The 72089-nt window shown below is 37.3% G+C and overlaps 1 protein-coding gene across 6 annotated transcripts; it reads right to left on the reverse strand.

Annotated features, from left to right (window-relative positions):
- Nucleotides 1–9477: 9477 nt before the first annotated feature.
- LOC141569607 (lysine-specific demethylase 5D-like) lies at nt 9478–53680 on the reverse strand. 6 transcript variants are annotated; one of them, XM_074323424.1, is made up of 27 exons: nt 53148–53679; nt 51915–51992; nt 50837–50959; nt 50428–50598; nt 49314–49448; nt 38987–39110; nt 38694–38857; nt 36952–37110; nt 36472–36591; nt 36197–36355; nt 24614–24795; nt 24356–24518; nt 20105–20224; nt 19880–19983; nt 19608–19620; nt 19332–19513; nt 19124–19248; nt 18861–19008; nt 16880–16976; nt 15917–16341; nt 15423–15561; nt 14818–14997; nt 14515–14655; nt 13735–14334; nt 13371–13449; nt 13057–13256; nt 9478–12948 (listed from the first exon to the last, which is right to left on the reverse strand). In XM_074323424.1, the coding sequence occupies exons 1-27, from the start codon at nt 53295–53297 to the stop codon at nt 12595–12597; spliced, it is 4635 nt and encodes a 1544-aa protein (XP_074179525.1). In that variant the 5' UTR covers nt 53298–53679; the 3' UTR covers nt 9478–12594. The 6 variants fall into 6 exon arrangements, with proteins under 6 accessions (XP_074179525.1, XP_074179524.1, XP_074179526.1 ...); XM_074323423.1 differs by lacking the exon at nt 19608–19620 and having other exon boundaries at nt 15983–16341; nt 19789–19983; nt 53148–53310; nt 53435–53678; XM_074323425.1 differs by lacking the exon at nt 19608–19620 and having other exon boundaries at nt 13735–14196; nt 19789–19983; nt 53148–53680.
- Between the last annotated feature and the right edge of the window lie 18409 nt (nt 53681–72089).

Here is a 72089-nt window from a genome sequence, read left to right on the forward strand (position 1 = left end):
ATAACAGACAACAACAGAAAGGCAAAGAAACAATGGAGACACAGCTTACCAGAAAACTAAAGATGGAATGACAGGAAATCCCACATATCAATAATTACCCTAAATGTAAATGGACTGAACTCACCAATAAAAAGGCACAGAGTAGCAGATTGGATCAAAAAACTAAACCCAAGCATATGCTGTCTCCAAGAGACACATCTCAGCTACAAGGAAAAGCATAGACTCAAAGTGAAAGACTGGAAATTGATACTCCAAGCAAATGGTATCCAGATAAAATCAGGTGTATCCATACTGATATCAGATGAAACAGACTTCAGGGTGAAAAAGGTAACAAGAGACAAAGATGGACATTTCATAATGGTGAAGGGGACTATACAACAAGAAGACATAACAGTCATCAATATTTATGCCCCCAATCAGGGAGCACCGAAATATACCAAGCAACTACTAACAGAACTAAAGGGAGAAATTGACCAAAACACAATTATACTAGGGGACTTAAATACATCATTGACAGCTATAGATAGATCATCCAAACAGAAAATAAATAATGAAATAGGAGCCCTAAATGACACATTAGATGAAATGGACATAATTGACATTTATAGAGCACTTCATCCTAAAACATCAGACTATACATTCTTTTCTAGTGTACACGGAACATTCTCAAGGATAGACCATATATTGGGACATAAAACTAGCCTCAGCGAATTTAAGAAGATTGAAATCATACCAAGCATATTCTCTGATCACAAGGCTTTGAAATTGGATATCAACAGCAAAAATAAAGCAGGAAAAATCACAAATACATGAAGATTAAACAACATGCTTTTAAAGAACAACTGGGTCACAGACAAAATTAGAGGAGAGATCAACAGACACATTGAAACAAACGAGAAGGAAAATATACCCTACCAAAATTTTGGGATGCAGCAAAACAGTTTTAAGAGGAAAATTTATATAATAACAGGCCTATCTCAAGAAACAAGAAAAATCCCAAATAAATAACCTCATGTTACACCTTGAAGAAACAGAAAAAGAAGAACAAGTGAAATCCAAGGTCAGCAGAAGAAAGGAAATAATAAAAATCAGAACAGAACTAAATGAAATAGTGAACAAAAAGACAATAAATAAAATTAATGTGACCAGCTGGTTCTTTGAAAAGGTTAATAAAATTGACAAACTCCTGGCTAGGCTCACTAAAATAAAAAGAGAGAAGACATTAATAAACAAAATCAGAAATGAAATAGGGGAAGTTATCACGGATGCCACAGAAACACAAAGAACCTTCTAAGAATACTATAGAGGACTAAATGGCACCAAATTCAATAACCTAGAAGAAATGGACAAGTTCTTAGAAACATATAGCTTTCGAAGGCTGAACCATGAAGAACTGGAAAACCGAAATAGACTGATCACCAGTAATGAAATTGACTCAGTCATCCAAAACCTTCCCTAAAGCAAAAGTCCGGGACCAGATGGCTTCACTAGTGAATTCTACCAAACCTTCAAAGATGATCTAATACCAATCCTGCTCAAACTCTTCCAAAAAATGGAAGAAGAGACAGTACTCCCTAACTCATTTTATGAGGCCAACATTACCCTGATACCAAAACCTGGTATGGACAACACAAAAAATGAAAACTACAGACCAATACCTTTGATGAATACATATGCAAAAATCCTAAACAAAATTCTAGCAAATCGAATACAACAGTGCATGAAAAACATGATTCATCACGACCTAGTGGGGTTCATCCTCGAGGCACAATGATAGTTCCACCTCTGCAAATCCATCAATGTGATACATCATATAAACAAAATAAAGGACAAAAATCATATGATTATATCAATTGATGCAGAAAAAGCATTTGACAAGATACAACATCCATTTATGATTAAAACACTTAATAAAATAGGTATAGAAGGAAAATACCTTAACATAATAAAGGCCATATATGACAAACCCTCAGCTAATCTCATAATTAATGGTGAAAAACTGAAGCCCTTTGCTCTACGTTCAGGAACACGACAGGGCTGTCCCCTATCACCTCTGCTTTTCAACATAGTGTTGGAAGTCCTTGCCAGAGCAATCAGGCAAGAGAAAGAAATAAAAGGCATCCAAATTGGGAATGAAGAAGTTAAATTATCACTCTTTGCAGATGACATGATGCTATATATAGAAAACCCTAAAGACTCCACCAAAAAGCTATTAGAAACAATCAATGAATACAGTAAAGTTGCTGGCTACAAAATCAACGTACAAAAGTCCATTGCATTCCTATATACTAACAATGAAATCTCAGAAAAAGAAATACAAAAAACAATTCCTTTTGCAATTGCAGCAAAAGAATAAAATACCTAGGAATAAACTTAACCATGGATGTGAAGGACCTATATGCTGAAAACTATAAGACATTTTTAAAAGAAATTGAAGAAGCACAAAGAAATGGAAAGACATTCCGCGCTCATGGATTGGAAGAATCAACATAGTTAAAATGGCCATATTACCCAAAGCAATATACAGATTTAATGCAATCCCCATCAAAATCCCAATGGCATTTTTAAAAGAAATAGAACAAAAAATCATCAGATTTGTTTGGAACCACAAAAGACCCCGAATAGCCAAAGCACTCTTAAGAAAAAAGAACAATAATGGAGGTATCACACTTCCTGACTTTGGCTTGTACTACAGGGCTACAATAATCAATACAGCATGGTATTGGCAGACAAAGAGACACATAGACCAATGGAATAGAATTGAGAACCCAGAAATAAAACCACATAAATATGGACAGACAAATTTTGACAAAGAAGCTAAGACATACAATGGAGGAAAGACAGCCTCTTCAATAAATGGTGCTGGGAGAATTGGATAGCCACATGCAAAAGAATGAAACTGGACTGCTATCTGTCACCATGTACCAAAATTAATTCAAAATGGATCAAAGACTTAAGCATAAGACCTGACACAATAAACTGCATAGAAGAAAACATAGGTACTAAACTTATGGACCTTGGGTTCAAAGAGCATTTTATGAATTTGACTCCAAAGGCAATGGAAGTAAAAGCTAAAATAAATGAATGGGACTATATGAAACTTAAAAGCTTCTGCACAGCAAAAGAAACCATTGACAAAATAAAGAGGCCACCAACTGAATGGGAGAAGATTTTTGCAAACAGTGCCTCCGATAAGGGGCTAATATCCAGAATATACAAGGAACTCATGCAACTCAACAACAAAAAAACAAACAACCCAATTGAAAAATGGGCAGAGGACCTGAAGAGACATTTCTCCAAAGAGGACATACAAATGGCAAATAGACATATGAAAAAATGCTCAACATCACTAATCATCAGAGAAATGCAAATCAAAACCACAATGAGATATCACCTCACCCCAGTCAGAATGGCTATCATCAACAAGACAAATAGTAACAAGTGTTGGAGAGGCTGTGGAGAAAAAGGAACCCTCATACACTGTTGGTGGGAATGCAGACTGGTGCAGCCGTTATGGAAGGTAGTGTGGAGGTTCCTCAAATAATTACGAATAGAATTGCCATATGACCCAGCAATCCCTCTCCTCGGTATCTACCCAAAAAATCTGAAAACATTTATAGATAAAGACACGTGTGCTCCAATGTTCATTGCAGCTTTGTTTACGGTGGCCAAGACATGGAAACAACCAAATGTCCTTCGATAGATGAATGGATGAAGAAGTTGTGGTATATATACACAATGGAATACTATTCGGCAGTAAGAAAAGATGATATAGGAACATTTGTGACAACATGGATGGATCTTGAGAGTGTAATGCTGAGCGAAATAAGTCAGACAGAAAAAGCAGAGAACCATGTGATTTCACTGATATGTGGTATATATACCAAAAATAACAAAAGAACAAGACAAACAAATGAGAAACAGAAAGTCATAGACACAGACAATAGTTTAGTGGTTACCAGAGGGTAACAGGGTGGGGGGGTGGGAGGTGAGTGTAAGGGGGATCAAATATATGGTGATGGAAGGAGAACTGACTCTGGTTGGTGGACACACAATGGGATTTATAGATGATGTAATACAGAATTGTACACCTGAAATCTATGTAATTTTACTAACAATTGTCACCCCAATAAATTTAAAGAATAAATTTAAAAAAATGAAACTAACAGAGATATTGATAAATCTGAGGTATTATTAGTATACTGCGCTCTAAGAAACACTAAAGGAAGGGTTTATGATTGAAATAAAGGACACACGACAGAAATTTGAAGCCTTATTATGCAGTAACATTGGGAAAGGTAATTAATAGATAAATATATGTCAATATTATTGTATTTTTGTTTGTAACTTTTTTTTCAACATTGTTCAAAAGACAATTAAGCTCCAAATTTCATTGAAGGCTAGTGTTTTTTCCTTAAATTTCATGCAAGTATCATTCTGTTCCAGGATACTTGCATTTTTTTCTGATGGTAAAGCTATGGTTGTCCCTAAACATGTTTTAGTAAAAATGGTGCTACAGAAGCTGTTTCCTTGGGACAATCTGTTCCTCAGGGTCACCACTATGGGTCTTCTTTAATCCAAACTTGGTAGTGTGTACTTATAAACAATGGGAAACTGTCAAAGATGCCATCAGGTAGCTTGGGCAACCATAAGACAACTGACTGGCAAAGGTAAAACTCTAAGAGTTTAGAATTCCCAGGTGGTCTCCCATCCTAGTACTAATAAGAACATACATGGCTTTGCTTTTCATATCAGAAGCATAAAATGTTAGAACCATAGCTATTAAAAATCTCTGTAGGAGCCTCCAGAGACTGCACTGAGCAGATGGGACCAAAATAGCAGCATGCAATCCCACTGTTACAAGGTCCTAAACATGGCTGTGACTCCTGCATGCCACCACCAGCTTCCGGGCTTGGTGCAAAGGCCCAGGTAGGTACTCCCTCAGGTGTGTCTTCTTTCAGACCTGATCAGCCTGCCTATATATAGTACTGTACTGAATACCCAGCAGGCAGCCTATGCCTAGTAAACCACAGCACTGATCATTCTTCTTCCCTCCAACTGCCTGGGATATAGAAGCAGCAGGAAGGAGGCTGGGCACAACAGACTTCCACCACCTTTTCTCCTAGAATCCTGAATATCTCTTAACCCAGGACTCACCAGGCTACCTTGTTAGCCTTCCATATTTAGCCAGATTCTGCATGATATGGCTGAGAACCCAAGCACCTGAGCTCAGCAGTCTTGGAGGCTTGTCCAGCCATCTTGCACAGCCGAGTCCAATTCTTGCCCTGCTCTAAATTTCCCCACTCAACTGAGCCACCAATCCCCCAAAGGGCAGCTGCAGACTTTGCTGGGAACCACCCCCACATCCAATGGTACCACACCACTGTCTCTAGGTGAAAACTTCTGATAAATGATTATGGTGAAAAGGCTAGCTCTCCACCCAAGGATGGTTGTACTTGTGGATATCAGAATAAGAAATCACAGGAATGGTAAAGATGGTCTCTTCGAGTATTTTCTCTTTATATACCCACACTAGTGTCCATGCAGAACTGATTGTTCCCTGGCATATGTTTACTTATTGTTCTGTTTTACCTCTGTAAGAGCATTACTTGAGAGCAGTGACCAATGTGGGAATGGTACCTCGTATTTTCCCTGAGATCTGAGTGCAGACACAGTGTACATGATTGGGTTTAGATGAAAAGAAATGATTGTTCTTTTGGCTTGTCTTTGGCACCATTGCCATGTTGGTTATTGCTCTCAAGTGTAAGAAATTCCATTTTGTCAATAAATGAAATCATGAAGACAAAAACTACATTGGATAAATTGGGGCAGGCAGTCCAATTTGGATGGTTGGGACTGGCATAAGATGTGTAACAGTAAATTTTTTGTTCACACCTAGTTGAAGCTGTGGAATATGGTTGGCCTGTGAAGATGAACTGCTATAACCATGCTGCCTGCCTGAGCTCCATTGGCCTGGAAATGGCAACATGTTTGGGTACTGTGGTGCTCAGGGGCAAAGGGTCAAGAAATGTTTGGCACTTAATTGGATCCTAAATTTGGTGAGTGGAGGTGGCCATGCTAAAAGTCAGAGAGACTGTTAGCTATCTGTTGGCTTGGGATGGCAATAGCATATATTACTTAGCTTAACAGGTGAACTCCCATCGTCGTACCAGTCTTGCCTGGCTTCTGAGAACATTAAAAATAGGAGTAATGGTAGTTGTTTTGTCTGGTTGTTTTGTCTTAACTAAAGTTTTAAGTGCCTTACTGTGATTTGTAATGTGCCAACCATGAGTGCAAAGGAATGAGAGCTTCATACACTATTTTACCTACTGTTCTCTTGGTATAAATAAATGACCATAGCTGGATTCCAGTACATTTTTTTATGATCACAAATTTGAATTTCATAAAATATTCATGGGCCATGATATATTTTAAAATTTCCCCATTTAAAAATTTTAAAACAGTTGTCAAGCTGACTGGGTGCAAACCATAGTTTGTAGACTCCTGGTTTAAAAAACCTGTTAAGGGAAGGCTATAATTAAATGTGGCTAAACCTTACTCAAGATTCCAGATCTCTTAAGCCTTCCCATTTTGTGTTTTGGTTGATACAGCCCTCTTTTAATAAAATATGCTAGATTTTGTTTTTTACTTGGAACTTTCCAGTTTTTTCTTAATAACTAGCTGCTGTTTCCCTGTAGCTTTCATACATGATGGTTACTGCCTGCAGTTCAAATACATGTTTCCCTTTTCACAGTTTTCCAAATATTTCTGCCTCACTCCTGAAAATTCCCATGCCTTCTTAGCTTATGCATTAAAATCTGATTGACTCTTCTTCCACTTAAGCACATACAGCAAAATCCCAACTCGGACTCTGTCGCAGCCTTTACCACTTTTGCATCTTTCTTCCATCATAATACCATTCTTCTACTCACACACTAACCACTCTGCCTGTGTACTCCATCAGAACCCTAATCATTCAGCTATTCTGTCACTTCCAGGATCACACTGCGATATAAATGAGCCAAAGATGCCTTTTGTGTTTTGACCCCTAATTTACTCACTGCAGTAGCTGAAAAAACACTGGCACCAGAATCAAATTTTTATAGGTCCAATTATTTTAAAAATTGACCAAACAAGCAGAATTTAGCCATTTGTATTTTCCTGGTTTGCAAATAATGCATATCTTCATGTGCTGGGTGATAAAATAGAAACTTGTGATTGTAAGAGTGCAAGCCACTACTACCCTTTGGAGGTGTGTGATGCAGAGGACATCTGTGGATTGCTCAGCATCACCTACATATGTCTCTTCTGGAGTTCAGTGATCCAACTCAGCATCTGGATGGTGGTGCCTTAATTCTCACGGTGTGAGGATCTTTGCCTCTCATGAAAGTTTCCAAGTGCCACTAAATAAAGCCTGTCGTAATAATACTGGATGGGCTAGTCTAGTCCTCAAATCCCTCAGTTCTCTACAAGCACCTTGCCAGTGTTAACTTCATCATAGCCTGTGATTTCACAATTCCAGTCCTCTTATTTCCTTGTCAAGATCCCTGTTACATAAGTGACCCAATGTAGGCTCTGTTTGATTGTTAATCTTTATTTTTCACTGCAGACTGAGACCTGTTATAAAATGTTTTAAGTGTGAGTCAGTGCCAAACTCAAGTTTATACATTTTTTTAGAAGTCTAAAAATAAGGTACTTAGACATTTAGATTTTTGTTCCTGTATATAAAATCCCAATTCTGTTTGTGCATTATTGAAAATATCCATGGAACCTCATGCAGTGTCTCTTGGCCATTGATAAGGTATAACCTTGTGAGACCTCATGCCACCATTGCTCCTCTAGAAACGAATTGATGTGCTGCTCAGTAACAATGCTTATCTATGAACATATCGCATAGATATACATAATTAGTTTCTCATCCCTTTATCCCCTGGGAGTTCTCTTGCTGTCCTCTCCTTCTGAAGCTTGGTTCCTATGCTGGAAGAACTAATACAAATCGGAAAAGTTAAGCGGCGCACTCTGGAAGACCAAGCAACAACCCTGCCTTGGGAACTGCCTGGAGGTTATCAAGAGCTCTCCAGCAGGGGGATGCTCTCAGGTGAAATCACTGTCCACATCATCACAGAATTCAAAGAAGGCTTACAGAGGTGCACTGGAGGAATGCAACGGCTGCTCCAGGTGGGTGTCTCAAAATGCATTAGAATAAGACAGGTAGTCAAGAGGTAACCTTTTTCTTGTGCCTGAAGGCATGCGAGTGGTGAAGTAGGTGTTTCCTATCAAAATGTTCCCACTTTGTTTCCCTCATGTAGTATCCTGAGATGTCCAAGACTCCCAGTGTGCATGCAAGGACTCTTAAGCCCTTGGCATCTTCATGCATACCAGACCCTGGGAATTTACACCAGTGCTCAAATTAATCAGGACCTGCAAGCCCCAAATTTCCCTCAGTGTATTCTTTGTCTCCTAACAACTTTGCTTTTCCAAGGACTGAGAGGAATCCCAAGGACAATGGTCCTTTGCGTTTTTGACCCCCATAATACAAACTTTAGGTGCTCACAAGTCTCTAGGAAAGTTGATGAACATAGTCACTATTGGTAAGCTTGTTTCTAGGAAAAGAGAAGTAGCTTTCCGATGGAAAGGAAAAACAATAAAATACACATCCCAGGAGACATTGTTTCTGGTCAGCAAGAATCAGGTATGAAAAGACTTCAGGAGACCTTTGTTGCATGTCCTGGGCTTCCTGAGGGACTGCCAGCTTGAAGGTGGTGCATTCATATTCTGGCCAATCCCCAAACAACCCTACCTGAAAAACTAGCTGTGGTCTTTTTCCACTAGGGGGAGCACATGAGTCCTGGTCAGTGTTGATGGGGTCAGGGAAGATGAGGGAGGAGGGTTGTATCTAGTGGCTCCCAGACAGTGGAGGCAAGTTGGAGTGGGGCAGGGAGGCAATGGAATGATACTGACTGCAGGTAGATGAACAAGATTTTTATAACACCTCTGGTCACATACGTCTGAGCATGCCAGATTCCCTGGAATCTTGGACCAGAATGAAGAGGTCCTGGAAACTCGCAGGATGGGAGAGCCATGACTGGGATTCTGTGGTGCTCTTTACCCTGGGATGAGCAACAAGGCACTGCTTGCACTGACTCACCACCTGTGTTCTTGTTCCCTGTGACAACAGCACGGTAGGAACAGCAGAATGAACAACTATCATTGCACAGGCCACCAGCTTGGTTGTGCTGAAGTGGCTGGAACTGGTCATGGGAAGAAATGCAGGACAGATTCTAGTAATGGTAGTTGTTTTGTCTGCATTATTAGATGGCATAAACATTATCAATGACACAATAGCTGTTAATATATGTTGTCACAAGATTAAGAACTCAAAGTTGCCCCAATAAAGTCAGAAAAATAGAAAATTTCAAAATACCTCATTACACCAGAATAAAAATATCAGAACGGAAGTTTTGATAGTCTAGGCAATTAAGGAAGGCAGTGATCAATGTTGAGTTTATTAATCATGTTCATAGCAGCAACTAAAGGAAGTTATGCATAGAAAATAAACTTAATTAGCCTTTCAGAGAATAGTCAGAGTTGAAGATACCGGTGGCAATAATGAACACAAGTTACATTACTTCAAATGGATTCTCTTGACTGTTAAAGTGACAGGCATTATCATTTCTGTTTTGTTTGAGAAGCCAGTGTCACCTTTGAAGTGACTGAAGAATGAGCCCTTAATGTGTATGGAACAACTTTAAGAATATTTTTACAGTTGAGAAAATACAAATTCAGAGAAAGCCAAAGTAGAATCTTTTAAAAAGTGCTAGAACTGGTGGTGGTAAAATGTGTGTAGCAGACACATTTACAAAATTTTTAAATATATGAGGTGTTTAAAGCCTATGGTTATTCATTGTATTACTCTTCTGTACGCACTACACAGAAAACATTTAAACCTATCATGTGCTGCTGCACCAATAATGTGACGTCACCCTCATGAACTTAAACATCAGTTCCATGAATCTTTGTCAGAAAAGCTGAATACTTACTTGCGCTACCAACATAGCCCTTTGATGCCTTAGCAGGGATAGTTCTATTGCCTTTTCTGAGTCCAATATCAAGATTTAAATTTTCTTGAAAGAGAAGAATAACCCTCAAGTACTACTACAAAACACTAAATGGCTTTGAAATTTTTTTTGCTGCAGATTTAATGTTTTTCAATTAATTCAACCTATAAGCTCAAGGTAAGAATTCATATACAAAATTTAATGCTGTACTGTTGTTAGAATTTGCTCATGAAGTAGAATACAGCCCAATTAGCAGAGGTGACCTATGAAATGATGCACAGCTGTCTAACTTTGGTTTGCCTCCTTCCTGGGGAAAATAAGTAATTTGTGGGTGAGCAGTTAGATTGTTGTAGGCAGCTCTCAACTCTTTCACTACATTATTAGCGTTTTATATTATACAGTAATTTTCAAATACTAAGGTTCATTCATGGTACGTGAATTAAGTTCATGAACTCATCCCAGAAAAAGTGCCTCAAACCTTATTGCTGAGTATCACTATGGTCACCTCTGAAGTATTCCCACTGGGAAGCTACGCACCAATGCTAGTGTCTAGTCCACCCTTCAAAGTAATTTTGAAACTTTTTCTGTAATGGCCATCAGCACTGTAGTCGTATTACCTTTGCTGTACTGAATGTCACTACAATGTCTTCCTTTCAATATTTTCTTTATCTTAAGGTACAGCAAGAAGTCATCAGGGGCCAGATCAGGGGAGTAGGGAGGGTGTTTCAATAGTTACTTGTCCACTGGCTAAAAACTCCCTCACAGCCAGTGCCGTGTGAGCTGATGCAAGGTCACGCTGCAAGAGCCATGAATTGGAGAAAAGTTCAGGTTATCTAACTTTTTCACATAGCCTTTTCAGCACTTGCAAATAGTAACCTTGGTTAACTGTCCAGTTGCTACAAATTTGTAATAAATGGTATCAAAAAGGGTTATTAGCAACATCGTTGCAGCAAGTTCACAAACTTTATTGTCAGACCTCATATATACACTAAGGGAACAAATGAAGCAGATGTTGTATTTAAAATCCCCCTAGGAGAATTATACAAACTTTCAGAGGGTTCACTGAGAATCAGACCTCTCCGACACATTTATGTGGGAAGAGGAGTAAAGAAACAAGGTTTATGTGTAGATAAAATATTTCAAGATTTTGTATTTATTTTACCTGATTCTTATGTGTAATAAAATATCACTGGTTTTTATTTTTTGACAGATAAAGTAAAACTAGGGTAGGGGACTATGATTAGGTTTCTCAGTAACAAAGCTATGCTTGAATATGACCTGCTAGAATGGAAAAGAAAGAAAGGAGGAGAAAGGATTGAGGCATGAAATTATATAGAGTGAAACAGGTTTGCACTGGCTGGGTCTGCAGAAAGAGAGAAGCACTGATTTATGAGATTCAAAATAGATCTCAGAATCTGATGACCAAATGAGAGAAGTACAACCGAGTCTATATGTCTGGACCACTCAGAGACAAGAAACCTGAATTGCTTAATGCTCTTCTTTAAGATAGATACTGATCTCAATGAATTCTTATAGCAAACGTATTAGATCAGATCTATTTATCACTTGAAAAAATACAAAAAACTGAGAGGTACAAATTGTTCAAGTTCAAACCTATCATATTTAAGATTCAAAGCCAACAACTTATGAGAAACAGGTTGTTACTAGGCTATCTAAAACTCTCTGAAAAATAAAGTGAGAGTAATCGTGTAAGATTTACAAAAAGCTATAGTAATCAAGACAATGGAGTGTTGCCAAAGATACAAACATTAATAGATCAATAATGCAAAAAACGAGATAGACACAAACCACTACAGCCAACACATTTTTCAACAAAGGGTAATAAAGCAATTCAAGTGAGAAATGATTAACTTTTCAACAACTGGAGTCCACAGAGAAAAAAAATGAACCTTACCCTAAGTCTCATACATTATACAAAATTAACATTCCTTCAGCCTCACCATAAAAAAGATCATGTATTAACTTTTTTTTTCATTTCTTAATTTCAGTCCTTCAATCCTATACTCCAAGAAGTGCAAATAAGTTCGTTTTAAAACACAACCATTGTTGTTTTATTTTTAACAGAAGAAATCAAATGAAAAATAGCAGCTGGAACCAAGAACTTATTTTGCTTTACTCTTTTTGTCCATAACAAGTAATTACATCATGTCCTTTTTTTTTTTTTTTTAAGTGAACCAAAGAGAAAAGAAAAGGAGGTGGAATGAAGGTGCAAGAAGCCTTGAAGCACAAAAATATTTTAAAGATTTAAAAAGAAAAAAAAAAAAGGAATATGGGGGAAAAAAAAGGTCCATTTGTCTTTCTGAAGTTTTACTTTCCCCCATCTAGAATGAAACTAGCTTAGTCTCAGTAATGCTAGTCTCAATAATGCTGCTGGTAAGACTTCTGGGAACAGGAATACAGGGCACTGTCCTTAGAAACAGAGCTTAAAACAGTGCCGTTAGGAGTTAAGGTATCAAGGACCTAAGAAGGCCCAGGAAACAATGAAATTAAAACAAAGAAAATAATTGTGCTACTGTCACAACTCTTGGTGCTGAGGACAGGACAGGTGTAGCAAAGGGGTTAAAGAAGAAAAAGAGGCTGTGGGACCTGGATCCTTCTGTTGTATGCTATTTTGGTTTTCTTTCAAAATGGGTCCATAATGTGTAGAAGTTGTTTGAAATATATTTTCATGACATGCTTTTTCCTCAAACTCTTCTTTCTCTTGTCCTTCCTCAGGCTTAATTCCTGAACTCCGGGCCTTTTTTGGCTGTAGCTCTTCTTGAACAAGATTTTCATTCCTTTTATCCAGATCTACTTTACATTGTTGCCACTGTCGCTTCTCCAATGCCCTTTCCTTTGTCCAACTTCCTTGATGCTCAGGCTTCTCCAGCTACAATCATACACAGACAAGCAGAAAGGAGTTGTGGGCAGGTGGTCAGGCCTGGACTCCATACCTTCTTGGCCTGACCTCTTTCCCTGCCATGACCCATTTTCTCACCTCTAGAAGTGTACTAATCCGCTTCAGGTCTGGAGGCTGCCCAGCTTGCAGCAGCTGCCAGATACTATAGTTTTCATCCAAGGTCACTTCAAGCAGATCCCCCTCCAACATGAGCTCCTCCAGTGGGGCCCGGGTTTCCTCAGGTAGCTCCAATACAGGGCCAGTCAACTGTGGCAAAAGTGAGTACAGCAGCTCCAGGTCTGGGGGGTAGTAGGGGACATGCTGGGTTAGACACTGACCCTTGTCATATCCGCACCCACTGCAACAGACCATACAGGTTATCCAATCAACAGCCTACCCAAACCCATACCTACCTCTCTTACTTGAGCCCTGCTCCTGGGCTACCTTCTCACGACTGGTCATGCTGTCTGTTTTGTTCAGCAACCCTTGGACCTGCAAGGAATGCAAGAATGAAATGGATAGGAGAAATCAAAGAATCAGGCCTATTCTTATACCCCTAGTCCTAAGCTTGGGATTCCCTCCCCATCTTCTGGAGGAAAGCAGACAACAGATTGACAGCAAGGAGAAACCCAAGGATCTACCCAGGATGCAGAATAGGGTATGGAGGAGGCTGGACCAAAGGAAGTTAATTAGAGATCAAGAACAGGACTGAAGCCTAAAACAGGGTAGGGCTAGGAGATACAAACTTAACAGTAAGATCTGGGCTGTGTGACTTACCTTACAGATACCCTTGCCACTGCTTTCTCTGAACGCGTTAGAGGCAGGGGCTAAAGGATAGGCAAGGTACTCCTCGAGCCTGGGTTCAGCCTGCAGCTGCTGGCGAACTTCAGCTAGCCGTCCCAACAGAGCTGTCACATCCTCAGAAGCTAAAGCCTGCCTGGCACGGCCTTGCCAGCCAATGGCTCTCTCTGTTAGGCACTGCAGGGCCTCACCTTCAGGCAGCCGCACAGGCAGTCTCTGCAGGGCTACCAGCAATGCCAGGATGGTCTCAAGGCGTGGGCGCCGTGAACGCATGCACAGAGGACATAAAAATTTGGTGTCCCACTCCCACCAGGCCAGAACTGATGATGAGGTGGCACTTGGCCTTTGGGAGCTAAGAAGACGAGGTACTGACACACATTGCCCATGAAACCAGTCCTGACACAGGTCACACTGCAGAGCTCCCACTTTGGCTGGCACCTGCCCACACACACAGATAGAGGTTGCAGAGCGGGCTGTGGTCGATGATGTCTGTGGACTGCACTTGGTGGAATTGGTGCGACGCAGCTGCAGGATGCCCTCCTTTTCCTTCTGTTCCCCCTCCTTGAAGGCCACAATCTGCCATACCCACAACAGGGGGAGAGGGGGTCACCAGCCCAACCCCTCCCTGGTCTGGTACCATTAACACCCAATCCAGAACTAAGGTCCAGGAAGCAAACAGTCTTCCCATGGTTACCCAGCTCAAGACACTTTTATTGTCAGCAGGCTCTTCTCCCGATCTGGGCCCAAAGTCCTTACCACAGAGCCTGGGTCCCTGAGGTCCTGTGCAGACAGTCCCAGCAGCTCTGTATCAGATTTGTATAATCCAATCTTTTTCTTCTCCATCCACCGGCTGCGCCTGGTGCTTGCTGAGCTGGCATCTGCACATGGGCAGAGCACCTGAGGCCAGGCAGACAGAGGAGAAAAGGGCAGGATTCCCTTACATGACACCCCTCTTTTTCCCTCCCCAGTGTATTCCAATCCCCTATGTCCTCATGAGCTGTCTCAATCCAGTCAAGCCAGGGGAAAATAAGAGTGGGGGGTCAGGGCCTGAGGCCTCACCTCCAGCAGTGTGTAAAATGAATTCTTCTTCAGGAAGGTCTTGGAGGCCTTCTCTCTCCAGGAGTGTGCTGTCAGTACCTGCAGCTCCAGCTGTCTCAGCTCTTCCAGACCGACAGGTAGGTCTCGACCCACAGCCACCAAGCCCTCCAAGTCATCCAAGCAGGGGTAGTGGTCACCATTCTGCGATGGGGTAACAGAGACCTCAATTAAATTGTCAAAAACTATTATGTTTTGACTGTGCTGAGAAATGCTGACTATCATGCTGCATATTCTGAAGGAAAATACTGGATACTTTTTTCACAGACCTTGTAGTTTTACTGGCTCAGGAAAAAACATGCAACTCAACAGGGTACTTATCCTGTTCCTCTTTGCTACATCTGACCTCTCCACGTTGATTGTGTCTGTAGACCCAATTGATTGAGCTGTAGACCCACGCATATGCTTCTACTTATACTGTTCTTATCCTGATATCCTCAGGTTCTTCAGGCCAGACCCAACCTGCTATCTCCACTTTGTAATACAAACTGAGTTAGAAAGTATAAGGTAGAATTTTCATTTTTCTAGCTGCACGACTGCAATACGAAAGTAGGAAACAAGGTCCTCACTTGGATCTCATCTACATCAGCAATCCATGCCTGTGCCTTAGTCAGAACCTCTTTGAGTGCCTGGATATTAGGAAGGTGAACAGGGATGTTTTCTGCCTCACGGATTATGGCTTCCAATGTTGCTGGTGGATGCTTCTGCCTAAACATATTGGAGGAAAGAGAAATCCATCCTTAAATGTTACATGGATATAGGCATGTTGTTGGTCCTACATTTCCTTGCAAAAGCATATACCAGAAAAAATTCAAAAGTAAGCAATAAATGCCCAAGTATGAGGAACTCTCTAAACAAATACTGAAGCAGACATGTTGAGTTCCTTATAAATCATGTCTGATACCAATCATCTGAGAACTAAGTCCAGAAATAATTACCTAATTATTATTACCTTTACACAGTAGGAATGTATACTGGACTGTTGACATGTCATACCAATCCTTATAATTTAGCAGATGGCTAAGTGGAAGTCTAGTGTCACCACCACCCATTGAAGGCATACTTAGAATCACCCCCAATCTCTTGAGGTCTGTAGTCAGCATACATATGGGTAAAACCTGGGCTCCACCTGGCCTGCAGACAGAAATGGGCCTTTTCTTCCCAGCGTTCTGCAATGGTCAGCAGCTCCTGAAGCTCAGCCCGGGCCTTGTCCACAGAAGGGCTGGAGGCTACTTTGGCACCTGTAACCAACAGTCTTTGCATGATGACCAGAGAGCCCCTTTGGGCTGAAGGGGACAGTGCTTGCTTCACCTCATCTAGCCACTGTGTCTGCTCCACCTGCTGCTGGAGCTGATGTGCTTCAGGTACTTCCACACCCAGCTGCTGACCCCTCTCCAATAGGGACTGCAGCAGCCTTAAACTGGGGGACAGAGAAGCCAGGGCCTCCCGGGCCTCAGCTTGATAGGCCTCCACCTGTTCCAGGACATCCTGCAGAGATACAGAAGAAAGAACAGATTCTTCACCCATCTCAATACTCAACCAATGGCCTTCATCTGCTCCTCCTCCTACAAAGTCATAAATTGATATACAATTATCTTCAAACCATGTTGTAAAGCATAATCTGCTTGACACCAACAAACCTCCTTTATTTACCATAGATCCTCTTGCGTCCTAATTGTCTGAAACTTAATTTTCCAGACCCACTTTACTACCATCTTACCCTTTTAGAGAAGCTTCCTTAAGGCTCTGAAGTCTGAAAAAGAAATCTCTCCATCACCTTCAAGTTTTGTAATCCCCCAAGTTAGATTTTATGTAGCTCTCTCTTTAGAAGTTTTTGTCTGGATGTCCCCTTCTGTTATACACTGTTAGGATAGACAGTATTCAACTACCCATCTCCGTAGGTTCTAAGGAAGACATATTATGAAGAACTACTTATGACAATCAGGTTCTCAAGCTTCCCTACTATCTCACACTTTGTTAGTACCAATTGTTAATAAGAATTCCATTTTGCCAGGCTCGTTCTCACCTTGACATCCTCAATCTGATGCATGGCACAGGGCAGGCTGCCAATCTGTTCAAGAAGAACCCTGAGCTCTGTCAGGGTCAGTTGTGGAGTCTTAATCCTGCAGGAATTAGGAAGAAAGGACTAAGTGAATCTGCTAAGGAACCATACTTCGTGCAGCCTGATAAATTCAATATCCTTATCCCCCTGCCACGTTATATAATAGTAATGTATTCCAAGGTCATACTCATTCAAGGATTCTGAACGAGTAAGATGAAAAAAGACATGAAAAATTTTAGTGACAGACTGTTAGAAAAGAGACTAAACGTATCAAAGTGAGAGAATCCAAGTTTCTGAGGAAATGTAAGAGTATGGTACCTACAGTGAGTATCATTTGACAGAATGAAAATAAATATACTCTCCTTGAGAGAACAAAAATGTGAGATGGATGTTAGGTAGCTTTTATTTTCTATAATAATTCAGTTAAGAGCTACAAAGAGGTCAAAATGATTCACGAGAAGGAGACAGCTAACAGGACATAAAAGTAGTAGCATTCAAAGTTAGGCTAAAGATATAAATATACCAATTATTAATTGGAATAAGTACCAGAATCTTTAAGCAAAACACCTGGAACAATTAAAAGTAAGGAATGTTGGGGAGGCCTGATGGCTCAGTTGGTTAGAGCGCGAGCTCTCAACAATAAGGTTGCTGGTTCAATTCCCACATGGGATGATGGGCTGCGCCCCCTGCAACTAAAGACTGAAAACCGGCAACTGGACCTGGAGCTGAGCTGCACCCTCTACAACTAGAATGAAGGACAACAACTTGGAGCTGATGGGCCCCGGAGAAACACACTGTTCGCAATATTCACCGATAAAATACTACTACTACTACGACTACTAATTATTATTTATTTTTTTTAAAAAGAATGTTGTGTAATGACACAGAAGTGTCAAAACTAATGAGTACTTTAGAAAAAGGAAAAATAAGAAGTAGTTTGTGTCAAAAGGGAAACAGTCCCAAGTATCCTAATATCCAGGATGTACTCTTTGGGTACAATTTTCTACAAGAGAAAGAATAAATGAAAAGCCTTGGAAGTCAGATGAAGGAGAACTTGGATAAGTTAAATCATTAAGTGTTAAAAGCCAAGGCTACCTTATATAAGTAAAACCGGTTCAACGTGGGAAAGGTTTTATTTCTCTTGAGACAGAGAAAGGAAAGAGATCATCTACAAGAACGAATTCATTACTACTATAACACCACCTTTAATTATTTTTTTAATTCTTTGAATTTTAAAAAATGTGTTTATTTGACATTGTGACTATGAGCTGCTCTTTGTACTTTTACCTATAATTTACAAAGCATATGTATATAAATATTCACTTGATTTTTCAGCCAGAGAAGTAGATGTATCTATTATTACATACATTTGACAACCAATTAAGTAAAGAAAATCTGTGGATTTCATTTCAACCCACACAGGTGAGAATCAATTTTGTGGGAATTCTTAACAAGTACGGGAGAACTGTAATTTTTCTATCTCATCTTTATTTCCATTGTTACTCATGGTGAGAGTTTGAACTAGAAGCATTCCTCAGAGATATTGTAGGATTGGTTCCAGACCACGACAATAAAGGGAGTATTGCAATAAAGCAAGTCAGGTTTTATGTAGGTGGAGGGTCTTGCTTTCAATTTGTAAAAAATGCAGCATCTGTTAAGTGCAATAAGACAAAGTGAAACAAAGTGAGGTATACATATTTATCATGTTTGAGATTGTATCAAAGATTTCTAGTTCATTTACATTATTTTTATGTCTTATATTGCCATTGTAACTGTAACTTAGTATTGAATCCATGCTTCAACTAGGTTATAAGTTTTAGTCACCAATATAGCCACATACAGTATGCTAACTTTTGCTATGCACACTCTTTATTTGCGGTCTACTCATTTTTGTTATCCATTTTCATATACTGCCATTCTTTTTTTGCCCTTTTCTTTAACATACCTAGCCTCTTGGCCACTGACCAGCCCCAGGACTTGGGAGACACAAGCTTCTGCTTCATTCAGGCAGTTCTTCAATTGCTGAAGCAGTTCACTCTTAGGAAATCTTCTCTCATGGGCCTCAGACTCCAGTGCTCTTAGCTCTTCAAGGCCTGGAGTGTAAAAGTTTCAAGAGGTAGGTAGTGCTATGAAAAGGGAGATCAACAATGCTGAAGAAAACAAAAAAAGAGAGCTTTTCCATGTGTCCTTCCATTTGTCATCACTTACTGCGCTTCCGGCCATCCTCCACCTCCAGGGCCACTCGCACTTTGTTGGCCCAGGTGTCAAAGGACTCAGCCCAAACCTTTAGCTTATGCAGCATGGCAGGGAGCTCATCTAAGGTGTATCGGTACCTGGAAGAAAAAGACAAGAGAAAAGTACATGTGGTCCAGCTCTGCAACCTCCTCTGTATCCTCCAAATGGGCCCCATGCTCACCGCAGGTACTGCCGGCTACTTGAGCACTTGCAGAGGTCATTGATGTGGGAAAGGCAGACAAGGCCATCTGGGCAGTCATAGCAGGCTAAGGCTGATAGGAAGCATGTGGTCTTGCACTTGATGCACTGGCGCTCATCATCTGGGAGCAGCTCAAAAGCCTCTCGTTCAGCCTCCGTGATGCCCTGGGGGTGTTCAACCCACATACACTGTAAAGACTAGGAGCAGGGTTGTGGACACCCCACCTCAGCCAACAGCGAGCCCTGCTGGGGACTCAACCTTGTAAGGATAGCTGTAGAGAAATCGGAAGAAAAAAATATAGACACATCAAGTCTCCATCTTTCCACTTCAAAATGTATGACTTAGAGATGAGGGACATAGTGCTTACACAATCGTTGTCTTTGTCTCTCTTCCATAGTCTACTTCACTGAATCCCTAAGCCCTGTTCCCCACCACCCACCTTCTCCAACAGAGCCTTTCGTAAACGACGCTCCTCCTGCACCATTATGAACATCTCCTTGTGCACAGCCACAGCAAGATTCAGGTCTAACCTCTCAGGAAAGGCAGCCATCTTGCAGATGAGCTCCTCATGGGAGAAGACACAGTAACGCCGAAGCCGGCGGTAGTGTTCGATGCACTGGCGTCCAGCTGGTAGCTGCAAGTAATTCAAGACTGTGTGTGGCCATCTGGGAATCAAGTGCTTAGGAGCTGCACAATGACCTCTACCTTTATTCTCTATGCCTTTTGTTTCCAAATTCACCATATCCCAGACTCACCCAGTCAGCAGTGCAAAAGTTGACAGCCTCAGCAAAGTTATAGCCTTGGTTAAAACCACTGTGGTAAGCACGAGGAAACGTGATGACAAATTCTCCAGCACATTGGTTTGTGCGGACTACCTGAAAAGAACAGAGAAGTGGGTGTATGAATGCAATGTAGACTAAAGAATGCCTTTAATTACACATGTGGGGAAACAGTAGCAAGAGACATAGGCTCTCTTCGTGTATGTATCTTAAAAGAGAATGAAGTTTAAAATAATCAAAACTACAAAGAAAAATAATGTGAAATACAACAAAAACATATGAATGGTCCATAAACATGTGAAGAAGATTCTTCATTTCTTTAGTTAATAAATAGACATAAATTTAAAAAGTCAGGAAGTTATGCCACCACGAATGACGGAAAGGGAACTCCAATATTTTGACTATTAAAACAATGATCAAGCTGGCAGAAAGGGTCAAAGTATTTTCAAAATTCTGTAATAAAATCACCAACTACAAATACCAGGAGAACATTTAATGGAAAAAAACCAACCAAGAAAACTTCTAAATGTTGGTAAAATAGCACTGTGCTCTCGTAACTTCCTTGCCTACAACCCCTCAAACCTAATCTCAGAAGCTACTTCAGGGACAGTAGTCTTAGATCCTCTTACAGTTTGCTGGTGTCACAGAATACAATGTGCATCTTATTTGCAAAGAAGTGAGGTAGTGTGTTTTGACTTCTCTGGTGACTCCCTGAAACACCAGCTCAAGGACCTACCTCGATTTCATCTGCCTGAGAGTTTCCCCAAACACAAGTAGCATCCCAGACTGTGTTTGTCCAAAGTATGTAAAGGCAAGTGTATCAGCCACAGCATACACATTTGTGCTAAGAGAGACTAGGCAAACAGGAGAAATTCTAAAATGCCTGTGAAGGAAAACGAAGGAGAAAAAGACACCAAAGAGGATAAAGGCTCTGAAAAGCTCCCATTTACTCCTGGGATTGAGAAAGCCATGTGCATGTTATGAAGAGATCTGAGAAGACTCCCAATAAGCTCCCACCTCTGGCTGACTTTTAACTAAGTTACTACTACTACCGCCAAAACAACAACAACAAAAATGTGTCAACGACAAGAACTGGAAGGGGGTACTGTTGTGGGTAGAATTTGATTTCCATAGCTGCCACAATATAATGCTTAAAATGTCCAGTTTTCAACAAAAAATTAGGAGGCATTTCAAGAAAAATTAGGAGGCATATGGCCTATTCAATGCAACTATCACTGAGATAGCCCAGGCATTGGATTTACTAATCAAAGACTGAAAATAAACTATCCTAATAGGCTCAAGTTAAAAAAATAATGCTCAAGGAACTGAAGAAAAACAGAAGAATGATGTCCCCACCAAAAGAAGATTTCAATAGACAAAAATTAGAAAAAGGAAACAGAAAGGTATTATTAAAGCTAAAAAGTTCCACAATTGAAATGAAAAATTTATTAGACGGTTTCAACAGATGTCAGTGGGCAGTTAAAAGAATCAGCAAGCTTTAAAATAGGGCAATTGAAAGCACAACTGAGGAGCAACCCAGAGGATCTCACTGGTCTGGCGCCCTGCCCAGCCCACTCACAAGTGGCCTCCTACCTTTTTACCCTGCCACTAGACAAAGAACAGGGCTGCAGGAGCTGGGTTGGAGGCTTCAGTGCCAGCACAGTAGTCCTTGTACAATCTCCTAGTAACCACAACTTGGAAAGGTTCCTCCATACCCTTACCCATCCATCTTTTTTCAGGACTTTCCTGACCATTTAGCTGAACAGGAGAGGCTGGAAAGGGAAAGGGCAGGAAGGTAGGCCTGGAGCCTGACCAAGGGGGACTCACCCAGGACCACTGGGTTTTGTTACTTTGAGGAAAATCTGATGTAAATCGGTAGCTTGTGAGTAAAAAAATTAAGTAAAAATAAAATAGGTCAATTGAGTACTAGTCTGGGAAACAAAGGGAAGAGAATGAAGAAAATGAAAAAAAATGAACAGAACCTGGAAGATCTGTAGGATACCATAAAGAAAACCAATATATGCATAATGGGAGTCCTAAAAGAGAAGAGAGATAGAAGAACAGAAAAAAATATCTTAAGAAATAATGGCAGAAAAGTTAAAAAAATTTTAGGAAAGAATGAATGAATCTATACATTTAAGAAACTCAATGCAATCAAAGTAGGAAAAACCAAAAAGACATTATAGTCAAACTGTCAAAAACTAAAGACAAAGAGAAAATAATGAGACTAACAAAAGAGAAGCAACTCATCATATATATAACAGAGCCTTAATAAGATCATCCACAGATCTCTCATCAGAAATCAGGGATGCCGGAAGGCATGGGATAACATACTGCAAATGAGAGGGGAAAAAAGGAGAAATTAAGACATCCTTAGAGAATCAAAAGCTGAGGGAGTTTGTTTCTAGTAAATGTATTCTACATAAAATGCAAAGAAGTCCTTCAGACGGAAATGACACTAGCGTGTAACTAGAAGCCACAAGAACAAAATAAGAACAAAGGTAAAGGTACCTAATAGACAAATATAAAACCCAGTATTGTATTTTTTATTACTGTTCTTATTTTCTTTATAATGAAAAGAAAAATGCATGAAACTATTATAAAATTTTGATAATGAGTAAACAATGTATAAATATGTAATCTGTGACAATAATATAAAGGAAGAGGGACAGAGCTACACAGGACTAAAGGGGTTTTTTTGTTGTTGAAATTTACTATTGCATGTAACTTGGTATTAATTCAAACTAGATTGTAATAAATTAAAGTAAGTAAGAAAAGGTAACTAAGAAAAAAACTAAAAAATTGAGTAAAGAAGGACATTAAACTAGAACATTAGAGTGAACCAATTATTCACAAAGAAAAAAGTATGGAAAAACAAGGGAACCAAAAAAAATAAAGAAAAAGGTGAAAATGTAGAAAACAACAAAATGGCAGAAGTTCTTACTTATTGGCAATTATATTAACTTTAAAAATCAAACTCAAAAAGCAAAGATGGGCATAATGATTAAAAAACACAATCCAACTAAATTTGTCTACAAAAAACTCACCTAGACATAAAAACACAATCAAGATGAAAGTGAAAGAATGGAAAAATATATTCCATGTAAGTAGTAACCAAGTATGTAGAGGTAGCTATACTAATATCATGCAATATATATTTTAAGTAAAAAATTGTTATGAGATAAAGGACATTACATATTGATAAAGGGGTTAATTCATCAAGGAGACAAATGAAATACAGAATTAAAAACAACAGAGAATCAACAAAACCAAAAGCTAGTTCTTTGAAATAATAAACAAAACTGACAAAACTTTAGTTAAGACTGTGACAAAAAGGAAGAAGACTCAAATTATTAAAATCAGAAATAAAATTGGGGATTCTACTACTAAACCTACAGAAGAAAATAAAGACGGTAAGAGAATATCATCAATAACTAACTGTACATCAAATAAGATAACCTAGATGAAACCCAGAAATCCCAGTCCTGAATATGTGTGGAAGTATATGCTGAGTATATAGCGGAGGGAAAAAAAATAGTAGTAAGAATGAATCATGAGACAAGACAAAAGGTGTAATTAGAGAGGTGTATGATTTCAATATTATCAATATTCAGAGTTGGTTCTTTATTCATTCATGCATGCATGCATGCATGCATGCATGCATGAAACAATGGTGATATTAGGAGTTAAAAGCTCAAGTACAAAAGGAAAATCTGAGGGAGGTGAACATAAAAGTTGTGTTGAGGTTAACCTAGATGTTACAGAAATTTATAAGAGAAAATGTATAGAGGTAGCATGCACTACTTTTCTCTACAAATTTTGCCTTACTCAGTCTGTTTCACAAAACTGATTGATGTAAATCAATCCTGGAAATTTCCAAGTCTGAAACCCCTCCCAACTCCCATTTAGGCTTTATAAAATTAGAATGTATACCAGTAATGTTAACAGCAAACTAATCTGAGATGAGAAGGCAGATTAAAAGGACAAAATCCAGGTTCAACTTTCAAGTTGTTAAAAATTTGTATGATCTCTTCTTTGTCTTCCTAAGGACAACCCAGTGATCTGTGTAGGAACAGTACATAAAGGGAAAGAGATGTGATACTAATAGACCTAATCTCCGTATCAAAATACATATAACTTTTTCTCCAAAACTAAGTTCTTCCTCATTTCCTCCCCATCCAAGAGCACACATTAAATCTGGTTTGCCCCTTATTTCCAGGTACTCACTGGTACACCATGGGACATGAGGGTGTTTGGATTCATGAGGGTGACAAGTTGATGTAGAAGGTCCGGCTGGCTATCAAATAACTCAGGTGTCAGCCTCTTCATCACCTCCTCCAAATGCTCTGCTGCCAGTGAGGGTACCCCATACCAAGTCTTTGGCTCACCCCTGCTCAGGTCAAAAACAAACATTTCAAGTTGGGACATATCTTCGTATCTGGATGGAGTCTTTATATCCATTCCAGCTATTTGGGCCCCACTCACCAGTGCAGGTAATTAATGGAGTAACTCCAGTGATCCTCAATATGCCAACAAAATGCTGAGAATACCATGCCCACATAGAGCCAGGGAACTTTCATGCCTGAGATGTCCGCATTGATGTGGCAGAGAACAGACTGATTCAGCACCGGCATCACATTCAGGTTCCAACCACTGGTTGCATACTCCTGTCAAGTTAGACATTTGCCAAAGTGGGTAGGGAGTAGGATGAGGTGAAGAAAAGCAAACAGTGTAAGGCATATGCAGAACAACAACTATGTCTCAGGTCATGACGCTTATTCTAGTTAAGAAATAAACACCTAGTATTCATGGTCCCTCAGGAGGTTCATGTGTGATTTCTGAATGCAAACCTATTTTTTCTGGGAAGAGAACACTGTAACTTAGAATATTAATTATGCATAATCCAGATTAAGATTCATCTTCCATTAAAACTAACAAGCACTACTCATAAATGTTCTTTAAAGTCACTTATACCATTTATCAGATATCTATACTATGCTCCAAACATTCTGCCAGGTCTCTAATGAAAATTTATAGACAACATAATGTTATTACTTAAGTAAATTACATCTTCTAAATATAAATCATATTTTCATATGCCTCTGTGCTATTGGTCCAAAAATAATGGAATAGAAAAATACACTATCCTCTAAATTTTGCACAAACTAGGTACCACAGTACTATACTCGGAATTTTACATTGAATATTTTAAACTCTCCCTTACTCCTAAACTAATCAAATTATTTATCCTATCTTACTCATTTTAATACATACGTTACTAATGCATTTTGCGGGGAATATCAAAAAATTGTTGGTCAGAGAAGAACATCAGTGAAACCTCAGCACAGGAAACTCTTAACAGCCCACTCCCCACAGAAGCACCAAGAAAACTGCCAAAATGCATCAGATTCAACCTGACAAGAAAACTCACTCACTCACTTATATTTAAATGCAATTAAATATATTATGCAAACTTTGGGATATTTTAACCTACCCTTACTGATCCCCAACCCATGGCACAGTGGTATTATTTATTTTTTTTACTAAAGTTTACTGGGGTAACAATTGTTAGTAAAGTTACATACGTTTCAGGTGTACAATACTGCAATGCATCATCTATATATCACACTGTGTGTTCACCACCCATAATCAGTTTTCTTTACTTCACCATATATTTGATCCTTTTTTACCCTCATCTACCACCCCCCCTCTTCCCTTACCCTATGATAATCACTGAACTATTCTGTGTCTTTTGAGTTTTGTTTCATTTGTCTTGTTCCTTTGTTGTTTTCAGATTTACATACCACGTTATCACTGAAATCATAATTCTTGACTTTTTCTGTGTGACTATTTTCCATCAGCATAATAATCTCAAGTACCATACATGTTGTTGCAAATGATGTTTCATCTTTTCCTACGGCAAAATAGTATTCCATTGTGTATATATACCATATCTTCCTTATCTAATCATCTATCAAAGGACACTTTGGTTATTTCCATGTCTTGGCCACATTAAATAAAGCTGCAATGAGCATCGGGGCACATATATCTTTATGGATAAATGTTTTCAGATTTATTTTTGGTTAGATACCCAAGAGAGAAATTGCTGGGTCACACAGTAATTCTATTCTTAATTTTTAGAGGAAAGTCCACATTGCCTTCCATAGTGGCTGCACCAATCTGCATTCCCAGCAACAGCGTCTGAGGGTTGCTTTTTCTTCACAGCCTCTCCAACACTTACTCATTTGTCTTGTTGTGATGACAGCCATTCTAACTGGGGTGAGATGATCTCTCATTGAGGTTTTGTTTGCATTTCATTGATGATTAGTTATTTTGAGCATCCTTTTGTATGTCCATTGGCCATCTGTATGTCCTCTTTGGAAAAATGTCTATGCAGGTCCTCTACCCATTTTTTAATTGGATGGCTTGTTTTCTTGTTTTTAGATTATATGAGTTCCTTATGTATTTTAGATATTAGGCCCTTATCAGAGCTGTTCTTTGTAAAAATCTTCTCCCATTCAGTTGGTGGCCTCTGTGTTTTATCAATGTTTTTTTCTTTTGATGGACAGGTTTTTAGTTTGATATAGTCCCATTCGTTTATTTTAGCTTTGATTTCCATTGCCTTTCAAGTCAAACTCATAAAATCCTCTTTGCACCAAATGTCTGTAAGTTTAGCACCTATGCTTTCTTCTAGGCAGTTTATTATTTCCCATCTTATGTTTAGGTCTCCGATCCACTCTGAGTTAATTTCGGTACACAGTGACAGACAGCAGTCTAGTTTCATTCTTTTGCACGTGGCTTTCCAATTTTTCCAACACCATTTATTGAAGGGGCTGTCTTTTCCCTAATGTGTTTGGATTCTTTGTCGAAATTTTTCTGTCCATATTTATGTGGGTTTATTTCTGGGTTCTCAATTCTATTCCATTGGTCTGTGGGTCTGTTTTTCTGCCAATACCATACTGTTTTCATTATTTTTACTCAGTAATACAAGGTGAAGTCAGGGAGTATGATACTTGCAGCATTGTCCCTTTTTCTTAGGATTGCTTTGGCCATACAGGGTCTTTTGTGGTTCCACACAAATCGGATGATTTTTCATTCTTAATCTTTAAAAAATGCCATTGGGATTTTGACGAGGATGGCATTAAATCTGTATATTGCTTTGAGTAATATGGCCATTTTAACTATGTTGATTCTTCCAATCCATGAACATGGAATGTCTTTCCATTTCTTTGTGTCTTCTTCAACTTTTTAAAAAAATGTCATATAGTTTTTCAGGTTATAGGTTTTTCACATCCGAGGTTAAGTGTATTCCTTAACCATGTGGTTAAGTATTTTCTTCTTTTTGTTCCTATTGCAAAATGAATTATCTTTTTATTTCTTTTTCTGAGATTTCATTGTTGGTATATAGAAATGAAATGGACTTTTCTACGTTGATTTTGTAGAGGATAATCTTACTGTATTTGTTTATCATTTCTAATAGCAGTTTGGTGATGTCTTTAGGGTTTTCTATATATAGCATCATGTCATCTGCAAAAGTGACAATTGAACTTTTCCATTCCCAATTTAGATGCCTTTTATTTCTTTCTCTTGCCTGATTACTCTGGCTAGGACTTCCAATCTTATGTTGAAAAGCACAGGTGATAGGGGACAGTCCTGTCGTGTTCTTGAAGGTAGAGCAAATGTATTCAGTTTTTCAGTTAACTATATTAGCTTAGGGTTTGTCATATATGGCCTTTATTATGTTAACGTATTTTGCATCTATACCTATTTATTAAGTGTTCTAATCATAAGTGGATGTTGTATCTTATCAAACGCTTTTTCTACGTCTATTGATATAATCATATGATTTTTACCCTTTATTTTATGTGGTGCATCACAATGACCCATATGCATCTATGGAAGCATTCTTGTGTCGTCTCTGGGATGAACCCCACTTGATCGAGATGAATAATCTTTTTAATGAATCGTTGCATTTGATTTGCTAGCATTTGGTTTAAGGTTTTTACATCTGTATTCACTAGAGATACTGGTCTGTAATTTTCATTTTTGTGTCATCCTTACCAGGTTTGGTACCATGTTTCCCCGAAAATAAGACCTAGCCGGACAATCAGCTATAATGTGACTTTTGGAGCAAAAATTAATATAAGACCCGGTCTTATTTTACTATAAGATTAGGTATAGCATAATATAATATAATATATTACAATATATGACATAATAAATACAATATGTTATACTATAATACATAATACAATGTGATAAATATAATGTAATGTAATATAATATAATGTAATATAACATTATATAATACCAGATATTAATTTTCCTCCAAAAGACGCATTATAGCTGATTGCTAGCTAGGTCTTATATTTGGGGAAACATGGTACCAAAGCCATCCTTTAGATCTGAAGGGGAAATAGAAACCTTTCCAGACATACAGAAGTTAAGGGAATTTCTACCACAAGGACTTCATTGCAGGATAGTGGCAGAGGCTATTAGACCTGAAACCAAAAGACAAAATGATACTTAAACATGAGAAGGAGAACTAACAGACAGACAGAAGCAGGAAATGGCAACCCCAACATAAAATAGGGCACTACACTTAAATATATCATAAAAGATCAAGAAAATTAAAAACAACAAAGAGGAGAAAATGACAACTTGCTATTGCAACTCAGAAATCAACTCACAGCATGAATAGGGATAACATGTGACAACAAAAACATAAAGGGGGATGAAGTAAAGATCTAAACCCAAAAAGAAGAATGGACACAAGAAGCACAAAGAAGAAAAAGGACATCTATATGTATGAAATTTTCTTTTTTAAGAAACATAAAGGTTATCAGTGATAAAAAGTAAAGAAATGAGACATGTAACATAAAAATTGAAAACACAGGAAAAAAATCATGAAATACCACCACACTAAAATAATAAAACCGCAACAAAAAGGTAAAGAAACAATGGACACATCTAGCTACCAGAAAACAAGAGATAAAGTGGATATAGGAAATCCTCGTATATCATTTATCACCGTAAATGTAAATGGACTGAATTTACCAATGACAGGCACAGAGTAGGATACTGGATCAAAAACAAAACCCAACCAAATGCTACCTCCAACAGACATATCTCAGCAACAGGACAAATATGGACTGAAAGTGAAAGGGTAGAAACTGATACTCCAAGCAAATGGTATCCAGAAAAAAACAGATGTAACCATATGATATCAGATGAAACAAACTTCAGGATAAAAAGGTAACAAGAGACAAAGATGGACATTTCATAATGGTGAAGGGGACAACACATAGTAAGCGCCCAAATACAGAGTACCAAAATATACAAACCAACTACAAATAGAACTAACAGGAGAAACTGACCAAAACACTATTGTTGTAGGGAATCTAAATACACTGTTTACAGCTATGGATAGATCATCCAAACAGAAAATAAGGAAATATCAGCCTTAAATGATATATTAGTCAAATGGACACAATAGACATTTATAGACATAATTGCCATTTATAGAGGACTACATACTAGAACAGAAGACTATATATTCTTTCCTAGTGTATATGAACACTCTAAGGATATCCCACATGTTGAAACATAGAACTATCCTCAGCACATTTAAGAAGACTGAAATCATACCAAGCATATTCTCTGACCACAAGGCTTTGAAATTGGAGATCAACTGCAACAGTAGGAAAAACCAAATACGTGGAGTTTAAACATGCACTATTAAGGAATGACTGAGTCAAAGGAGAGATCAAAACATATATATAAACAAATGAGAATGAAAATACAACCTATCAAAATTATTCGGATGCAGGAAAAGCAATAAGAGGGAAACTTATACCATTACAAACCTATCTCAACAAACAAAAAATCCCAAATAAACACCTAACACTACACCTTAAAGAACTAGAAAAACAAATGAAACCCAAAGTCAGCAGAAGGAAGGAAATAATAAACATCAGAGCAGAACTACATTTAAATAGAGAAAAAAGACAATAGAAAAAATTACCAGGGATGGGTTCTTTGAAAAGATTAATAAAACTGACAAACCCTTTGCTACACTCACTAAGGTAAAAAGAGAAAAGAAACAAATAAAGAAAATCAGATGAAAGAGAAATTACTGTGGTTACCACAGAAATACAAAGGGGTTTACAACAATCCTAGGAAGGAGTATATAATCCCAAATTCAATTACCTAGAAGAAATGGACAAGTATTTGGAAACATAAAGACTGATTCACAAAGAACTGGAAAATCTAACTGACCAATCAACAGTAAGGAAACTGGATCAGTTATCCGAAACTTTCCCAAAAGCACAAAAGTCCAGGACTAGATGGCTTGACTAGTGAATTATTTCAAACACACTAAGTGGATTTAACACCTGTCTTCGTAAAATTCTCCAAAACAACTTAACAAGAGGCAATACCTCTTAACTCATTTTATCAGGTCAACATTACCTGATACCGAAACCTGGTAAGGATAAGACAAAAAAAGAAAACTACAGACCAGTATCTATGATGAACATAAGCAAAAATCCTAAACAAAATACTAGCAAATCGAATACAACAATGCATCAAAAAGATCAACTGGGGTTCATTCCAAGGGCACAAGGATGTTTCAACATACACAAATCACTCAATGTGATACACAACATAAACAAAATAACAGATAAAACTCTTATGATTACATCAATAGAAGCAGAAAGAGCATTTGACAAGACACAATGTTCATTTATGATTAAAACACTTAAGGAAATGTCCATTGAAGGAATATACCTTAACTTAATAAAGGCCATCTTTGACAAACCATAAACAAATATCATATTTAATAGTGAATAATTAAAGGTTTTTTGTCTATGTTTAGGATCAAGATAGGCTGCCCCCTATTTCCACTGGTATTTAAAATAGTAGTGGAAGTCCCAGTCAGAACAATCAGGCAAGAGAAAGAAATATCGGTAAAGCATCCAAATTGGGAAAGAAGTTAAATTATAACTTTATGCAGAACACATATTTCTTTACATAGAGAATACCACACTCCACTAAAAAGCTATTGAAAATAATTATAGTGAAGTTGCTCACTATAAAAATCAACGTACTACAAAAACCCACTGCATTCCTATATACTAACAACAAAATTTCAGAAAAAGAAATAAAAATATTTTTTTGCAATTGCAACACCACCACCTACGTACAAACTTAACAAAAAATGTAAGGATTTATACACTGAAAACTGTAAGACATTTTTAAAAGAATCTTAAGAAGACACAAAGAAATGGAAAGATATTCCATGTTCATGGATTGGAAGAGTCAACATAGTTAAAGTGGTCAAATTACCCAAAGCAACAGATTTAATACAATCCCCATCAGAATCCCAATAGCATTTTTTAAAACAAACAGAACCAAAAACATCATCAGATTTGGATGAAATTATGAAAGATCTGAATAACCAAAGAAACCCTAAGGAAAAAGAACAAAGCTGAAGGTATCATCCCTGACTTCAACTTGCGCTACAAAGTGACAATAATCAAAACAGCATGGTATTGGAAGAAAAACAGACACAGACCAATGGAATAGAATTGAAAACCCAAAAATACACCTACATATACATGGGAAGATAATCTTGAATAAAGAAGCCAAAAACACACAATGGAGAAAAGAAAGCCTCTTCAATAAATGATGGGAAAATTGAAAAGCCACGTGCAAAAGAATAAAACTGGACTGCAATCTCTCACCATATATCAAAATTAACTCAAAATGGATCAAAGACTTAAACATAAGACCTGAAACAATAAAATGCATAGGAGAAAGCACAGGTACTAAACTTAGGAACCTTGGATTCTAAGAGCATTTTATGAATTTAACCTCAAAAGCAAGGAAAGTAAAAGCAAAAATAAAACTGTAGCAAACTAAAAAGCTTCTGCACAGCAAAAGAAACCATGAACAAAGAGGCAACCAACCAAAATGGAGAAGGTATTTGCAAACAGTGTCTCTCCTAAGGGAATAAAATCCAATATATATAAGGAACTCATACAACTCAACAACAAGACAACCCAATTAAAAAATGGGCAGAGGACCTGCGGACACTTCTCCCAAGAAGATATATAAATGGCCACAGATATATGAAAAAGTGCTCAATTAGGGAAATGCAAATCAAATATTAGGGAAATGCAAATCAAAACCACAGTGAGTGCTCAATTAGGGAAATGCAAATCAAATATTAGGGAAATGCAAATCAAAACCACAGTGAGCTATCACCTCACACCTGTTAGAATGACTACCATCAACAAGACAAATAACAAATGTTGGAGAGGCTGTAGAGAAAAAGGAACTCTCATACACTGTGGGAATGCAGATTAGTGCAGACACTACGGAAAAATAGTATGGAGGTTTCTCAAAAAGTTAAGAATAGAATTACCATGTGACCCAGCAGTCCCTCTCCTGGGTATCTACCCAAAAAATGTGAAAACATTATCGGTAAAGATACATGTTCTCTAATGTTCACTGCAGTATTATTTATGCTGGCCAAGAATGGAAACAACCAAAGTGTCCTTGGATAGATAACTGGGTAAAGAAGATGTGATATATATATATACACAGTGGAATACTACGCTGCATAAGAAAAGATAAAATACATACTGTCATTTACAATAATATGGATGGATCTTGAGATTATTATGCTAAGCAAAGTTAAGTCAGACAGGAAAACCGAGAACCATATGACTTCACTTACACGTAGGATATAAAACTGAAAGCAACAAAGGAACAAGTCAAACAAAAAAAACAAAAACTCACAGACACAAACAACAGTGTAGTGGTTACCAGACAGTAAGGGGGAAAAGGAGTGGTAGCAGAGGGAAAAGGTAGTCAAAATATGGTGATGGAAGGAGAACTGACTCCGGGTGGTGAACACACAATGTGATATATAAAAGACGTATTATAGAATGGTACACTTGAAACCTTGTAATATTCCTAACCATTGTCACACCCATATATTAATTAAAAAAAAAAATTGAAAATAAAGAAAAGCTGCAGTCTGCTCAAATACAGAAATCTTACAGCAGCAGAGAACGTATAAATTTCATGTGAAATATAAAATTCAGTTAACTTCTCAAAAGTATGAAGACAAGAGGGTATTTTTAACGTACTGAGGGAAAGTAACTCCCAAATGATATAGCTTTGGATATCCCATAAATATACCTTTTTGATAAAGGTAAAGAAACACCTTTTTGGGTCAAATAAAGAAATTTAGTACATTTGTGAAATTTTAAAAGAACTTACTTTAGAAAAAGGGATAACAGCCTACAGAATATGATGAGTTTCAAGAATGGTAAACAAAAAACACAAAAAGGTATACATGTGGATAAATCTGTTAGCTATTAAACCTTAAAGTATAAAATAAAAATGATAATCATTTTAAGAAAAAATTAAAAGCACACACAAATTTTACACATTACAAAAGAGGTGAAAAGCAAATAGTCTAGTATTGCTTGAAAGTGGGAAAAAAATACCAAATAAATTTAAAGATTAGTTACATTTAAAACAAAAGTAGTAAGAATAACACACATATACCCATGTCAATATATGTACACATACCCTACACATATACACACATATATAATCATATGTATGTAATTACCAAACTAAATGGTGATTAAAAATGAAATTAAAAAAAAGCAAAAAGGAAAAAGAAAACTCTTCTAAAAGGTCGGAAAACTAAGCCCAAAGATAGTAAAAATGGTGCAAATCATCAGAAATCACAAGTGAAAACTGACTAACCTGTTACTCTACAGCTGGATTTGTTAAAAATTAGTTCTTTGTTAGTTGTAAGGAATACACTTAAAGCCCACGTATACAGAAAGATACACAGCAAGCAAAAAAACATCGTGGACCCAAGAGAAACTAACAGAAATGGGAGCCAATGGCAGTAAAGAGACTACTGTATTTATTTGTTTTACAAAAGTTTTAAAATTAATTATGGTACAATCCTGTCAGGGAGGGAGGATACTATATACAAAAATACTACATGTATTCACGTATCTATATACAGAGGATGCAAAAAAAATGTATACACATTTTAAGAAAGGAAAAAAACTATTAAAATTATGCTAATGTAACCACTCTGAGCACCTTTGGCAACTGCAGAAGTCAAACATAACTTGTATTCATTTTTTGCTATCAGTATTTTCTTTTCTTAAAATGTATATACATTTTTTTTGGCATCCTCTGTACACCTCCAGACAGACACATTTAAACACTATATACATTATAATAAGTAGTAACTGGTGCTTCTAGTAGATTGCAGACAATATGAATCATATGCTTTTTAAAAAGTCTACACTTGGAATAAACCAACAAAAAAGTGGTGAAGTTTGTGAAAACATGAATGACTATTTCTCTCACTGCTCTGAGTATTACCTGGTAGAACCCTAATCCACTTCCAAATATATAACCTAGAAACTCTTCCTTTAGGAGACATGTAAAACAGTGTTCACATAATTTCAGTAACAGCCAATACTGGGAGCAACCCAACACAAAAATAAAGACTGGAATATTATACAATGGAGCATTATACAGTAGTGAACAACCAAATAAAGCTATAAGCAAAAATGTAGATTATTTTTCAAAGCATGTAACTGACTGAAAGAAGCAAGTCAGAGGTCTACATAGCCTAACACAAAGTTTGAAAAATTAAATAATGTACGTTTTAGAAATACATATAATTGTAATAAAAAATTGAAAAACTGTAATAAGATTATAACAACAAAATTCATGACTGTCTCCTTTGGGGCTAGTGAAAGGCAGGGAAGTACTACTTCCAGAGAAACAAAAAGAGATTACATTAGAAAACATCAATTCTCAGGTTCAAATGTGGGTTCAAGATTATAATTTAATTTTATACTTTATAACTAATAACGGACTACCTGTATTCACGTATTTTTCTGGGACTTCAAAATATGATTAATGTTTTCCAATTTCCAAAAAGCAATTCAAAGTATATCAAAACGTTAGTAAGGGAAACTATGAGTAGTTTTGTTCCATTTTTTTCATTCATATTTTTCAATTTTCCACAATTGATACACTTCTATGAAAAAAGAAGGCAAACTCTTTTTTTCGGAAAAATACTCTGCAAGTGCTTTTACACACACACACACACACACACACACACACACACTTCCAAGTGCTTTTATACCCACACACAGTGAAACAGTTTACATACATAAAAACTAAATGAGTGTCTGAAAAATCTACCTCTTAAATCACTTTTGCTATCTGGATCAATAGTCTCATAAAAACTTCCTTACACGTAGGCCAACCTACATAAAAAAAAGTTAAAAACACTAATTCTCTTGACTACGGCCAAAATAACCAAAACAATTATAAACAAAGATAATTCCTCAGTAATACATGAGATGGGTTATGTTTTTAGCTTCTCCCCAAATAAGGTTGCTCCATCCATCAAATTTTTTTGGCTTTCCACTTGGAGAAATTTTTAATGTGATTAGAATTTAGCACATCTAAATGAGGTATCTGACTATAGAAGAGATCATCTTGTATTATGGAAATTGTGGAAAAATGATGAATTTGATGGTTTCTGTATTACTCCACCTGTTCCACAAGATGTAGGCAAATTGGTAAGCACAATGAGGGAATTTCTTGATGCCTCCTAGTTCTATCAAATTACAAATATGAATAAACTGATCACAGTATTTGTTTTTCTCTAGCATATAACCAAAAGGTATTTACATGTAGGGTAATATTTACATGTAGGGTAAGAAGTTACCACTGTGGTTTCTAACTGGTAATTTCAAGGTTATCATACTATGTCTATGACTATCCCCATCAGAAATGATGGGAAGAAACAGTAGTGATAACGATAGCCATCCAAATTCTGGGATACTGATAGATCAACCAGTGTCATTAAACCTTGTCTTTATCCCTAATATGTGAAACCAGTATAAGGTTTCACATGGAAGGACTCATGAGCACAGAGGCTTTCAAAATACTAAAATGACTTTCCGTAGCCATACTGTTAGTACAAATTATCAACCATATTACCTCCTCCTCAGGGGACAGGTTCCCTTTGCTACTGGTGACAGGAAAACCACTGCCAAATTCTTTGGAATGAATGTCTGCTCCATACTCAACAGTCACATCCTCCTCAATGCTGCTCACCAACCTCCAGAATTCCTTCTCCACAAGTTCTGTAGGTACCATCTGTGATAACACATGCAAAAATGATCACAGCCCACTATATACTTTGACCCCATGTATCTATGAGAACTATGACTATTAGACATCAATCCCTATGTTCCCCTTCTATTATCACATACATGTACAGGCATATTGAAGTAGTCAGCCTTGAAGGAATCAGCCATTTCACCAAAGCTCTGCAAAGTGTACTCCTGGGTAGCCTGCTCAAAGCCAAATGCTTCAGGGGGCTTCTTACATTCCTGAAATAGAAAATATCTCAGCAAGACAGAAGCAACATGCAAAGAACCCAAAAAGAACAGCTAGAGATATATATTATGCTATATCTACACCTTTCTTATTGTTTCCACGTAAGATACAGTTTGTCAGTATCCATAAACATACTTTTCTTTGTTTCTATGGTTCATGTCATCTGGATCATAGTCCTTCCTCTGTCTCGCTTAAGTCTCTACCATCCTACAGCCAGTCTGTTCAATTATTCTTGCTTATCATGTCACTGACAGATAATCGAACCAAAAGAAGTATTAACTTAACCAGGAGGCTAGACTGGAAAAAATTACCAAGAACCAAATTTAAAACATCTATGGCTAGATAGGCCTTACCGCCATGATACACTTTGGGCACCTCCAGACCCCTCTGGGAATTTCAGCAAGGGGTGGCAATAAGCAGAAGATATGATAACTGTCATCACAGCCATCACAGAGAAGGAGTTTATCATCTTCATCACCTCGAAAGCACATTCGGCAAACATATGCGTCAATCTACCAGGAAAAATAAAATAAAAATAGAGGCTGCTTGCTCCATGATACTTTAATTTAGGTTTCCAGACCATTCATTTTGAACATCTACCACCAGTCAAAAACTAGGCAATGTTCTATTCTTGACTTTATCCATGCGTTCTCTACCTGGTAGAAAATATGACAAGACCTTAATAATTACTATACAACTGTTAAGAAATAAACCACAGTTAAGGTACCTTGGGAGCAACAAAGTACACTTTTTGTGGAAGGTTCAACAGCATAAACCCAAGTCATAAAGGTATAAACTAGCATGGATCATTTAGAGAATTATACATGACAAATAACTAGTATAAACTGGACGCATTCACACACAAGTCTATTTGCACACTTACATATGTACACATAGCACTGACCCTCTGTCACAGAAATTCCAATCTTATTTATGTATACAACAGAAATGCCTACATAGCTTACCTAAAAACACGTATTTTAAATAGTAGCATTATTCATTGTAGCTTCAAACTGGAAAACTACTAAAATAATCCATGAACAGTAAAGTAGACTAAGGAACTGCAGTTAAGTTGGATTTATAAAACTGTACTTAATAAAACACAATACCATGAGAACTTACACAACAGTATAAATTAATCTCTCAAACATCATACTAAACAAAGAAGAAAAATACAAGATTATGTATTGTGGCACTAATTTAAAAATGTAAAAACAAGATATAAATAAAAAACATTTAGGTGACCAAACTAGATGTAGAAGTAAAGGAAAATCATAAACGACTCTGAAACTTGGATGACAAGATCTTATGAGAGTCCAAAGCATGAAAAACACAGGGTCAACTGGGGACAATAAAGGTCAGATGGACATCACAGTAAAACACAGGAGGCTGGATCTCAAAATTGTAATCTGTTACAATTTCGGTAGCCATCCAAATTCATGTAATTTCGGTAGCCATCCAATTCATGTAATGTTACAGATCACATTTGTAATCTGTTACAAATGTTAAGATAAATTTCGGGGAACATCATTTACAGAGTTGGAAAGGGCAAACAAAAATTATGAAAACAAACTGAAATTAGCCAGAAAGGAATGAGAACAATCAAGAAAACGAATTTATCATTTTATATACATGTAGAAACTTCAGAATACTTAAGAGATTGTAAATATCTTTCAGGGAAGGTGTAGAAAAAAGGGGGAAAGATTTATATACATAAAAGACGTAAGGCAAGATCATAGAAGAGAGGCACTATTATATGAAGTGTGAGGCTTTCAGCATTTGCCAAAAACAAATAGCTCTTCCATATAATTTATATTTGGTCACATATAATTTATATTAAGAAGTTCAAAAACTGGTTATTTTCAGAATTGAATGATACAACAGATTGGTGGAAAGCTCTACTATAAAAAATAGGATATGAATTTTGCTCCTAACTTTAGTAACTTTAATATGTTTCTTCCCCTTCCTAAGCCATCAGTCTCTTTATAATAAAGATCTCAGAAGTAAGTGGAAAAGAGAAAGGTGGAATTAAATCTAGGTTCTATTTAGTCCTGACAGCTCAAAAACAGTGTTAGAAACATAGGTGAGTCCTTACAAACTGGGCACTGCTGTGTTTCTTCCGTAGCCGCATGGTCATTTTGGTGCAGGGCTCTAGGCTATGACACAAATTCTCCTTGAGCAATGGTGACATCACTTTCCCAGCCACACTTGGTTCCTCCTTCATGGTAACAGCACGGGGACATATGATCCCTTCTTTATCTAATGGAGTAAGAAAGAAATCCAAAAACAAACAAACCTGTTCTCCATCAAAATTAATAAACCACCTCTTCAACAACAGTACTTTAGTATTTTACCCTTCACATTTCCTCTCAACCTCTAAGGCTTCACCTTTCTTCAGTAAAGTCTTATCTTTGGCCATGAGGCCCAAGCCCATCATCTTGGGACCTGCCCCATAGATCTGCAGTTTCTTCAGCTCTGGATTCTTCTCAATGTCCTCCTCTGTAGGCACCGGCTATTGAAAAAAGATTAAAACAAGGAAGTGGGTTTTACATATACAAAACTAGTATTTTAGACAAGATCTACACTTTCAAACTTGCAAAATATCCCAGATCCTATAAAAGCAAAAGAGATCACATATCTTAAAATTTATCATTAGCATCCACACATTTTTAAATGTTTACTAATGACCTATTTTTAACCTGTGGGTAAAGTGTAGTTAGTTAGGCAGGAACAAATAGAGAAATTTATTTTCTCAATTTTCTTCATGTATAAAGGAAATAATACTCATTTACAACACTACTGTGACTTAAAACATACTATAAAATTCAGTAACTATGTTATAAATAAGTTTTTGTCTGCAACTGAGTTGAAGGTGCAAATGGGAAAACAGGATTCCTATTCCGTTTGGAACACAGATCATTAGAAATAACTTCTTTCTCCCCACAATGTAATTGAGGGACCTGGAAAATTTAAAACACATTACGACGTCTGACAATTAAGTTCCCGAGCTTGCTGCAATGATGTTAACAACCTTTTTGATATTAGAGCGATTATTCATTATGAATTTGTACCAACTGTATAGTTAACCAAGCTTACTATTTGGAAGTGCTGAAAAGGCTGCGTGAAAAAATTAGACAACTTTTCGCCAATTCATGGCTATACGCACCAGCTCACAGGGCTCTGTCTGTAAGGAAGCTTTTAGCTAGTAAACAAAGAACTGTATTGGAACACCCTCCCTACTCACCTGATCTGGCCCCCAATGACTTCTTTCTTTACTGAAAACTAAAGGAAATATTGAAAAGAAGACATTTTGATGACATACAGGACATCAAGGATAATGATGATAGTTGTGACAGCCATTCCAGGAAAACAGTTCCCAAATTGCTTTGAAGGGTGGACTAGGTACTGGCGTCAATGTATAGTTTTCCCAAGGGGAGTACTTTGAAGGTGACCATAGTGATATTCCGCAATGAGGTATATAGCACTTTTTCTAGGATGAGTTCGTGAACTTAATTATCTGATCTCATATATGTCAAAACATACATATATTGTATCATTTTCACCATATATTTCTTTTTATGGGAACCATGAAATATTTTATCTGTGTTTCAAATGTTTTTGTTTTAACTTTTCAATTAAAGCCCTATTACATTTCTCTTTTCCACTTAAAGCCGAGGGTTTACTTTTAAAGATTTTATTCTACACATGCACATACAAACAAAACGTATTTTCTGGTTTTGTTTTATACCCAAAATAATTTTTGCAGGCAATAATACATACTGTGTGACAATATCCAGGAGAAACACAAGTTAAACTGAGGACACAATGGTGGTAGTAAACTTACTCTCACAATGATCAGGAGAAGATGATTAAGAGAAACACTGCAGTGTAGAGATCAAAATAGAAATCTGGGAGTGATGTCAGAAACAAGGTAGTGTGAGGGGTGTTCCTTGAAATCTCCCCTGGAAGTTACAGCAAATTGAACATCTATATTTCAACTAAGGATACACTACACAACACACAAGCATGTCAGAGATGCATGCACCAAAATATTTGAATTTGGGCAAATCAGGGAGAACAAGGAAGGAGGGAAGAAGGAAGTGCAGAGACTCAGGATGTAGCCAGACAGAGCTCGCTGTGTTTCCAGGAAGGGGAATGATTGAGACTGTGGGTGTACTTTCTGTGGCCTACAATCCTATCTGAGAAATCAGCATATAATATAGCTGAACCCAGGATTCAGAGCAGAGATCTTAGAGCAAAGAGGGAATACAAAACGGTGAGAACTGTGGTTTAAGCCCTTATTGTGAGGCAGAAAACAAAGACGCGAAGCCTGGCCCACTCCCCTCACCCTCCCCAAGCTCACCTTCCCCATCCTCCCAGTAATAAAAGTGGGCACCAGAAGAAACTGTAGCAGTGTTGGATTAAAGACAATTAATATCTACAACCCTGACAACTGGAGAGAAAGTCCCAAGCTGGAGACTCACGCTGAGGCTAATTACAGTGTAGGAGTGAGACAGCTGGGGGGCTGGGATTTGCCATATCTCAGAGCCACAAACACACTTACCATCTCTCCCAGCCCACAATGCCCCCACCTTTCCGGGCTGATCCCTGTGGGGATCAGCAACCAGGGCTGCTAAGGCACACAAGCTCTGCATTGGGTTTACGGGCCAGTATTGGTGTTTCAGAGGCTCAGAGTCACATAGTCCACCACATCATTCCATGAGGGCGGTGCCCTGAGACTGAATCCATGTTATCACAAAGAAGACCACCTCCTTGGAAACTTCCCCACCGGCAAGAAGCCTGAAGAGCACAAGAGAAAATAAAACATTCCAGCGCCACCTACTGGAAAGCAAAAGAAAGACCTCTACATACCACCCTGCTGAAGAATCCACTCCTGCAGATGTCCAGGAAGAAAAATTAAGTTCATTAATTGCCATGAATAATCAAGGTAACAGGGCAGCTCATAAAACAAAACAAAAAAAATCTCCAGAAAAAGTACTTAAAGCTTGGAAACATGTGACTTAAATGTCAGAGAATTCAAAGTTGCAGTACTGAAAAACCTCAACAGGATAAAAGAAACACCATGAACTCAGAAACAAAATCAACAAATGAAATGAGTACCAAAGAGATTGAACGTTTAAAAAAGAACGAAAAAGAAGTTCTGGAGTTGAAGAACTCGATAAAAGAGATGAAGAATTAAATACCCAGCTTAGGAAACAGAATTGAGCAGATGGAGGAAAGAATTAGTGAAATGACAAGGATGGGAGGAAAGTCTTGAGAGTTAAATGAAAACAAACAAACACACAAAAAAAAACCTCTGCAAGAACTATCTAACTCCATCAGAAGAGCAACATACAAGAACCGGTATACCAGAGAAAAGAGGGGCAAGGGAACGGAACGTATATTCAGTCAATGAGAACTTCCCAAAACTGTGGAAAAAACTGAACCCTTGAATCCAAGAAGCAAACAGAACATCTAATTACTTCAATCCCAACAGGCTTTCTCCAAGACACATTATATTGAAGATGTAAAAATTACAAAAAAAAAAAAAAAAAAAAATGAATTTTCAAAGCAGTCAGGAAAAAGAAAAAGAAGACAGCAACCTACAAAAGAAAACGCATCAGATAATCATCAGAATTTTAAGAAACTCTAAAAATTAGGAGTAGAATCTAATATTCAAACTACTGAAAGAGAAAGTATCAGCCAAAAATAACATCCAGCAAAGTTATCTTATAGATATGAAGGACATACAGAAGCTGAGGGAATTTCCACTACAAGGGCTACATTACAATAAATGCTGAACGTTATTGTCTCTGAAACAAAAAGGCAAAAGGACACAAAACCATATGCAAGATTACTGACAGACAGAAGCAGGAAATGGCAACCCCTACACATATTAGGGCACTATACACTTAAATATAAGGATAAAGAAGATTAAATGTAAAAGGGAAGAAAAAGATAATTTGCTACTGCAACTCAGAAATCAATTCAAAGTATAAATAGGAATAATTTGTGACAACAAAATCTTGAAGGGAGAGCGAGTCAAGGTCTGAATTTTTAAAGCGGAATAGAGATAAGGATGCTGAAGAAAAAGGACTACCATATATAACTTTCTTTCACATGAACTTAATGGTAACCACTCAAAAAAAATATATACAACTGAGACAGATAACATAAGAAAACAAAGGGAAAAAAAGTCACAGAATAGCACCACACTACAGTAACAGACAGCAACAAAAACGCCACGAAACAACAGAGATACTGAGCCACCAAAAAACAAAAGATAAAATGGCTATAGGAAATCCTTTTACACATCAAAAATAACCCCAAATGTAAATGGACTGAACCGCTCCAATAAAAAGGCACAGAGGCAGATTGGATCAAAAACCAAATCTTAACAATATGCTGCCCTCTAAGAAACACAAGGACAAATACAGATTCAAAGTGAAAGGGTAGAAAAGGATACTCCAAGTAAATGAAATTCAGAAAAAAGCAGGTGTAGCAATACGTGTATCTGACAAAATATAGACTTCAGTATAAAAAGGTAACAAGAGACAAAGATGGATATTTCATATTGCAAAGGGGACAATGCAACAAACAACAGTAATACTTCTAAATATATATGCCCCCAATAAAGGAACACCAAAATATGCAAAACTACTAACAAAACTAAAGGGAGTAACTGACCAAAAAACAATTGTAGTAGAGTACCTACAAACGTCACTGACTGCTATGGATAGATCATCCAACCAGAAAATCTGTAAGGAAATATCACCCTTAAATGATACATTACACCAAATGGACATAATTCACATTCATAGAGCATTTCTCCCTGTAAGAACAACAGACTGTACACTCTTTTCTATTATACATGGACCATTCTCAAAGATAGACTGTATGTTGGGACACAGACTAGCCTCAACAAATATTAAAAAACTGAAATCATATCAAGCATATATTCTCTGCCCACAAGGATTTGAAATTGGAGATCAATTGCCAAAAAATGCAGGAAAAAATTAAAATATGTGGTGATTAAACACCATGCTATTATACCACAAGCTATTATACAACAACTGAGTCAAAGAAAAAACAAAAGGAGACATCAAAAGATACATAGAAACAAATGACAATGAAGATACATCCTATCAAAATTGTTGGGATGCAATGAAAGCAATAGTAAGAGGGAAACATAACAGTACAAACCAATCTCAAGAAAAATCCGAAATAAGTCTAAAGTCAGCAGAAGGAAATAATGCTAATTAGAGAACTAAAGAAAATAGAAACAGACAGACAACATAAAATATTAATGCAACAAAGAGCTGGTTCTTTGAAAAGATTAATAAAATTGACAAATCCCTGACTAAACTCACTATAATAAAAAAGAAATGACAAAAACAAAATTGAAAATGAAAGAGGTTGAGATGTCAAAAAAAATACCACAAAATGCAAAATATGAGAATACTATTAAGGACTATATACCACAACATTCTACTACCTAGAAGTGGTTAAGTTTTTAGAAACATACATCCTTCCTACACAGAATCACGAAGACTGGAAAATCTAAATAGATCTATCAACAGTAAAGAAATTGAAACAATCATCCAAAACCTTCCCGAAAGCAAAATCGAGGACCGCATGTCTTGATTAGTAAATTCTATCAAATACTCAAAGAGGATTTAATACCTTCTCCTCAGACTTTCTCAACAAACTGAAGAAGAGACAATACTCCCTAACTCATTTTATGAGGCTAACATTACCCCAATACCAAAACCTGGTAAGGATAACACAAAAAAAGAAAACTACATACCAATACCTCTGATGAATATCAATGCAAAAATCCTAAACAAAACTCTAGCAAATAAAATACAACAATGAATTCAAAAGATTATACATCACGACCAAGTGGGGTTCATCCCAGCGGTACACGAATGGTTCAACATACACAAATCTATCAATGTGATATACCACACAAATGAAAGATAAAAGTCATATAATTGTATCAAGATGCAGAAAAAGCATTTGCAAAGATGTAACATCAATTTATGATCAAAACAATGGGTATAGAAGGAAAATACCTTAATATTTAAAATAGGCCACAGCTAATATTATAGTTAATGGTGAAAAACTGAAGCCTTTTGCTCTACATTCAGGAAGAAAGGTTTGCTACCTATCACCTCTGTTACTCAACACAGTATTGGAAGTTCTAGGCAATATTTATTTGTCAACAAGACAAATAAGCGTTGGTGAGGCTCTGGAGAAAAAGGAACCCTCATACACTGTTGGTGGGAATGTAAACTGGTATAACCACAGTGGAAAATAGTATGGAGGTTCCTCAAAAATTAATGACAGAATTACCATATGACCCAGCAATCCCTCTCCTGGGTATCTATCCAAAAAATCTAAAAACACTTATCCGGACAGACATTATGTACCCCAGTATTCAATGCAGCATTACAGTGGCCAAGACATGGAAACAACCAAAGTATCCTTTGATAAATGACTGGATAAAAAAGATGTGGTATATACACATGGGACTGCTACTTTCCCTTAAGAAAAGATGAAATACTTCTGTTTGAGGGAACATTGATGGATCTTGAGATTATTATGCTAAGGGAAGTAAGTCAGACAGAAGAAAGGCCAGAACCATATGACTTTACTCATACAAGTATGTGGAACACAAAACTGAAAGCAACAAAGGACAAGACAGACAAAGAAACAGAAACTCACAGACACAGACAACAGTATAGTGGTTACCAGAGGTTAAGGGATAGTGGGTGGTAAACTAGGGAAAGGGGTATCTAATACATGGCGATGTAGTATAGAAATATACACTTGAAACCTAAGTAATTTTACTACCAAGTAATTTTACTATCCAATGTCAGTCATCCGAATGAATTAAAAAAAGAAAAGAAATCTGTTGAAGAATAAGATTTCGGGGGGTTGGGGGGAGAGGGGGGACAGAAAGAGATAGAATGCACACATTTGTACATACATATATCTAGGCCACAGATTATTTTATAATGCTATTCCAAAAATAATTTATCCTACTTTTTATACACACACTGACACTGTTTCAACTTTTGTATTATAAACAATGTAATTAATTGTAATGATTGTTTTTTATTTTCTGCATTTTATGGTATTTTAACATCAATGGGTCAGGGGCACGCTGGCTGGCTACTCCTGGGACACTGCTCCTACCAGGATTAGCCAATTCCTAGAGGCAGTCAACAGTCGATAGATGAATCTGTTTTTCTTATACAAACCAATAAATCGCAAGTCCATATCCCCAAACACCTCCTCATTTAACTCTCACACACCAAGAGAATATTTTCTCTGCCTTAAATCAACCCATGGCCAGGTAACAAACAACTAGGGAAAGTCTCTATGCCCCAAACCCTACTAGAATAATTCAAATTAGCCAATCCTAAAATGTTTATCCTATTCTGCCTTGCATTTCTGGAGGAAACTCCAAAAAAGTTGTGGCCTATGCCTTCCTCTTACCCCTCTTATCTGCCTCCTCAGTGACACTGATGCTTCCTCCTGTGACCTTGCGTGTTGATGTATACCTCGTTTCTAGGGAAACTGTATCATTAAAACTTTTCTTTCAATGACACTTATCGCTCCATGTTATCATTCAGTCACTTTTACAAATTAAGACCTGGGCACCCCCATTTGTTGCATACTATTCTAAAAGAGGAATTAATAGAAGTTAAAACAGGAGGATTAAACATTTAAAATTTTAATAAAAAAAAATTTAGTACAATTTTTTAGTACTACCACCTGTGCTCAAAGATACCTATTTCCTCATCCTTGACACACTTAGACTTTTTGCCAATCAGTTATATAAAATAAAATATATAGCTATTTTATATTAACTTATTCAGTAGGGTTAATATAAGAGAAAGCTTGAAAACAGGTTTTGAAAGAAGATTCCATCAGGCATGGGACTCGTAGATAGCATGAACATTATATTCCTATAATTTTACATTATATATTATCACATTAATTATACACTAATTATATATAATTATATTACATACATTATTCTACATACATTATACTATATACATTATTACATATTACCTTAATATACAGGTTTCTAGTAAAGCAAATGCCTTTTAAAAGAGATTGTTTTAAAATACGAAATGACACCGTATTACTCTTAATCTTTCAGACATATTATTATTCATTCCTGTATTACATACACTTACGCGTTAAATGGAAAAGATGTGTTCGTCCTCATAATTTTTGTTATTAGCTTTACTTTTCTTTTCTGCTTTATGTATAATTTACTTATATTTTTTCTTTAATGATTTGAAAGTACACCACCTTTTTGTAACCATACAGTTTTGAAGAATTTAAATAATTTTTCCAGCAAAGCGGACAATCCAGTCTTACCAAAAAAAGTGTCTATAGATTGAAAAAATTTTGTACCTGTGGCTGGCACTTACAAATTTCAATTTTCCTAATTTTCAAGTTACAACAAGCTCCCTTTCTTACTCAATTTATTTTCAGACACTTACTGTTATAAAGACCTAAAGCACTAATTAAATTCAGAATCCATCTAAATTTCAACAACCAGAACTCGATCACTATTTCTTTTTCTAATGCTAAAACATTTTAAAATACAGTATTACAATTATTTACAAAATATCTTAGGATATATAACTTAATCCTAATTTATTTTAAGACTAGAAACTGTGAGAAAACTTCTGAGATGTCTTAAAGAACAGCTAGCCACAGGTGGGAAGAAGAGACAGGGAGAGTTCATCAGTTAACATTGCCGTGGACGAAAACTAACAGAAGACCGCTCAAGGTCCTGAATGCATGTTCAATGTTTGAATCCACTTCCAGGAAGCTCTTTCAACTCTTACCTAGAGAGAACACCCCACCACCAGACATCACCTCATCCTGCTCACCCATAAAGTTCCCAGACTGTGGCCCACAACCAATCCAGAAACAGCAAACACTTCTTCCTTACACATTATCCACCTGGCCCAGAGGCTTCTCCCCTTCACTTTTCCCCGCCCCCTTATCTATAGCCAACTTAACTATTTTCCAAACAACTTCCATTTTTCTTCCCCAAACTCATGGCACATAAGAGAACCATTAACCTGACAGCAGACATGTTTGTATTTGTTGTCACACAGCAGCCTACCCATCCCCTCATACCTACCCCTAAAGAAAGGAGAGTCTGTGAGACTAATTCCTTTCAGGGACTTTGCTTCATCTTTGTGCTTACATCTTATGTCTCCGTTTGGCCCCGGAGGATGGCTGGTTAGCCAATGACGAGTAAGATTCCCCACGGCGGGGACAACTCAAGCCAGGCACAGTCGAGTGGGGACCAACAGGAGAACCCACAGGGTTGATAGAGGTGGGCATAGACCCCCACCTTCCCTCTGGTAAGGAGAGCTTCTACCTTTGTGGCGGCATTCCTTCCCACAACTGTCTTGGGAAGAGTTTCAGTGGTGTAGTAACATCAGTTCTCCATCTATCCATTTCAGTAAGTTTCAGCATAAAGATTTTGTTTCTTGGGGAGCTACATCATGAAACTGACCAGGTTAGCTGTTTGCAGGCAAGGGTAATTCCTTCAAACAGTTTCTTTAGTATAATGTGTGAAATTCATAGACCTTGGAGAAAACAATGTTGCTTTCTTGTATGTGCATCAATAAAAGCCACAAAGCAGCCCCCTTAAAGGGCTCTGTCCTTTAAGACTGTGAGGCCCTTGCCCTCCTTCATAACTTTCTTGATTTCTGTTTCTTACTTTCTTAACCCTTCCTCACCCCTTCTTGTTTGTTCACTGCCTGTGTTGCGCTGGACGCAACATCTATTCTCCTGCATTTGGCCCTGCTGCTACTGGTTTAGACTGTGTGACCCAGGACCTGGTCCTTTCTCTGGCCACCATGTGGTTCAATACATACTTACATTCAGAGAAACTTTCAGTCTCCAAGGCGTTTTACAAAAACATCTAAATTTTATGAAAATATGTGACATATAAAACAGGCTTAGCAGAATAATAAAATTTAAAACTGTATTGTTTATATTTTTATTTTCTCTATATTATGTTTGACATCCTGAAAACCTTGCTGGCTGGGAAGGGACTGCTTCTCTTAGGACAGCCAATTCTTCCAAATAATAAATGACCCAGCAGAGAGCATGCCTTTGGTATGCAAACAAATCAATCCAGAGCCATACTTCCTCTGATGGCTTACGCTCCAGATGACATTCCTTTACCTTAATTATCCCAAGGTCAGGTGCTAGGCAACTAAGGAACAGCCCTATAGGTTAGAGCATGCTGAAATTGTTCTGACTATCCAATCCTAAACTGCCTCCTGAACCATGCTCATGCTTTTCACTGTGGTCTGTGTGGCATGCCCTGTTCCTGACTACAATAAACTTCGTTTCATGAGCCTTTCTGTGCCACCTAAAAAAATAATTGTAGAGTGGGGTTGTGGAAACCATCCCAAGATTCATAAAAATTAACCTATATAACGATGTTAAAAAATTGTTTGCTTTCAAAAATTTGTAAAAACTACGAAAATACTGCAAACCATAACCATGAAGCAACATAACTCATTCATTTTCAACTAATTCATTCTTGAACCAGCAATAAGGTTTTAAAAAAAAAAAAGTCTTATAAAAATAGAGGGTCCCCCAAAGTAAATAATAGATGAACTTTGTAATTGAAAGGGGAAAAAAAAGAGGCACTCACATCAGGCTGTAGTCTTTTTGCCCGTCGACTATTGCTGCTCAACTCGGAAGGCTGCACAGACTGTCTAAAGGGAATACTGTGCGGTTTATACTCCTTGTCTTTTTCCTCACTGTCAAACGGGTGAGTGTGACATTGCTGAAGATAGTAAAAGAAAATCTAGGATCAGAAATCTAGGATCCAAAATTAACAATCAGCAAATAAAGTGTTCTTTCATTCTAAATCTGACAAGGAAAACTGTACTTTTTAAATTACACAAACCTATCCTCTCATTCTGTGGAATGACAGAACACGTATCATGAGAATTCCTCTCCATGTAGAAGACTATGTTTTACATACATCTTGACTTATGTATCAGCAACAGAGCATAGCAAAGAACATGTTCTTGGGAATCAGACTGCTGGGTTTCAAGTTGGAAATTTACCCTTTTACTTTTACTTGTTTTGCTTTTATTTTTCCTTTCATTTTTTCACTTTTACTCTGTGTGCACTTTGTGAATACAAAGGACCTCTCTGTGTTCCAATTTCCTAGATTGGAAGGCAGTAATAAAAACACTACCTCTAATGCAATTAGGCAGATTAAATAAAACATGCATTTATACACATATACACAGACACATTTTTGAGAAGTGCTTTACAGATAAAACTAAAAACATTATTATTTAAGATGTCAGCTAAATCTGTTCCTGCTCCTTTTTAAGTTAAGCCCAAGTAACACCAAGGTTTTATCCCTAAACTCTTTTCAGCTGAACAACCCTAAGATAGTTTAGTAATTTTGTAAGATCATTATCTAATATCTTTTGGCTTAAAATAGGAACTGCTTTTCTGTAATTTCTACACCAATATCTTGACCATAAAAAGACCCTAGTAGACAAAGGGAAAGACCCTCTAAGACAAAGGGAAAGGGCATTCTAGTTCTCACCTAGCTAACCTAGAAAATACAAAACTTTCTCATACAAGCTGAAAAATATTTTCCAGAGCTTCCTGGAATTTGTGATTCTACCAGGGAACTTAAGACTCTAAACCTTGACAATTCAAAAGAAAGGCCAACCCAGAAAAGGGAAGACAGCCAAAAGAGCAAAATCATATCAGGTCCCAAAACAAATAAAGGCCCTCACCACAAGGTTGGCTCCAGACTGAAACATTTCATAGGGGTAAATGATGCGTTCATAATGAGATCGTAGCAGGGAGCCAATGTTTTTGCCTGGAGGGTAGTTGAGACGCTGGGCAATTCGGGCCCATCGCCGGTCCCTGCAGATGGCTTCATAGCCCCCTTCCTCTATCACAATCTGAAACGGTAAGAAAGCATGTTAAGTTACTGTGAGCCAACTGGAAAGACCTAAAAATAGCAATGAGGCTTAAAATATAAATAGTGTACCAACCATTCCAGCAAAGATTTTGTCAAGAAATGCTGGCAGGAGCTAACTTCTTCTCTTTTCTGCTCAGAGACACAATGTTCAACCATAGACGGTCTCCCAGCCAAACTTTTCTGCTTGCTTTTACTTTTGAAAACAGAACTACTCTTACCTTACTAAGGCTGTAGAGGTCCAAGACCTTCCTCTCCACATTGGGAATTTTTAATGAAGAACCTTGGAATTCCCAGAATTTTGCAATTTGGTCCAAATAGTTCAGTTTCACTCTGGTCTGAGCCTGGGGGAAAGAGAGCCCTATGAGGCTGGCTTACTCCTTAACCTGATTTTGGTCCAGCATGAAGTAGATGTACTACTATTGCTCGGAATGACCTACAGTTCTGTAGTAGGCAAAAAACTCAAATACACTGATTCTTTAACCTGAGAGGAGAGTTCAGAAAGTGAAGCCTAAGAAAATCCTTCATCCTGAAATTAAAACATTACCCTTGGGCTTAATGAGGGCTGAACAAGACAATTTAGGCTCAACCTAGTCTCTTCCTTAAGATACCTATTAGGAACTATTAATAACTAAAGGGAATAAGAGATTTTTCCATTTTATGTCAAAAACCTGGACATGAAATCATTTTCTGAACTATCCTTCTTTTACCCAAGTCATTTTGGAGCTGACCATAGTAATAACTTACAAGAGCGGGAAAAAAAAAGCGCCAAACTTTCATATGTTTGCATATTTAAAACTAAACTGAATACAAACTCTTGACTGATTTAAAAAACAAGTTTTGCTTCTCCTAATCACTGATCCATTCCTAAATACAGTCTATCTTATTCAAAAAGAACAAATATAACCACCAGCAGTAGCTCGATATTTAGGAGACCATATTTCTGCCCCAAACTTTGCTTTTGCTAAAGAAACAAGGGAAAATCCAAAATGATAAAATATGTGTAGGAAGAGAAAAAAATGGGAACGGTTGTATCTATCTTCTTAACAGCTCTATTTTAGATCATTCTATGGCAGAAGAATGTCATTCATCTCCAGAAACTTAAATCCTTCATGTCTTGGCATTTTGCAGAAGACTTTCTGCAAGATCAATAAATACCCCAGGAAATAACGGAGCTAGGGTTAAAATCAAAATACATTTGATTTCAAAACCTAAGTTCCCAATAATACTGTCACAAAACTAAAGTAAAACAGAATTGGTGTTCAGATTCCACTATAAAGAAGTGACTTCCCATTTTACCTCTAGTTCATTTAACCTCTGGATTCTAGGAGTAAATCTGAAGTTGTCAACTTCTACTGCAAAGGGAGGCTGCCAGTCCTAGAAATAAAACAAACAAATCAAAACAAAACCAAAAAAATAAATAGAATGAATCATGGCAAAGTAAAAGATGAAGATGATGAGAACTAGAACGATCTGTTTCCACTTTAATATCCCTTCATTTAAGACACCTGGTTGCTATTTTTGCCCAAGGCCTCAAATGGTTGCTACTTTAACATCAGATAACTGGAGGCAAAAGTACTAATCCAAAATTTACCTTGGTATGGCTCCTCCAAAAAAGACCAAAAAAACCCCAAACAAAAAACAAATCCCCATTAAAAAAAAAACACAAAAAAAAAAACAAACAAATCCCTGAAAGCTGAGTTTAAAATGAATAAAACATCTCAGTAGGGGTTGGCCCATTAAGGTTATAAGAAAGGTCCTTAACTGAAAGTGAAGACAAAATACAGATAAAAAATTGTTAATTTTCACATCTAGACCATTATCTCTCCTAACAGACTGCAAAGACTACACAGAAGTACAACTACTAATATTGAGAAAAGCATAACCATCCAAATAGAAGAAATCCAATTTTGCAATCACACTGAGTATCTAACAAATGAGAAGTATGCTGTGAAAGAAGTTGAACCTACTCTGGATATCGTATTAGTTTAAACTGATAGTTTAGACTCCTTTCAGTTTGCACGCTTAATTTAATCAAACATCTGTCTCAATTAGTAGTTAGGAGAATATGAGATCAAGATGAGAGGTGTGTTTAAGTTAAATACCAATGTAATCGGTGGCAAGGATTCTACATCCCTCCCCACTCTTTTCCGTTTGTCACACACACCCTCCTCTTATGACAAAAGGAAATCTCAGGCCTTGTGGTTAATAAAACAAATTCATACATTTGCTTTTGCTTCAAGTATGTATCACGTACTTCTGAATACGTTAACTTTTCCTTTCGCTTAAGCGTAAAACATAAAAATCCGTCATATTTTGTGTAATAGAGGCAATGTGTAGAACCAATTTCAGAGATATTTATAACTCCACGGAGTCCAGCTACAAGATACGAGCTTTCTCACGTGTTCTAGTCAGACGCTAGCAAGATGAGAAACGAGTTTGTTAGCCCTAAACCTAAGGCCTTGTTCAGCAGTACCGAGCCCCGACGCGCTACGAAAACGCCACCCCCACTGCAAATTTTGCTTCACTTACTGCGGGCGGACGGATCTTGCAAATGCCCGACTTTTCGGCGATGGGCCTGATTTTCGCGATGTAGCCAAGTGGATCTCGGAATTCGGCCCAAGTAGGCTCGAACACCGGGCACTCAGGCGGCGGTAGGAAGCCTTCGGTCCCCGAGTCCATGTCGGCCCGAATACTAATATGTAAAATATGATTTGGTCTTTCTTCAGTGGTACACGGATCTACCTAGCTGAAAACTAAAGCCCAGGGACGGGGCTTATTTATTACAAAATTCTAATTTAGTATATGTAGCTGCTTACCAATCACCACAGCTTTCAGTTTTACAACCACCATCTTGACTCTCGAGCTTTTCCGGTTTCTTTACAGCCGTGTCATTCCGCGGATCGATTCTTAAACGTTCAGTGAACTCCAAACCTGAGAGACCGTCTGCATGCCAGGTAAAAGTTGAAAACAAGAAGCGAATTCACCAGAGGAAAAAAACCATCACAAACCAGCCCACTCGAAAAATATTTAATAGTTTTACAACCTAACAAAAAACAATATAAATAGAACGACCGGATCTTTTTAAAATCGGAACACTGCGCATGTTACGCGTGCGCATTACAGAGCAAGACCTTAAAAGGGACTAGTGTGGACGAGCGAAGGTTTTTTTTCTCAGAATATTTCGGTTTTGCAGAAGTTGCGACTCAAGTGAGTGCTCCTTTTTTGTGTGCGAGCTGCGATGACGTGAGCACTCGTACAGTCCTCGCAGCACTCTTCAAACACGTACTAGGTTTCCAGTTCCCTACGTGGATCAATGGGAAGGAAATAAATCCATTACAGCAATTTTACAATCCTGGAACCAGGATATAACAAATTACTTGTATTAATGTACACTTTCGCTTAAAGCGTACTTACTATGCACACACCTTTGTATTTTGACAAACTCGAGGTTGAATTTCTTCGTAACAAAAAAGCGCTAAAATCCTCCGTCACAAGTATTGCTAAATGTATACATCCGCTAAAAATTACTGAGGAATACGCTTAAGTAAAAAGCAAAATGATTGCATGATTACAGACACCTACTCAAGTTATGGCAATGTTCTGTTCCATGCAAAACTTTAACTTTACATACAATTAAAAGAAACTGCCAAAATATTCAGAATCTGGTACGAATACAATAAACAAACAAAAAATCTGGTTGTTTTTCCTAAGACCTGACTACACCAAACTACTACCAGATAGAAAAATTAAAGAGGAGGTCCAGGCTGTAATAAAGAACAAAAGTATTTATTTCAGCAAAAAGATTGCAGACCTGGCTACACATATTAAGGTAGCAACCTAAACTACTCAAAGAAAGGCAGAGTTCAAAAAGGTAAATAAGAATAAAATGTAAATCTTTAATGCAAATAAAGACTCTGGCTAAGGAAGTGTGGGGCAGGAAGGGTATGAAAACTACAAGGAGGTGAAGTCCTTGGTAGGCTTCTGAAGCAGTTGTTCAAGGATGTTTATTAGTCCGCTTTGAGCTGAGTGAGTGTAGCAACATGTTAGCAACTTAATGTAACCCTCAGAAGATGTGCATAAGCTGGGAAAACTCTACTGTACAGCTCTCTCAACAATGCTTATTCCATTTCATTTTCTCCCTGATCATGTACCAAATACTACAGGAACAAATACGAATCCTGACTAATTTCTCAAAGGTATACTATATTTGTAAGAGTAAACTTGTCTGATCATAACGCTCAGGAAAACCTGATTTGGAGGGGCGACTTGAACCACACCTTACCCCTTGTTACTTCTACATTTTTCTTAAAATGGATGGAATCAAAATGATCAGTTTTCTGACCTAAAACTCTCTGTTGTTTCTCAAAATATTCTAATTCACCATGAGGATTGCTTTTAGTTTTTAAATTAAAGTTTATTGGGGTGACAATTGTTTATAGTAAAGTTACGTAAGATTCAGATGTATAATTCTGTAATTCATCACCTATATATGACGTTGTGTGTTCATCCCCCAGAGTCAGTTCTCTTCCCATCACCATATATAATATTTGATCCCTTTTACCTCATCTACCACTTCCCTCCACCTTTACCCTCTGGTAATCATTAAACTATTGTCTATATCTAGGATTTCTGTTTCTTCATTTGTTTGTCTTGTTCCTATATTGTTTTCAGTTTTATATACCACATATCAGTGAAATCATGTGGTTCTTGACTCTTTCTGTCTGACTTATTTCGCTAAGCATAATAATGTCAAGATCCATCCATGTTCTTGCAAATGGCACTATTTCATGTTTTCTTACAGAAGACTAGTATTCCATTGTGTATGTATTACACACCTTCTCTATCCAATCATCTATCAAAGGACACTTTGGTTGCTGCCATGTTTTGGCCACTGTAAATAAAGCTGCAAAGAGCGTCTTTACAGGTAAATGTTTTCAGATTTTTTGGGTAGTTACCCAGGAGAGAGAGATTGATGGGTCATATAATAATTCTATTCTTAATTTTTTGAGGCACCTCCACATTGCCTTCCATAGTTGCTGCACCAATCTACATTCCCACCAACAGTATATGAGGGTTTCTTTTTCTCCATAGCAGCTCCAACACTTGTTATTATGTGTCTTGTTGATGATAGCCATTCTAAATGGTATGAGTGATACCTCACTGTGGTTTTATTTGCATTTCTCTGATGATTAGTGATGGTGAGCATCTTTTCTTTATTTATCAGCCATCTGTATGTCCTTCCTTTTGGAGAAATGTCTGCTCAGGGTCTCTGCCCATTTTTCAAGTAGGTTGTTTTGTTGTTGAGTTGTACAAGTTCCTTGTATTTTTTGGATATTAGTCCCTTATCGGAGGCATTGTTTGCAAAAAATTTCAACCATTCGGTTGGTTGCCTTTTATTTTCTCACTGGTTTCTTTTGCAGTTCAGAAGCTTTCAAGTTTGATACAGGCCCTTTCATTTATTTTAGCTTTTACTTCCCTTGTCTTTGAAGTTAAATCCATAAAATCCTCTTTGAACCCAAGGTCCATAAGTTTAGTACCTATGTTTTCTTCTATGCAGTTTATTGTTTCAGGTCTTATGTTAAGGTCTTTGATCCATTTTAAGTTAATTTGGTACATGGTGACAGATATTAGTCTAGTTTCATTCTTTTGCACGTGGCTTTCCACTTCTCCCAGAATCATTTATTGAAGAGGCTGTCTTTTCTCCATTGTATGTTTTTCAGCATCTTTGTCAAAGATTATCTGTCCATATTTATGTGGGTTTATTTCTAGGTTCTCAATTCTATTCCATTTTTCTGTGTGTCGGTTTTTCTGCCAATACCATACTGTTTTAATTATTGTTGCCATGTAGTACAAGCTGAAGTCAGGGAGTGTGATACCTCCCGCCTTCTTCTTTTTTTCTTAGGATTGCTTTGGTTATTCGGGGACTTTTGTGATTCTACACAAATTAATGATATTTTTGTTCCATTTCTTTAAAAAATGCCATTGAGATTTTGATGGGGGTTGCATTAAATCTCTATATTGCTTTGTGTAATCTGGCCATTTTAACTATGTTGATTCTTCCAATCCATGAGCATAGAATGTCTTTATTTCTTTGTGTCTTCTTCAATTTCTTTTAAAAATGTCTCATAGTTTTCAGGGTATAGGTCTTTTACATCCTTGGTTAAGTTTATTCGTAGGTATTTTATTCTTTTTGTTACAAATGCAAAAGGAATTGATTTGTTTATTTCTTTTTCTGAGATGTCATGGTTATATAGGAATGCAATGAGCTTTTGTATGTTGATTTTGTAGCCAGCAACTTTATTTGTTTATGGTTTCTAATAGGTTTTTGGTGGAGTTTTTAAGGTTTTCTATATAAAGCATCATGTCATCTGCAAAAAGTGACAATTTAATTTCTTCATTCTCAATTTGGGTGGCTTTTAGTTTTTTCTCTTGCCTGATTGCTCTAGCTAGAACTTCCAAATACTGTGTTGAGTAACAGTGGTGATAGGTGGCAACCCTGTCTTGTTCCTGAACGTAGAGTGAATGACTTCAGTTTTCACCATTAACTGTGATATTAGCTGAGGGTTTGTCATAGCTGGCTTTTATTGTGTTAAGGTATTATCCTTCTATACCCATTTTATTAAGTGTTTTTAATCATAAATTGATGTTGTATCTTGTCAAATGCTTTTTCTGCATCTATGGATATAATCATATGATTTCTATCTTTTGTTTATGTATTGTATCACATTGATGGATTTGCATATGTTGAACTATGCTTGTGTGCTTTGTGTCCCTGCTTGATTGTGATGTATACTCTTTCTAATATATTGTTGTATTCAAGTTGCTGGAATGTTGTTTAGGATTTATAGTCATCAAAGATATTGGTCTATAGTTTTTTTGTTTGTTTGTTTGTTTGTTTGTTTTTTATGTTATCCTTACCAGGTTGGGGTGTCAGGGTAATGTTGCCTCATAAAATGAGTTAGGAAGTATTGCATCTTCTTTAATTTTTTTGGAAGAGTTTGACAAGGATAGCTGTTAAACCGTTTTGGAATGTTTGGTAGAATTCATAAGTGAAGTCACCTTTTGATTTGGAAAGGTTATGGATGATTGATTCAATTTCTTTAGTGTAGATTTTCCAATAATTTGTGGTTCAGTCTAGGAAGATTATATATTTCTAAATACATTTCTTCTAAATTATTAAATGTTGTGCACATAATCCTTCGTGGTATTCTTGTGTGACTCTATATTTTTGTAGTAAGCGTGGTAACTTCTCCTCTTTCATGTGATTTTTGTGTTTGTGTTGTTCCTCATATTATCTTAGTGGGTCTAGCCAAGGGTTTGTCAACTTTATGCATGTTTTCAAATAACCAGCTCTTTGTAGCATTAATTTTTTCTATTGTCTTTTTGTTCTTTATTTCATTTAACTCTGCTCTAATTTTTATTATTTTCTATTATTTTCTTTTTCTGCTGACTTTGGATTTCATTTGTTCTTCTTTTTCTAGTTCTTTAAGTTGTAATATGAGGTTGTTTGGCAGAGATTTTTCTTGTTTCTTGATATAGACCTGTAGTGAAATAAATTTCCCTCCTCTTAATGCTTTCGCTGCATCCCAATAATTATGATAGATTGTCTCTTCATTCTTATTTGTTTCTTTGCATATTTGGTCTCTCCTTTTATTTCTTCTTTGACCCAGTTGTATTTTAATAGCATGTTGTTTACTCTCCACGTATTTTTGTTTTTTTTCTGCATTTTTTTTGGCAATTGATCTCCAATTTCAAATCTTTGTGGTCAGAGAATATATGCTTGGTATAATTTCAGTTTTTTAATATTTGCTGAGGCTAGTCTGTGTCCCAACATATGGTCTATCCTTGAGAGTGTTCCATGTATACTAGAAAAGAATGTATAGTCCGTTTTTTTTAATAGGATGAAATGCTCTATAAATATGAATAATGTCCGTTTGGTCTAATGAATCATTTAAGGCTGTTATTTCCTTACTGATTTTCTGGTTGGATGATCTATCTATAGCAGTCAATGATGTATTTACGTACTCTATTACAATTGTTTTTTGGTCAGTTACTCCCTTTAGTTCTATTTCTAGTTGCTTTGTATATTTTGGTGTTTCCTAATGGGAGAGTATATATTGACAAGTATTATGTCTTCTTGTTGTATTGTCCCCTTTATCATTATGAAATGTCCATCTTTGCCTCTTGTTATCTTTTTTATCCTGAAGTCTATGTTGTCTTATATATGGGTAGACACATTTTTCTCTGGATTCCATTTGTTTGCTGTATCAATGTCTACCCTTTCACTTTGAGTCTGTATTTGTCCTTGTAGCTGAAATGTGTCTCTTGGAGGCAGCCTATGGTTGGGTTTTGATTTTTTGATCCAGTCTACTACCTCGTGCCTTTTTATTGGTGAGTTCAGTCTTTTTAGCCCATTTACGTTTAGGGGTATTAAGATATATACAAGGACTTCCTATATACATTTTATCTTTTGTTTTCTGGTAGCTTGGTGTCTCCAGTGTTTCTTTGCCTTTTTTTTTTTTTTTTTTTTTTTTGCTGTCTGTTATTTTAGTGTGGTGGTTTTCTATGAGTTTTCCCACTGTTTATTCATTTTTTATGTTACATGTATCATTTCTGGATTTATTTTTTATTTTTTGAGAGTTTACCATGAAGTTTATGTAAAAGAAAGTTTCATATATACAGTAGTGTTTTCACTTCAGCGTGCTTTTGATCTCCATTCCTCTTTGCAGATTCAGTCTTTTATGCTATTTGCTTTTATGTTTATGTTGTCACAAGTTATTCTTATGTTGTGGGTTGATTTCTGAGTTGCAGTAGAAAGTTGTCTTTTTCTTCTGTTTTTCCTTTTTAAAAATGTGTTTATCTTCTTTAATTTTTATGTTATGTCTAAGTGTACAGTACCCTTCTGTTAGGGGTTGCCATGTCCTGCTTCTCTGTCTGTCTGTCTGTTACTAATCTTGCTCATGGTTTTGTACTTTCTTGCTTTTTTTGTTTCAAGTTAAATAGCCTCCTTAAGTGTTGCTGTAATGCAGGTTATATGTTAGGACATTCCTTCAGCTTCTGTATGTCTGGAACAGTCTTTATTCCTCCTTCATGTCTAAAGGATATCTTTGCTGGGTATATTATTCTTCCCTGGTAATTTCCTTTTTCAATAGTTTGAATGTTTGATTTCCACCCTCCCCTTGGCCCCCCAGCTTGTACAGTGTCTGCTGAAAAATCTCATGATAATCTAATGGACTTTCCCTTATAGGTTACTGCTTCCCCCTTCCTCCCCTATTGACTGCCTTGAGAATTCTTTCCTTGTCATTAATTTTTGACAGCTTCCTCATAATGCACCTTGCAGGCCTGCTGGGTTTGAGGTAATTTGGTGTTCTGTTTCCTTCTTAGACTGGAGAATCCAGTTCCTTCCACTAGTTTGGGAACTTTGTCAACTCTTTGTTTAAATAGACTCTCTGTTTCTTTGCTCCCTCTCTTCTCTTCTTGATATGCCCATTACTCTTATGTTGCTTTTTCTGTGGAATCAGAAAATTCTTGTAGAGTTGTTTCATTTCTTTCAGCTCCCAAGTCTCTCTTCTTCCATCTGTGTCATTTCCAGATTTCTATCTTCAATATGACTAATACTTTCCTCCATCTGGTCAGCTCTATTTCCTAAGTTGGCTATTTCTTTCTTCATTTCTTTTATCAAGTTTTCCATCTCCAGATTTTCAATTCAGTTCTTCTTTAAAATTTAAATCTTTCATAAAATATTCATTTTGTTTGGTGAGTTTATTTCTGAGTTCATTAAATTACCTATCAGTGTTTTCTTGCATCTCGTTGAGTTTTCTAAGAACTGCAATCTTGAATTCTATGTCACTTAAGTCACATATTCCCATGTCTTTAAGTTCAATGTAGATTTCTTTCATTATCTTTCAGAGCTTTCTAGTTACCTTAGTTATTCATGGTAATTAATGAATTATTACTTCTCTTCCTGGGCACCTACAGGTGTGGGTTCTGCAGCAGGTTGATATAAGAGGTCTTTCTTTTTGCTATCCAGTAGGTGTTGCTAGAATGTTTTATTTTCTTTCCTGTTATAGCCTTTTATTTTCTTTCATGCTGTGTTATTTTATATTCTCTCACTTTTTTTTTTTTTTTTACTGTTTGTGGAATTTCCTTCATTTATTTATTTATTTATTTATTTATTTATTTATTTATTTATTTATTTTTAATTTATTGGGTTGACAATTGTTAGTAAAATTACATAGATTTCAGGTATACAATTCTATATTACATCATCTATAAATCCCATTGTGTGTTCACCACCCAGAGTCAGTTCTTCCATCACCATATATTTGATGACCCTTACCCTCACCTCCTACCTCCCACCCCCCTTACCCTCTGGTAACTGCTAAACTATTGTCTGTGTCTATGACTTTCTGTTTCTCATTTGTTTGTCTTGTTCTTTTGCTGTTTTTGGTTTATATACCACATATCAGTGCAATCACATGGTTCTCTGCTTTTTCTGTCTGACTTTTTTCGCTCAGTATTACACTCTCAAGATCCATTCATGTTGTCACAAATGTTCCTATATCATCTTTTCTTACCGCCGAATAGTATTCCATGGTGTATATATACCACAACTTCTTTATCCATTCATCTATCGAAGGACATTTTGGTTGTTTCCATGTCTTGGCCACCATAAACAAAGCTGCAATGAACATTGAAGCACACGAGTCTTTATGTAAAAATGTTTTCAGATTTTTTGCGTAGATATCTGGGAGAGGGATTGCTGGGTCATATGGCAATTCTATTCGTAAGTTTTTTGAGGAAACTCCACACTGCCTTCCATAATGGCTGCACCAGTCTGCATTCCCACCAACAGTGTATGAGGGTTCCTTTTTCTCCACAGCATCTCCAACACTTGTTACTATTTGTCTTGTTGATGATCGCCATTCTGACTGGGGTGAGGTGATATCTCATTGTGGTTTTGATTTGCATTTCTCTGATGATTAGTGATGTTGAGCATTTTTTCATATGTCTATTTGCCATTTGTATGTCCTCTTTGGAGAAATGTCTCTGCAGGTCCCCTGCCAATTTTTCAATTAGGTTGTTTGTTGTTTTGTTGTTGAGTTGCATGACTTCCTCGTATATTCTGGATATTAGGCCTTTATCGTGGGCACTGTTTGCAAAAGTCTTCTCCCATTCAGTTGGTGGCCCCTTTATTTTGTCAATGGTTTCTTTTGCTGTGCTAAACCTTTTAAGTTTCATATAGTCCCATTTGTTTATTTTAGCTTTTACTTCCATTGCCTTTGGAGTCAAATTCATAAAATGCTCTTTGAACCCAAGGTCCATAAGTTTAGTACCTATGTTTTCTTCTATGCAGTTTATTGTGTCAGGTCTTATGCTTAAGTCTTTGATCCATTTTGAATTAATTTTGGTACATGGTGACAAATAGCAGTCCAGTTTCATTCTTTTGCATGTGACTATCCAATTCTCCCAGCACCATTTATTGAAGAGGCTGTCTTTGCTCCATTGTATGTTTTTAGCTTCTTTGTCAAAAATTATCTGTCCATATTTATGTGGTTTTATTTCTGGGTTCTCAATTCTATTCCATTGGTCTATGTGTCTGTTTTTCTGCCAATACCATGCTGTTTTGATTATTGTAGCCCTGTAGTACAAGCCAAAGTCAGGAAGTGTGATACCTCCATTATTGTTCTTTTTCTTAAGATTGCTTTGGCTATTCGGGGTCTTTTGTGGTTCCAAACAAATCTGATGATTTTTTGTTCTATTTCTTTAAAATATGCCATTGGGATTTTGATGGGGATTGCATTGAATCTGTATATTGCTTTGGGTAATATGGCCATTTTAACTATGTTGATTCTTCCAATCCATGAGCACGGAATGTCTTTCCATTTCTTTGTGTCTTCTTCAATTTCTTTCAAAAATGTCTTATAGTTTTCAGCATATAGGTCTTTCACATCCTTGGTTAAGTTTATTCCTAGGTATTTTATTCTTTTTGCTGCAATTGCAAAAAGAATTGTTTTTTGTATTTCTTTTTCTGAGACTTCATTGTTAGTATATAGGAAAGCAATGGACTTTTGTATGTTGATTTTTTAGCCAGCAACTTTACTGTATTCGTTGATTGTTTCTAATAGCTTTTTTGTTGGAGTGTTTAGGGTGTTCTATATATAGCCTCATGTCATCTGCAAAGGGTGATAATTTAACTTCTTCATTCCCAATTTGTATGCTTTTTATTTCTTTCTCTTGCCTGATTGCTCTGGCAAGGACTTCCAACACTATGTTGAAAAGCAGAGGTGATAGGGGACAGTCCTGTCGTGTTCCTGAACGTAGAGCAAAGGGCTTCAGTTTTTCTCTGTAATTATGAGATTAGCAGAGGGTTTGTCATATATGGCCTTTATTATGTTAAGGTATTTTCCTTCTATACCCATTTTATTAAGTGTTTTAATCATAAATGGATGTTTTCTGCATCAATTGATATAATCATATGATTTTTGTCCTTTATTTTATGTGATGTATCACATTGATTGATTTGCGTATGTTGAACCAACCTTGTGCCCCGGGGATGAACCCCACTTGGTCGTGATGAATAATCTTTTTAATGCATTGTTGTATTCGATTTGCTAGAATTTTATTTAGGATTTTTGCATCGGTATTCATTAGAGATATTGGTCTGTAGTTTTCTTTTTTTGTGCTGTCCTTACCAGGTTTTGGTATCAGGGTAATGTTGGCCTCACAAAATGAGTTAGGGAGTACTGTCTCCTCTTCAATTTTTGGAAGAGTTTGAGCAGGACTGGTATTAGGTCCTCTTTGAAGGTTTGGTAGAATTCACTAGTGAAGCCATCTGGTCCCGGACTTTTGCTTTTGGGAAGGTTTTGGATGACTGATTCAATTTCATTGGTGATCGGTCTGTTTAGATTTTCCAGTTCTTCATGGTTCAGCCTTGAAGGCTATATGTTTCTAAGAACTTGTCCATTTCTTCTAGGTTGTTGAATTTGGTGGCATATAGTCCTTCATAGTATTCTTGGATGATCCTTTGTATTTCTGTGGTGTCCGTGATAACTTCCCTTTTTCGTTTCTGATTTTGTTAATCAGTGTCTTCTCTCTTTTATCTTAGTAAGTCTAGCCAAGGGTTTGTCAATTTTGTTAATCTTTTCAAAGAACCAGCTCTTTGTCACATTAATTTTTTCTATTGTCTTTTTGTTCTCTATTTCATTTAGTTCTGCTCTAATTTTTATTATTTCCTTTTTTCTGCTGAACTTGGGTTTTACTTGTTCTTCTTTTTCTAGTTCTTTAGGGTGTAGCATGAGATTATTTATTTGGGAGTTTTCTTGTTTCTTGAGATAGGCCTGTAATGAGATAAATTTCCCTCTTAAAACTGCTTTCGCTGCATCCCAAAAATTTTGGTAGCATGTATTTTCATTGTCATTTGTATCTATGTATCTTGTGATCTCTAATTTCTTCTTTGACCCAGTCCTTCTTTAAAAGTATGTTGTTTAATCTCCATGTATTTGTGTTTTTTCCTGCTTTCTTTTTGCAGTTGATATCCAATTTCAAAGCCTTGTGATCAGAGAATATGCATGGTATGATTTCAATCTTCTTAAATTTGTTGAGACTGATTTTATGTCCCAATATATGGTCTATCCTTGAGAATGTTCCATGTACACTAGAAAAGAATGTATAGTCTGATGTTTTAGGATGAAGTGCTCTATAAATGTCAATTATGTCCATTTCATCTAATGTGTCATTTAGGGCTACTATTTCGTTATTTATTTTCTGTTTGGATGATCTATCCATAGCTGTCAATGATGTATTTAAGTCCCCTAGTATAATTGTGTTTTGGTCAATTTCTCCCTTTAGTTCTGTTAGTAGTTGTTTGGTATATTTCGGTGCTCCCTGATTGGGGGCATAAATATTGATGACTGTTATGTCTTCTTGTTGTACAGTCCCCTTCACCATTATGAAATGTCCATCTTTGTCTCTTGTTATCTTTTTCACCTTGAAGTCTGTTTCATCTGATATCATTATGGCTACACCTGATTTTCTCTGGGTACCATTTGCTTGGAATGTCAATTTCCACCCTTTCACTTTGAGTCTATGCTTGTCCTTGTAGCTGAGATGTGTCTCTTGGAGACAGCATATGGTTGGGTTTAGTTTTTTGATCCAATCTGCTACTCTGTGCCTTTTTATTGGTGAGTTCAGTCCATTTACATTTAGGGTGATTATTGATATGTGAGGATTTCCTGTCATTCTATCTTTAGTTTTCTGGTAAGGCTGTGTCTCCATTGTTTCTTTGCCTTTGTGTTGTTGTCTATTATTTCTGTGTGGTGGTATTCTATGATGTTTCCCTGTGTTTCTTCTTTTATTACAGTATATATTTCAGTTCTGGATTTTTTTTTTTTTTTTGAGTGGTTACCCTTAAGTATGTAAAAGAAAGTTTGATATTTAGAGTATCCTATTTTCTTCAGCACGCTTATTTTCTTCATTCCCATATTCCGGTTCAGGCCTTTACTCTCCCCGTTTTTATGTTTTGGTTGCCACAAATTGTCCCTGTTGATAGCCTCCTTTAGTATTTCTTCTAGTGCAGGTTGTGTTAGAGAATTCCCTCAGGTTCTGTATGTCTGGAAAGGTCTTTATTCCTCCTTCATATCTAAAGGATATCTTTGCTGGATATATTATTCTTGGCTCATGATTTCTCTATTTCCATAGTTTGAATATTTGGTTCCACTCTCCCCTGGCTTGTAGAGTTTCTGCTGAAAAATCTGATGATAATCGAATTGGCTTTCCTTTGTAAGTTACCATTTTCTTTTCCCTGGCTGCCTTGAGGATTCTTTCTTTGTCGTTGATTTTAGACAGCTTCAATACAATGTGCCTTGGAGAAGGCCTGTTGGGATTGAGGTAATTAGGGTTTCTATTTGCTTCTTGGATTCGATGGTCCAGTTCTGTCCACAAGTTAGGGAAGTTCTCATCCACAATTAGTTTGAATATATTCTCTGTTCCCTTCTCTCTTTCTTCTCCTTCTGGTATGCCCATTATTCTTATATTGCTGTTTCTGATGGAGTCAGAGAGTTCTTGTAGAGTTCTTTCATTTATTTGAAGTCTCGAGTCTCTTTCTTCTTCCATCTGTGTAATTTCCCGGTTTCTATCTTCGATGTCACTGATTCTTTCCTCCATCTGGTCAACTATACTACCTAAGCTGGTTATTTCATTCTTAATTTCTTCTATTGAGTTCTTAATCTCCAGAAATTCTATTTGGTTCTTTTTAAAAATTTCAATCTCTTTCGTAAAATGCTCATGCTGTTCTTTGACTGTGTTTCTGTGTTCATTTAACTGCCTATCTGTGTTTTCTTGTATCTCATTGAGTTTTTTCAGAACTGCAATCTTGAATTCTCTGTCATTTAAGTCACATATCTCTGCATCTTTAAGTGTCCTTTCTGGAGACTTTTCACTTTATTTCTGAGCTATCTTGTTGCCTTGGTTATGCATGGCAATTACTGATTTACTATTTCTCTTCCTAGACATCTACAGGAGTGGCTTCTGCAACAGGTTGATAGGAAGAGTTGTTTCTTTTGTTTTCCCGTACTTATTGGTAGAATGTTTTATTTTTTCTCTGTCTGCAGTCTATTTTTCCTCTCCCACATGGTAGTGCTATGTTTTCTCTGCACTATTCCAACTTCTCACACAATTGGGGGATTCCCTGGTAGTCGGGCTTCTCCTCTGTTAATAGTTCGTCTAGGTCACAGGGCGCAGTGTACCAGTGGGTATGTACCGGTGGGTATCTGGAGAGCTTTTGATGTTCCAAAGCTCTTCCAGCTCCAGATTCAGAGCCCTATTGTTTCAGCAGTTCTGTTTACTCTTGCAGGGATCCGCCCAGATAGGTGGGGTCAGGGGCAGGGTGAGTTTTGAGAGGTGGTCCAGAGCAATGGCGGTGACCACCACCACAGCTGGGCCTGCTTCCGCAGCTCTCTCTCCTTTGCCGGAACTAGTTGGGCTATGAATCTGTGTGTGTGGCCCACAGTTCTCAGAACAGCAAATATTCTGTTCTTTTGATCTGACACTGCTACTGTTCCGTTTCTAGCACCGGGCAGGTGGGGTCGGGGCGAGATCTGGGAGGGTTGGGAGGGGGTGGCTAGTCTCGGTGCCTAAGGCTTCCATTCTGTGCTCGGCAGTGAGAGCTTAAACCACCGTTTTCAGCCTTCTTCCCTCAGTCTTTTTTCCAAGGTGTCTGCCTTGAGTGTTGGGTTCATCCATGTTATATGCTGCCCCTTCAGCCCTGTGGGCCACAAGCGGAGCCCTAGCAGTCCGAGTTCTTCCCTCTCCCGAAGCTGTGGTAGTTTCGGGAAGCAGTGAGCTCGGAGCACTGAGCTAGGTCTGTGTCCTGTGCCTGCGGGGCTCTGTCTCTGCATTTCTCCCTTTTCTCCTGCCCCGCTCACGTGATTCGCGCACCTGTAGGTGACTTCGGTAGTGGGCCTCTTCGTCTTGCCTGTCTGCTGTGCAGGGAGTCCTTTGTGGAGATTTTGTTGTTCGATTCGTTGTAAATTCCAAGGGAGATTTACAGAGGCTCACCTCACGCTGCCGTTTTTCCTCCTCTTTTTTGTATTCTCTTATACTGTTCTGACTTCTCATGTGATGGGGGTTTCTAAAACCTTTCCTCTGTAAGTAGGTGACCTAGGTCTCAAGGCACTGACTCCATGGGAGGATGTGGTGGGTGATAAGAGTTCTAAGGTTCTGAATTCCCAATGCTGCCCCTCCTGCCTGGTGCAGAGCTTTTGTGTCTCAACACTTCTGGTTGCCCATCCCTCTACCCTCAGAAATGTGGGGGCAGGGTTGGCTATGAGAGGCAGCTGGTGTATTTGTGTCTCCAATCAATGGCGACTTGCAGCCCACAATTGTGTCACCCCTACAGTTCCTTCTCAATTGCCAAAATTAGTTGCACTGTGTGTCTGCGGGACTTTCTTTCCAGTTTTCAGTGTTATAGGTACTCTGTTCTTGAATCTGCTATAGTTTCTTCTGGAGCCCACTTCTAAATCTGGAATGGGGGTGGGGTGTTGGCCAGGCTCTGTATCTTTGTTTTCTGCCTGGCAGTTAGGGCTTGAACCACAATTCTCACCCTCTGTATTTGGTGTTTGTTTGGAGATATCTGCCCCAAATGCTGGGTTAGCTGTATTATATGCTGATTCCTCAGGCAGGACTGTGGCCACAGGGAGTGTAACTGCAGCCTGAATTCTTTCTTCTCCTGAGACTGTAGTGGTCTCCAACTTCTTCCTGTAGTCCATAGCTTACATCTCTGCACTTCCCCCTTCCCACCTCCCTTGTTCACCCAATTTTCCCATCTTCTGATGATGTGATGCAGGGATCTCTCAGACATGCTTGTGTGTTGTTTAAGTTATCCTTTGTTGAATTATAGCTGTTCAGTTTGTTGTTACATCCAGGGAAGATTTCAAGAAGTACTCCACACTCCATTTTTGTGAATTTGCTACTGAAATTTACTTTTAAAAATTAACTTTTAGGCCTCCTTTTGAAGGGAACTTGGAAGAAAAAGTTTTCTGCTCTGATTACGGTATTGTTTCATTTAATACTATTGTTGGCATTTCCTTTTTTTCTAAACTTGACCTAGGTTATGAACATCATTGATTTATCATGGTAGATTAAATATTTATGTTTAAATGTTTATTTAATCTTTTTCTATTTTCTATTTTGTTCTTTTTTTACAATTAGTTTCAGGTGCACAAGACAAAGCAAAACAGACGTTTATCATTTATATCCCTCACACTGTGTGAACCCCCTCCCCCCATCCACTATCCCTCTGTACGTTCCCCAAATTAATTTTGAAAACCCCGTGGCCATCTTGTGGTTACCGAATATTTTCTAAACCTCTCACCTTCCCCTTATCCCCACCCCCCACCCCTCTAGCAACCCTCAGTTTTTCCTCCATGTTTCCAAAACCGTCTCTGATTAGTTCCTTCACTTATTTTTTCTTTAGATTCCGCATATAAGTGAGATCATATGGTATTTGTCTTTCTCTGTCTGACTTATTTCACTTAACATAATGTTCTCTAGGTCCATCCATGTTGTTGAAAATGGTAAGATTTCTTTCTTCTTTATGGCTGCTTAATACTCCATTGTATAAATGTACCACAGTTTCTTAATCCAGTCATCTACCGATGGGCATTTCCGTTGTTTCCAGGTCTTGGCTATTGTGTATAGTGCTGCAATAAACATAGGAGTGCATAAAGATTTTTGAATTGGAGTTTTGGATTTCTCTGGGTAGATACCTAGGACTGGGATTGCTGGATCATAAGGTAGTTCCATTTTCAGATTTTTGAGATATCTCCATACTGTTTTCCATAGTGGCTGCACCAATCTGCATTCCTACCAACAGTGCACCAGCGTTCCCTTTTCTCCACATCCACGCCAGCACTTGTTGTTTGTTGACTTATTGATGATAGCCATCTTGACTGGGGTGAGGTGGTATCTCATTGTGGTTTTTATTTGCATTTCTCTGACGGTTAGCGAGGTTGAGCATTTCTTCATATGTCTGTTTGCCATCTGTATGTCCTTTTTAGAAAAATGTCTCTTCATGTCCTCTGCCCATTTTTTAATTGGGTTGTTTGTTTTTTTGGAGTTGAGTTGAGTGAGTTTTTTTTATAAATTTGTGATAGTAACCCCTTATCAGATATATCATTGACAAATATCTTTTCCCATTCAGTAGGATCCCTTTTTGTTTTATTGATGGTTTCCTTTGCTGTGAAAAAACTTTTTAGTTTGATGTAATCCCACATGTTTATTTTTTCTCTTACTTCCCTCGCACGAGAGGATATATCAGTAAAAATCTTACTCCGGGTAATATCTGTGAAGTTTCTTCCTATATTTTCTTCTAGGAATTTTATGGTTTCAGATCTTACATTTAAATCTTTAAGCCATTTTGAATTTATTTTTGTATGTGGTGTAAGGAGGTGATCCAGCTTCATCTTTTTGCATGTGTCTGTCCAAGTTTCCCAGCACCATTTATTGAATAGACTGTCTTTACCCCACCGTACATTCTTGCTTCCATTGTCATAAATTAAATGGATATAGGCATGGATTTATTTCTGGATTCTCTATTCTGTTCCATTGATCTATGGGTCTGTTTTTATGCCAGTACCATGCTGTTTTGATTACTGTAGCCTTGTAGTATAATTTGATGTCAGGTATTGTTATACCTCCCACTTTGTTTTTATTTCTCAAGATTGCTGAGGATATCCGGGGTCTTTTGTTATCCCATATAAATTTTAGGATTATATGTTCTATTTCTGTGAAAAATGTCGTTGGTAGTTTGATAGGAATTGTGTTGAATATGTATATTGCCTTAGGCAGTATGGATATTTTAACTATATTAATTCTTCCTATCCATGAACATGGTATGTGTTTCCATCTATTTGTATCTTCTTTCATTTCTTTCTTCAGTGTCTTATAATTTTCTGAGTACAGATCTTTTACTTTTGTTAAATTTATTCTCAGGTATTTTATAGTCTTTGGAGCAATTGTAAATGGAATTGCTTTTTTAATTTCTCCTTCTGATGTTTTATTATTGGTATATACAAATGCAACTGATTTCTGAATATTAATTTTGTATCCTGCTATTTTACTAAATTCATCTATCAGCTCTAATAGTTTCTTGGTGGAGTCTTTAGGGTTCTCTAAATATAGTGTCATATCATCTGCATATAATGACAGTTTTACGTCCTCCTTACCGATTTGGATGCCTTTTATTTCTTTTTCTTGTCTGATTGCTGTGGCTAGAACTTCCAGCACTATGTTGAATAGAAGTGGAGAAAGTGGGCAACCTTGCCTTGTTCCTGATCTTAAGGGGAATGGTTTTAGCTTTTCCCCATTGAGTATGATGTTAGCTGTGGGTTTATCATATATGGCCTTTATTATGTTGAGATATGATCCCTCTATTCCCACTTTCTTAAGGGTTTTTATCATGAATGGCTGCTGGATTTTATCAAATGCTTTTTCATCGTCTATTGATATGATCATGTGATTTTTATTTTTCATTTTGTTAATGTGGTGTATCACATTAATTGATTTGAGGATGTTGAACCACCCTTGCATACCAGGGATGAATCCCACTTGATCATGGTGTATGATCTTTTTAATGTATTGCTGAATTCTGTTCGCTAATATTTTGTTGAGGATTTTTGCATCTATGTTCATTAGAGATATCGACCTGTAGTTTTCTTTTTTTTGTGGTGTCTTTGTCTGATTTTGGGATCATGGTGATAGTGGCTTCATAAAAAGTGTTTGGGAGTCTTCCTTCCCTCTGGATTTTTTGGAAGAGTTTGAGGAGAATAGGTGATAATTCTTTTTTGAACGTTTTGTAAAATTCACCTGTAAAGCCATCTGGTCCAGGGCTTTTGTTTGTTGGGAGATTGTTGATTACTGATTCAATTTCCTTGGTGGTAATCAGTCTATTCAGGTTTTCTGTTTCTTCTTGAGTTAGCTTTGGAAGGTTGTACGCCTCTAGGAAATTGTCCATTTCTTCCAGGTTGTCAAATTTGTTGGCATACAGTTGCTCATAGTAATTTCTTAAAATTTTTTGTGTCTCTGAGGTGTCTGTTGTCACTTCTCCTCTTTCATTACTGATTTTATTAATTTGGGTCCTCTCTCTTTTTTGTTAATGAGTCTGGCTAAAGGTTTGTCAATTTTGTTTATCTTCTCTAAGAACCAACTCTGGCTGACTCTCTGTGTTTGCTTCAATGTATTAGGTAGATGCCCTAGAGTTCTTAGGTCTTGCTGGGTTAGTATGTAGTATGTGTCCTTTATATTTCACTTGCACTACTTCATTCTTCTCCTCTGTGTGTGCTCCAAAAGTGACTCTTGTGTTGTGTATATTGTCCTGTTAAAGAAGATCTTTAATTGCTTTTCACTTGTGAGTAGGTGGGGTTAACTCCTATGCTGACTAGTTGTGAGACTTGGCTCTGCCCACGCAGGGTGCTCCCGCTGTGTGAGGGTTGACCGCTTAGATGTGGTTTGGCCTCTATGTGCCTGTAAAGAATCCCCTCTGGGTGTGTCACTTGTAGGTCAAACCCGGTAGTACTCTGGTTTGGTCTGGAGTTGGCTGCTGGGTATGTTGAATCTTGTGCCTCTTAAGCTGGGCCCTGGTAGGGCAATTACAGAACAAAGCAAATCACCAAGCACAAGAACAACAACAAAGAAAAAATCAAATACATTCACATGTAAAAAACAATTGACAACCCCTACTCAACACAGGCAAAGATGTCAAAGATATAAAGACAAATTAAAACAGAACAAAAAGCAGTGCCAATCATGGCTTAAGCCCACCAAATAATCTCCAGGTTGTCCTCTGCTGCAGCACAGAGTCCCCTGCATATTGTGCAGGTAGAGCTGGTCACCTGGTGCCCAGAGTGACGTTGGGACCACCGCTTTAGATGCGTGGGGCTGAGGGGTCTGGACGGTAGTTTTTACAAAGCCAGT

Source organism: Rhinolophus sinicus, chromosome X, assembly GCF_036562045.2.
Source record: "Rhinolophus sinicus isolate RSC01 chromosome X, ASM3656204v1, whole genome shotgun sequence".
NCBI lineage: Eukaryota > Metazoa > Chordata > Mammalia > Chiroptera > Rhinolophidae > Rhinolophus > Rhinolophus sinicus.

Coding starts and splice junctions, on each gene's coding strand:
- LOC141569607 (XM_074323420.1), bottom strand. CDS start 53,297: ATGGACTCGGGGACCGAAGGCTTCCTACCGCCGCCTGAGTGCCCGGTG. Junction 39,111..49,313: donor CAAAAAGACTACAGCCTGAT/GTGAGTGCCTCT, acceptor TTTTTTCAATAG/CCGGTGCCTACAGAGGAGGA. Junction 24,796..36,196: donor ACCTGTCCCCTGAGGAGGAG/GTAATATGGTTG, acceptor CTAACTTGACAG/GAGTATGCAACCAGTGGTTG.